At 40.8% G+C, this 72,089-nt stretch overlaps 1 protein-coding gene across 1 annotated transcript; it reads right to left on the bottom strand.

Moving 5' to 3' along the window:
* Positions 1 to 36,176: 36,176 nt before the first annotated feature.
* On the bottom strand, positions 36,177 to 37,664 carry kcna2b (potassium voltage-gated channel, shaker-related subfamily, member 2b). The gene has a single exon (XM_060937045.1). It carries the CDS (start codon positions 37,662 to 37,664, stop codon positions 36,177 to 36,179), a length of 1,488 nt encoding a protein of 495 aa, XP_060793028.1.
* Positions 37,665 to 72,089: the final 34,425 nt, after the last annotated feature.

A 72,089-nucleotide genomic window follows, 5' to 3' on the forward strand; every position in this document is an offset into this window, starting at 1 on the left:
CGTGCTTTCAACTACCCTGTCTTTTTTTCTTTCTCCAAGGTAATAAGATTTTAAAAAGTCATTTTAACTAAAGACTTTTCCATCAAGAAAAACTTGTAGCTGGACTGACACTCAAGACTTTTTCCATTCATGCTAATTTTAGACATGTTTTAAATCCATTGATGTGGAATCCACAATATAAGCCCCTCTGAATTAGCTGCTACTAAAGAAACAATAATGTACACTTTTTGGATAAAATGATTGTGGATATCTAACCATAACACCCATATGTGCTTGTTGAACATCCCATCCCATCCCATCCCATCCCCGCCTTTGCTGTTATCATAAACTTCACTCTTCTGGAAGACTTTCCACTCAATTTTGGAGCATTGCTGTGGTGGATTTGTGTTAGGCACTGATGTTGGGACGTCTCGCATGCCTGGTGTGGATTATAACACTACAACATCCAGAGTATAGAATTGTGTGCCTTCAACTTCGTGGCAATAGTTTGCAGAAGATTCAATAGTGGTTTGATGGTCAGGTGTCCACATAGTTTTGGTCATATAATGTATTTCATGCCTTGCAGCTAATCAGCAGATCTGTAGTATTTTAATTTCCCCCATACTTTGCACCACTGTATTGCTTTTGGTGGTTATTTATGGGCTTTAAATTATTCGTATCCTTTTAAATGTAGTTGGAATCGAGCTCTTAAGGTGATGATACATGGGGCGACTTTTTGGGCAGTGTTGCTCGGTAATCACTCTTCAACACTTTCCCATTGAGATTGGGGCAACATCATTTCTATTTGAACAATTTTGATCGTTTTGGGCAACTTTTTAAGATCATCCAATCAGAGTGCTAGCAGTGAATCACATGACCACCTGAGAGCTTCTGAAATTTTCAACAAAGATGGTGGTGTCTCACTCAATGGCAGTGGAGCGAAGAAAAAGAGAGATGGCATATCTTTTTATGGCGGTAAGTTGTTGTGTGTAAACCCAAAGTGGTGAATTTACCTCATCAAACACTTAGAAAACCAACAGACATCTATTTTTATGCTCAGGTTGGAATTAAGACATCGATTTTCTTCAGCTAAGCGTAAACTGCTGTTAGCTAACCACTGCTCCATAGAGATTGAATGGGATTTCACTAACTAGTGGTGGTTTATGTTAGCATAGCTGAAAGGTATCGCTAGCTATGTAGGGATAACGTTAGCTTTCTTATGTCAAGTTAAAAGTGACGGGCAGCTCATGATTTTTTTTTCTTTTTTGTGAGCTGTAAAAGAGATTGTCAAATTATTGTCTGATCTAATTCATATACAAAGCACGACTACTTGTGGAACCCGAGGGTGAAACAGGACAAACTTCGGGATCTAAAAAAAGAAAGAAAGCCTTTCAGGAGCTCTGCCACGCCCTTTTCCTCCTCAGCATCATCTCCTGCTCCATGTCCTTTTGTCTTTTTTGCTGAGATGAGAATTAAACGATGATGTTTTTGTGATGGATGTGTCAGTTATTAGTTATAGCAGATGTGATTGAGGCGAGTAGCATTTTAAAGAGATTTAAAAAGTGTTTATTATGAACAGAATAATGTGGTTATTTTGACTTATAAATGTTAAAATAATGGTAAATTATCTTTTGACCAGAGGATCTATTCAGTTTTGTTCTAGAAGTGAGACTTACTTGAGTGAAATAAAGACTGAAGCCAAGACAAAAGTGACAAATGTTTCAGTGTCCCTTTGCTGGCAACAGTGCCCAGAAAGTTGCCCCATGTATCATCAGCTTTAGTGTCATCATCAATACCCAGCCATTGGCTGGCTGAAGCTCAGATGAGTGGAGAAACAAATTCAAGCAAATTAGAACACAAGATTTCACAAGATTCTGGAAGTCTGGCATGGGCATTTGGAAAACTAAACTTATAAATACAAATATAATTGTAAAACTCAGTGTGGTGTAAACATCAGGTGATGATGAAACAGCGGGACGTGCTGGATGACTGGCTGAGCTCACCTTTGGTTGCCCATGGCTCTGGCTCAAACAGCTCTATTTATTCCCCCTCAGCTCACCTTGATCTGACTTTGCTGTGAGACTGAACCTCTTGACTCGATCTGTGGCACCACCATGTGGCTGCATCTGACTAAAACAGTCTCTCAAGATACACTGTATACACAATATCAACATACTGTAAACAGTCCTCACAGGAAAATTGTGAAAAGTCCATGACGTTATTGTGAAATCTAGGCCACGTTGTGTTGCCATTTCCACATGACTGATTGATTCATCTTTGGACTCTTAATGGTCTATCCATTAACACACTCACACTACTTTCTCTGAGACACACTCCTCCACTCCTTAAAATACTCCTCCCAGGAGGCACGGGAGCACTTTCAGAGGCATGCTAATCTCGATGCTGCATCACTTCCTCATTATTTAACCCACTGATCTTTCATTAATGCATTAAAATCTCCAGTCTGCTTATTCAGCCCAATAAAATCAGTTTGATTTCTCAGACCTGTTTCTAACAGTGTTTCTAATGCACCCTTGATGAATCTCTGCTACTCCTTGGTTGATTGTACTTGGATGTATTTGGCAAATTATGACCTCAATTGACTGTTTTAGCATTTTACACTGAAAATGTTTGTAAAAATGTACACCAAAAGCATCTTTGAAGTGGTGGTAAGTATAGGCACTGTTAACACTGTTGTCAGTGTTGTTGCTGTAGATGTTGGTACTTTTAGAACTGGTGCAGAAACTGTTGTTAGTAATGGTGCCAATGTTGTTGGTTTGCATGCTGGCACTGTTGTGTTCAAATGTTGTCACTCTGAAATATTGGAACTGTTGTTGGTAAATGTTGGTAGAGTTGTTGTTAAATGTTGGCACTGTTTGGCCATAATTGGTACCGTTGCTGGTAAAGGTTGTCTATATTGGTCACGCTTCATCTACCACCACCTTGCTAGGCCTGTCACAGCTTCCCCAGACAAACAACCATTCACACCCATGGGCCGTTCAGTGTAGCCAGTTAACCAAACTGTACATCTTTGGGGGGAAACTGGAGCAAACCCACATAAATACAGAGAGAACATGCAAACTCCACACAGAAAGGCCCCCATCGGTCACTGATCTCGAACCCAGAACCTACTTAATGTGAGGCAACAGTGCTACTCACTGCACCACCTGTGTGTTGTTTGTATGTTGGTAAATACTGGAATTGTTGTTGGTAAATGTTGGCACTGTTTTTTTCAAATGTTGCAACTTAATTATGGCACTGTTTGGGCATAATTGGGACTGTTGCTGGTAAATATTGGTGGTAAAAGTTTGTCGTAAAAGTCAGCACTACTGGGGAATGTTGGCCTTGTTGTTAATAAAAGTTGGCACTGTTCTTAGTATTGTAGCTGTTATTAATAAATGTTAGCAGTGTTGATAGATGTTGGCATTGTTATTGGTAAATGCTGGTGCTTTTTTTTTCCTCAAATATTGACACTGTTAAATATTGGAACTCAATTATGGCACTCTTTGGCCAGAATTACCTCACCCAACTTTGTTGTTTTCATGTTTTCACCTCTGATTGTTTGTTACTTGCAAAAATCGGAGATTTTTGTTGCATGTTGATCTGTCGATTTGTCCATTTGTTTGTTTGTTTATTGGTGCTCTAACATCGTCATTTCTTGACCGATCTTCACCAAAATCCACAGGACAACTCACTAGGGTCACACAAAGACATGATTAGTTTTTGGTGGGTCAAGGTCACCAAGGTCAAATCTTGTAAACACACCAAATCGGCCATAACTTCCGTTTCTTTGTGATTTTCGCAAGTATCGTGCTCTGCATGACTTTTCATTTGTGTGTTTATTTGTTCCCAACATACAGTAGTGCTTGAAAGTTTGTGAACCCTTTAAAATTTTCTATATTTCTGCATAAGTATGAACTAAAACATCATCAGATTTTCACACAAGTCCTAAAAGTAGATAAAGAGAACCCAGTTAAACAAAGGAGACAAAAATATTATACTTGGTCATTTATTTATTGAGGAAAATGATCCAATATTATCTCATCTCATCTCATCTCATTATCTCTAGCCGCCTTATTCTGTTCTACAGGGTTGCAGGCGAGCTGGATCCTATCCCAGCTGACTACGGGTGAAAGGCGGGGTTCACCCTGGACAAGTCGCCAGGTCATCACAGGGCTGACACATAGACACAGACAACCATTCACACTCACATTCACACCTACGGTCAATTTAGAGTCACCAGTTAACCTAACCTGCATGTCTTTGGACTGTGGGGGAAACCGGAGCACCCGGAGGAAACCCACGCGGACACGGGGAGAACATGCAAACTCCACACAGAAAGGCCCTCGCCGGCCACGGGGCTCGAACCCGGACCTTCTTGCTGTGAGGCGACAGCGCTAACCATTACACCACCATGCCGCCCCATATTACATATCTGTGAGTGGCAAAAGTATGTGAACCTTTGCTTTCAGTATCTGGTGTGACCCCCTTGTGCAGCAATAACTGCAACTAAACATTTGCAGTAACTGTTGATCAGTCCTGCACACCGGCTTGGAGGAATTTTAGCCCATTCCTCCATAGAACAGCTTCAACTCTGGGATGTTGGTGGGTTTCCTCACATGAACTGCTTGCTTCAGGTCCTTCCACAACATTTTGATTGGATTAAGGTCAGGACTTTGACTTAGCCATTCCAAAACATTAACTTTATTCTTCTTTAACCATTCTTTGGTAGAACGACTTGTGTGCTTAGGGTCATTGTCTTGCTGCATGACCCACCTTCTCTTGAGATTCAGTTCATGGACAGATGTCCTGACATTTTCCTTTCGAATTCGCTGCTATAATTCAGAATTCATTGTTCCATCAATGACGGCAAGCCGTCCTGGCCCAGATGCAGCAAAACAGGCCCAAACCATGATACTACCACCACCATGTTTCACAGATGGGATAAGGTTCTTATGCTGGAATGCAGTGTTTTCCTTTCTCCAAACATAACGCTTCTCATTTAAACCAAAAAGTTCTATTTTGGTCTCATCCATCCACAAAACATTTTTTCCAATAGCCTTCTGGCTTGTCCACATGATCTTTAGCAAACTGCAGATGAGCAGCAATGTTCTTTTTGGAGAGCAGTGGCTTTCTCCTTGCAACCCTGCCATGCACACATTGTTGTTCAGTGTTCTCCTGATGGTGGACTCATGAACATTAACATTAGCCAATGTGAGAGAGGCCTTTGGTTGCTTAGAAGTGACCCTGGGGTCCTTTGTGACCTCGCCGACTATTACACGCCTTGCTCTTGGAGTGATCTTTGTTGGTCGACCACTCCTGGGGAGGGTAACAATGGTCTTGAATTTCCTCCATTTGTACACAATCTGTCTGACTGTGGATTGGTGGAGTCCAAACTCTTTAGAGATGATTTTGTAACCTTTTCCAGCCTGATGAGCATCAACAACACTTTTTCTGAGGTCCTCAGAAATCTCCTTTGTTCGTGCCATGATACACTTCCACAAATGTGTGTTGTGAAGATCAGACTTTGATAGATTCCTGTTCTTTAAATAAAACAGGGTACCCACTCACACCTGATTGTCATCCCATTGATTGAAAACACCTGACTCTAATTTCACCTTCAAATTAACTGCTAATCCTAGATGTTCACATACTTTTGCCACTCACAGATATGTAATATTGGATCATTTTCCCCAATAAATAAATCTCATCTCATCTCATTATCTCTAGCCGCTTTATCCTTCTACAGGGTCGCAGGCAAGCTGGAGCCTATCCCAGCTGACTATGGGCGAAAGGCGGGGTACACCCTGGACAAGTCGCCAGGTCATCACAGGGCTGACACATAGACACAGACAACCATTCACACCTACGGTCAATTTAGAGTCACCAGTTAACCTAACCTGCATGTCTTTGGACTGTGGGGGAAACCGGAGCACCCGGAGGAAACCCACGCGGACACGGGGAGAACATGCAAACTCCGCACAGAAAGGCCCTCGCCGGCCCCGGGGCTCGAACCCAGGACCTTCTTGCTGTGAGGCGACAGTGCTAACCACTACACCACCGTGCCGCCCAATAAATAAATGACCAAGTATAATATTTTTGTCTCATTTGTTTAACTGGGTTCTCTTTATCTACTTTTAGGACTTGTGTGAAAATCTGATGATGTTTTAGGTTATATTTATGCAGAAATATAGAAAATTTGAAAGGGTTCACAAACTTTCAAGCACCACTGTAACTCTAAAATTAGTGAACGGATTTGGATTAAATTTGGTGTACAGCTTTAATATCATAATAAATTCAAGTGTTTTCATTTTGATGTTGATAATTTGGCTTGGCGGAGGTATACACTCTACTGAGTGCCCTTCTAGTTGGGACTGTTGCTCGTAAATGTTGGTAGTAAATGTTAACAATAAAAGTTGGCACTATTGGGGAATGTTGGCACTGTTCTTAGTATTTATTGTAACTGTTGTTAATAAATGTTAGCAGTGTTGTTGGTAGATGTTGGTACTGTTGGTGGGAGATGTTGGTAAATATCAGTAATGTTGGCACTGTTGCTGGCTCTGTTGTTGATAAATGTTTGTACTTTTGTTGGTAAATTTTGGTGCTCTTGGTGATAAATGTTGGTAGTGTTGTTGGCAGATGTTGGTAGTGATGTTGGTACTGTTGTTGGTAAATGTTAGCACTGTTGGTGATACAGTGTCTTGCAAAAGTATTCATCCCCCTTGGTGTTTGTCCTGTTTTGTCGCATTACAAGCTGGAATTAAAATGGATTTTTGGGGGGTTAGCACCATTTGATTTACACAACATGCCGACCACTTAAAAGGTGAAAATTGTTGTTTTATTGTGACACAAACAATAATTAAGATGAAAAAACATAAATCTGGAGTGTGCATAGGTATTCACCCCCCCACCCCCCCAAAGTCAATACTTTGTAGAGCCACCTTTTGCTGCAATTACAGCTGCAAGTCTCTTGGGGTATGTCTCTATTAGCTTAGCATATCTAGCCACTGGGATTTTTGCCCATTCCTCAAGGCAAAACTGCTCCAACTCCTTCAGGTTAGTTGGGTTGCGTTGGTGTACAGCAATCTTCAAGTTATGCCACAGATTCTCAATTGGATTGAGGTCTGGGCTTTGACTCGGCCATTCCAAGACATTTAAGCATTTCCCTTTAAACCACTCCAGTGTAGCTTTAGCAGTATGTTTAGGGTCATTGTCCTGCTGGAAAGTGAACCTTCATCCCAGTCTCAAATCTCTGGCTGACTCAAACAGGTTTTCCTCCAGAATTGCCCTGTATTTAGTGTCATCCATCTTTCCTTCAGTCCTGACCAGCTTTCCTGTCCCTGCAGATGAAAAACATCCCCACAGCATGATGCTGCCACCACCATGCTTCACTGTAGGAATGGTGTTCTCAGGGAGATGGGTTTGTGCCACTCATGGCATTTCCCGTGATGGCCAAAAAGTTCAATTTTAGTCTCATTTGACCAGAGAATCTTCTTCCATGTGTTTGGGGAGTCTGCCACATGCTGTTGGGCAAACTCCAAACATTTTTTCTTATTTTTTTTCTTTGAGCAATGGCTTTTTTTTGGGTCACTTTTCCATAAAGCCCCGCCCACTCTGTGGCGAGTACGGCTTAAAGTGGCCCTATGGACAGATACTTCCATCTCTGCTGTGGATCTTTGCAGCTCCTTCAGTGTTCTCTTTGGTGTCTTTGTTGCATCTCTGATTAATGCCCTCCTTGCCCGGTCTGTGAGTTTTGGTGGGCAGGGACTTCTCTGGTCAGGTTTGTAGTGGTGCCATATTCTTTCCATTTTGCTATAACGGATTTAATGGAGCTCCGTGGGATATTCAAAGTTTGGGATATTTTTTATAACCCAACCCTGATCTATACTTCTCCACAACTTTGTCTCTGACCTGTTTGGAGGCTCCTTGGTTTTCATGTTGCTTGCATAGTCGTGTTGCAGAGTTAGGGTCCTTCCAGAACAGGCGGAGTTATACAGACATCATGTGACAGATCATGTGACTCTTTGATTGCACGCAGGTGGATCTTAATCAACTAATTATGTGACTTATGAAGTGAATTGGTTGGAGCAGCTCTTATTTAGGGGTTTCATATGAAAGGGAGTGAATACTTATGCACACTCTGGATTTCTGTTTTTTTCATCTTAATTATTGTTTGTGTCACAATAAAACAGCAATGTGCACCTTTAAAGTGGTCGGCATGTTGAGTAAATCAAATGGTGCTAACCCTCCAAAAATCCATTTTAATTCCAGCTTGTAATGCGACAAAACAGGACAAACACCAAGGGGGATGAATACTTTTGCAAGACACTGTAGATTTTGCCACTTTTGTTGAGAAATGTTGTTGTTGATAGATCTTGGTTCTGTTGTTGGCAGATATTGGCAGTGATGTTGGTAAATGTTGGTACCATTGTTAGTAATATGATAAGGCCACCGTTTATCAGCGCCATATACATTACAGCACAGTGAAATTCTTTTCTTCACACATCCCAGTGTGTTAGGAATTTGGGAACAGAGCACAAGCTCAGCTCTGATACAGTACCCCTGGAACAGAGAGGGTGAAGGGCATTTTTGGCACTTTTGGTAAATGTAGGTGCAGTTATTTGTCTGTTTTATTTTTGGCCTTGGTATTGGCACTGTTATTATGTTGGAACAGTTTGGCACTCATGACTAATTTTTGAGATGCTTGCAGTTTTGAGCACTAGTTAGCAAAATCCTTACACAATGGGCACTGTTATATTCATGTTTTTGACAAAGGACACTTTGGCACTCTTTTTGGCAGTCTTGTTGGAGCATGCTTATTCTTTGCAGCAGCTTGCGTTAGTTTAAAATGTGTGTAATCATCTCTAAGATGTGCGTATGTTTTTGTGGGTAAAGGGAAAATGATGACATGATTAGCTCATGTAGCTAATGTATCATTTTACACAATTCATGACTAATGAGTGCTTATTAAGCATGACATGCCATCTGCTCTTGAAGTGCTATGACAATGTTATGTATTATTAAAGCCTTTATCTTTATTAGGTGTGTGTGTGTGTGTGTGTGTGTGTGTGTGTGTGTGTGTGTGTTATTCTCGCTTGGTAAGCCTTGTATTACCCTGGGCTTTTGGATAAATGCTACATGAAGTTAAACATTCTTCCTCTTCTTCTTCCTATTATTATTAGTATTATTATTAGTAGTAGTATTTGTGAAACCTGTTTGTATTTTATTTACAGTGCTACGGATCAGCCAGGAAAGGGAAGAAGACTTCAGTTCAACTTCATTTGCCAAATGGAGGGATTCGTGGACCATTCCCTTGATCTTTTAGCACCACTGGAGGAGGTGCCTTCAAATCTGCCCCAGACTCTGGACCTTTTCTTCAGATGTTTGCCCTTGACCTTTGCTTCAGACTTTTAGCCTCACCTTTTACCATAATCATTTGCCCTTGGCTGGTTAGTACTAGACTTTTTCTGCTGGACCTTTGCCCTTGGACTATTGGCGTAGACTTTTACCCTTTGCTGTTTGCCCTAGATTTTGCACTATGCTTTTGGCCAAGCCTAATTCATATAGTTGAAACCTGGACTTTTGTGTTACGCTTTTGTTCTAGACCTTTACCCCTTCCGCCTTAGGTTTTTGCCCCCAGGACATTTAACCTAGGGTTTTTTTTGTTTGTTTGTTTGTTTTTGCACTAGCCCTAGCCATTGTTTTGTGCCATGGCTGTTGTCTCAGCTTGTACCCTACAGCTTTGCCCTGGACTTCTTCCTTTAGACATTTGTCCTGGTCCTTTGTCCTTTGACATTTGCTTCAGGCTTTTGCCCGAGACGCTGATCCCAGACTTTGGTCCTTGGACACTTGCTGTAGCCTTCTGCCCTAGACTTCAGCCCAGATCTTGCCTTGCCTTTCTTCATCCTGTCATTCCCCTCTCTTTCATTCTCTCAATTTCAGACTGTTACTTTAAGTGTGTGTGTGTGTGTGAGAGAGAGAGAGAGAGAGAGAGAGAGAGAGACTTCTGCTGCTATAAGTGTAAAGCCTCACTAAAGTGCCCCTTCTTGCCCTTCTCCCTCTTTGTGTGCTACGGGAGAAGGGCGAATGCTAGTTATGCTAATTCCGTCCCTTCTCTTGTGCTGTCAGGATGTGATGTCATCATCAATGTGGCTGTATAAAATGGATCAATGTAAACACAGCTGGTTTCTGTGTGTGTTTGAGTCTGTATGGTTGGACCAAGAACTGTTGCATATATTCCATCATTTATCAAACACTAATACAATTGAATATGTTTGTGGAACAAGGCTGATAGTAGAAATCCAGTACTATGTTGTAGGAGCTGTGGCTGAAAGCAGTCACGATAATAAAGCAAAAAGTAATATCTAATGGCGCTCTGAAATTACCAGTGACATCAATGGATAATGCTGTTAAAGGATAGTGTATACTCGCCAATGCCACCGATTCACGCGGTAGTCTGTCGATTTTGACAGGTGAATACTGCCCACTGATTCTAGTTCAAAGAAATACAGCATTACAAAAGAATCAGTGAACACTGTTGGATTTGCTCTTCTGACTTCGCTGAAGCTGTTTTCAGCACATGGAGATACAAATATACTGCGTCAGACAGTAGGGATATCAGGTGAAAATTTTAATTCAGTCCAAATTGCTTGAAACTGGTCTCATTGAATTCAGAATTGAACGCAGAACAAGATATTTTTATAGAATTAAAATATGTTGAAGGATAAAGCGGCTAGAGATAATGAGATGAGAAAATATGTTTGTCCATTCTTGAGATATTACAAATCAAAGGTTGAAAAAACAGCTTAATTTTTAGAAAACTGCCGTAATATTCTGTATGAGGATCACATGATCCAAAATGGGCCTCATTAACCATCCATCCATTATCTGTAGCCACCTAGCCTGTGCAGGGTCGCAGGCAAGCTGGAGCCTATGCCAGCTGACTACGGGTGAAAGGCGGGGTACACCCTGGACAAGTCGCCAGGTCATCACAGGGCTGACACATAGACACAGACAACCATTCACACTCACATTCACACCTACGCTCAATTTAGAGTCACCAGTTAACCTAACCTGCATGTCTTTGGACTGTGGGGGAAACCGGAGCACCCGCAGGAAACCCACGCGGACACGGGGAGAACATGCAAACTCCACACAGAAAGGCCCTTGCCGGCCACGGGGCTCGAACCCGGACCTTCTTGCTGTGAGGCGACAGCGCTAACCACTACACCACCGTGCAGCCCTCATTAACCAATGAGATCAAAAGTTTTTTCTTCATAACTTTTTCTATTTTTCAAGAGATTTACATGGAAATTGGCAGGCACATAGATGGTTGTATACTGAATACAAAGTTTGAAAAATTAGTAAAAACAAATTATGCAAATTAGTATTTAATTAGCATTAATTATGCTAATTATGTAAAACCGGTTAAATCGGTACACTGAATAAAAAAAGTAATAAAAGATTATTTCTAATCCCCTCTTTGTGCTCTGTAAGCCTTTGTATTTCTCAGTAGGGCCTATCAGTGTTTATATGAAAGAACATAAATTATTATTTCAATTAATGTTCACAGCTTTCAAGGCGAACCTCAAAAAAACTGTCTGATCCACATCCAATAAACAATTCACATTAACTGAACTGAAATCGACACTCGCGTTTCTGACTTCTGTTTTTTTAAATATCATTCCAACCACTAAGATCTCAATATTTTTCATCAAAACAACTCCAGTTATATTCTAAATAGTTATTTATTTAGAGGAATCAATTTGATTTGGAAAAAATAAGTAGGTAAAGCTCTGAAAACTCACTTCAAAATCTCCCGTGAATCAGAACATCAAAACTAGCAGAGGGAAAATTTTGCTGAATCCTTCATCAGAAACAGTGAGAGCGAGAGAACATCCCTATAAAAGTGATCTGATTGATATTGATGAGTAATCCAGTGGGAAACCGATCAGAAGAGAGAGAGAGAGCCTGAGCACTTTCCCATGACTCAAAAAGAAAAGCACCGGCAGTTTCCCGACATCACGCGAGCAGAGTTTTTGCTCTGTTGTACCGACTTCAACCTGCCGTTACTCGCAAAGAACTGAACAGATCTTAACCAGATACATTTCTTTGGAAATCAGAGATTATACGATTTTTAATGATGGTATTCATGATAGAAAATATTCAAGTGTTAAGCAATGACAGGTTTGGAAACTTAGATGAGCGTCTGCATGGACAATTTTCACAGCACGGCCAGCGAGCGTCTGATACACCTACAGATAGTCATATTAAGTGACCGTATACTTGTATGAGTCGATCCCTTATTTGGCTTTGCGACCTCGTTGCCAATTGGCTAGAACCATGCCGGGAGCCAACGGAACGGTGCGATGATGATAATGATGTTGAATCTAAATTGTATCGCTCTATCATACCAGTCCATTGGTTCTCGTTATGGTTCTAACCAATCAGCGATGAGCTCACATATTACAACAAATCGCACAAATATTGTAAAAACCAAACACGCTCTGGTGATCGCAAACAATGAAAACTAAAAAAAAAAAGATTCACTATTACATCAAGTTCAAGGCGACTTGAGCAGTTGAATCTGTCAACCTCAAGCAGGAATGCCAGTTTGTAATAATTTGATAACTTGTAGATAATGAGAATAGTATAGTTTCAACCACAAATCTTCAGGTGCATTTTTCCCACTTCCTATGCAAAAACTGTTATACTTGCTGTTTCAAATGCTAGTGAGTTTAATTTGTGTCTAAAATACTTGATTTGTCATTTTCATGACTGTGTATTGAGACAAAAATTGCCATACATGTGTTAGATCTCATGCATGTACATTTTGTAGGCTACCTACCACCTGAGTGGGTCTACAAGGTGACTCGTACTGGTTTGTTACTGTTATTCAACATTGTGCTAGCAGTTAGTGAGTCTGGAGGAGATCAGTATGATGGCAGTAAAGATGTTGACCATATTTTCTGTTGTCCTCCAGTGATTTTCTCTGAATTTTCCTACTTTAATTTTCCTCAAATATGGCACTCAGAGGGCAGGAGAATGCACCATTTTACACTATTTTTTCCAAAAAAAATCCCCCCTGGACCCCATAGAAGGACACGACTGCAGTGTGCACTTTTATCTACTGCATTTCATTCTTGGGAGGTTAGCAAGTCTGATAACACTGTCGGGTAGCATGTTAGCTAAGAGAAGACTCTAGCCTCATTCAAAAAAAATATAGTTTCCAAACTCATCTCATCTCTCATTATCTGTAGCCACTTTATCCTGTTCTACAGGGTCGCAGGCAAGCTGGAGCCTATCCCAGCTGACTACGGGCGAAAGGCGGGGTACACCCTGGACAAGTCGCCAGGTCATCACAGGGCTGACACATAGACACAGACAACCATTCACACTCACATTCACACCTACGCTCAATTTAGAGTCACCAGTTAACCTAACCTGCATGTCTTTGGACTGTGGGGGAAACCGGAGCACCTGGAGGAAACCCACGTGGTCACGGGGAGAACATGCAAACTCCACACGGAAAGGCCCTCGCCGGCCACGGGGCTCGAACCCGGACCTTCTTGCTGTGAGGCGACAGTGCTAACCACTACACTACTGTGCCGCCTAGTTTCCAAACTAAATATGTAAATTGATTACCACAATTTGTGTATTTTCTGACATAGCTAGAGGATATTATACAGTGGTGTGGAGATATGTAGTTTATCTTTAAGTGGTGAATGGATATATCATGAGTGAGTGAAGCAAATGAGTGAAAATATTTTTAGCACGAGAAGATAAGCTCCATATCTTCATGTCACCATGTTATGTTCTTTATATTATATGGACACATCCACAAAAAAAAAGTTAATGAAAAGAATTTTAATTTTGAACTGGTTCACCATTTTGCCAATGCGCATCTGGTCAGTGGGAAAACACCGAGAGCAAAGTCAATTGGAGTGAAATATCGGGAATTAGTATCCATACAGGACACTTTTCAATGGAATAAAAATGTGTTCTATTCCCTTCTAGCGGGTTTCATTCATTTGGTTTGATAGCATGCAATATTGTTAGCGTATCGCTTATCCTACATGTATTACATCACTCTACCCAATGGAGAATAAGCACTGAATATGGTTTACGATATTGCATGGTTGTCAAGACAACATGATGTCACACATCAGAGATGTAAGACTTCCACGCTAGCGAGTGACTGTGACAATTTGTAAACAAGCATGGCCGCCAGGTTTGCTTTGTTTAAATATGGAAGATTTTGAGGGAATTTGAAAGAGAAAGACGCGTTGAACACCCAAAAGGAATGTGTATGTGTAATAATAATAATAATAATGCTGGCTTTTTTCATGGTCTATCAGATATATTCCATTCAGCTACTTGTCTTCGACTCGTTCAGTATCATGCTCGCTGAATGGAATATATCTGATAGACCACGAAAAAAGCCAGCCAATATTATTTAAATATGTCGCTCAGATCTGTGAGGTATTTCGTATGAAAATGTGAGTTTTTCAACACGAGAAGATAAACTTCATATCTTCAAGCCAACATGTGATTTTCTTTTTATTATATCGACACATTCACAAACAAAAAGTCCCCAAATTTATCAAAACAATTCATCGATTTCCTCACGAGTGACAGATAGAGATTTATGTCACGGTTTTGGTTCTCCACGTCCCGGATGGAGCTCGGATCAAAAATACCAGTGGTGTATTTCACACTAAAACACTCGTGTCCATATAATATAATTATTTTACATTACTCAAATAACATAAGCTGAGCCAGCAGCTACCAGTACAGCACTGAGAAAAAGGTGGGCCTGCTAACTAGTTAGCTCAGGTCACATGAAGCTATCTGGCAGTATCGCTATCCAAACTTGCTAACAAGCATCAAATCTGTGATTAGCTGATCAAATCTAACTTCAGCATAACCACTGGTGAACCACAGACACTAGCGAGTTGGCAAAGTCAGAAAATACTTTTTCTCTATCATGGGTAAATTACTGTTTCTATTAGCAAACTATCTTGTTTGGGTTATTAGCGATTAGCTAATCAGTTATTAGCTGACAGGAAACAATGCCTGTCTGAATGTGAATTATAAAATGTTCATGATTGTAAAATAGCTTGTAAATAATTTTTTAGTAATGTTTAATGTCAGATTTATTCTGATTCTAAAAATATTGAGATAGAGTAGATGCCAGTTTTGTGGAGCTAAGAGGTTTTGTCGATCTGTCAGTGTTAAATTCTTGAATAACAAGAAAGAAGCTGAGGAAAACGGTGTATTAGTGTTTGATACGTGGTGAAATAAAAATATCAAGGTCATACTGTATGATCCAAACATGATGTATATAAAGATACACGATGCAAATAACAACCGGAAGTTTTTCAAATGTAAGATAAATTTGACACTGATGTAAACAGTGGAACGTTCTGGATCTTTCTGTGTCCTTGGGAAAAGTCTGGTAGCAGAGTTCAGCTCAGCTGCAGTGATCCAGTTTTCTTCACCTTCAGGTGGACTGCGGTTTTTTTATTATTTATTTATTAAAAAAAAAACAAAGCTGAGCGTGTTACACACACACACACACACACACACACACACACACACACTTGTATGCTGCAGTATCCTTGGAGCTGCGACACATTTTTCTGTCTTATGAGACTGCTGAAAGGAACACACTGCAGTGAGAGTGATGTGGGTCATCACACACACACACACACACACACACACACACACACACACACACACCCAGCAGTATCAGTACACCCCACACCGTTGCAACAAACCTGAGTGGTTTAAAAACAGTCTTTTTGCTTCAACTTTTTTCACCATAGCATTTTCTCCTTCGCTATTTGATCTATGTATTTTTTAGCTTTGCCTTTTCTGTGATTTTTTTTTTTACTTCAGGTTTTGCTCTTGCCTTTTTGTTTTAGTGTTTCTCTTTAGCTTTGTTTCCTTGAGGTTTTGCCCAAATCTATTTTCTTTAGGTTCTCTCTCTCTCTCTCTCTCTCTCTCTCTCTCTCTCTCTCTCTGCTTTAGCTTTGTTCCAACTTCTTCTCAGACCTTAAACTTTTCTCCTTTTTTTCTAGCATTTTTCAACCTGAGCTTTTTTCTTTGCCTCCTTGCTGTAGTTTTTCCTCCAGACTTTATTATTATTATTATTATTATTATTATTATTATTATTATTATTATTTTAGCTTTAGCTATTTCTCTTATCTTTAGGCTTCTTTCCATGTTGAAATTTTTATCTAGCCTTTTTGCTTCAGTGATCCCCCCTTAGCCTCCTCACTTCTGCCTTTCTCCTTCGCTTTTTTAGTTAAGCGTTTTCTTTTCTTTGTGTTTTGCTTTAGCTTTATTCCCTAGCCTTTTTTGCTTTAGCTTTTGCTCTGATCTTCTTGGTTCAGATTTTCTTCTTAGCCTTTATGCTTTAGCTTTTTGCCTAGCTTATTAGCTTTTGATTTTTTTCCCCTTTAGTTTTGTTAATTTAACTTTTCTCATTAGCCGTTTTCCTGGAATTATTAATTAATTAATTAATTAATTAATTAATTAATTAATTTATTTATTTATTTTATTTTTGCCTTTGTTGTTGCTCCTCTACTCTTTTAACACTCAGAAAATGCAGTACATTGTTGTACCTTTAGGGGTACGACCACTTGTCACTGGGGCAAATCTAAGGTACTTATTTGTACCCTTTATATACTGCTTGGGAACATAATATGCACCTTTTTGGCCCTACAAAGGTACACATGGTTACCCTAAGGTCCAATGATGAGCCCTAAGGGGTACAGTAGTGTAAACTGTACCTTGAGGGACAGAGATGGACTCCAACTGTAGCCCTGTTTCTGACCGTGTACCTCTGGCAAATTTGTTGGATGAGGTCATGTTTTCGTCTCCATTTTTTGTTTGTTTGTTTGTCTGTTCCCAATGTAAGTTAAAAAGTAGTGAATGGATTTTGATGAAATTTGCTGGAAAGGTGAGCCATGGGCCAAGGAACAATTGATTAGATTTTGATGCAAATCTGGATGTGTGTGTGTGTGTGTGGATCCAGGATTTTTTTTGTCTGTTCTCAATGTAACTCAAAAAGCAGTGAACAGATTTGGATGAAATTTGGTGGACAGCTTTAGCATTATCCTCAGTTCAAGTGATTTGGTTTTGGTGTTGATATGTGTTTTGGCGGCAGTATGCACACTATTGAGTGTCCTTCTAGGTTGTTTTAGCCCCTTCCTGAGTCTTAAGACTTTGTTCACCTTGCATTTTTTTTCTCTAGACTTTTTTTTTTTGCTTTAGCATTTTCTGTCTCTATCCTTTTGCCTTAGTCTTTTTAGTAGCTTTTCACCTTAGATTTTTATCCAGAACCTTCCCCAGCCTCTTATTTATTTGTTTTTATCCTATTTGACATCAGTGATGATCTCGCAGTTCATACAAACTTTTGGTGCAGACTACAGCAATAATGCTGATGACATGTTTACTGCTCCCAAAGGTGCAGAAAGGAACTGCTAATGTTGCATATTAACATGTGGAGGATTGTGGTGACTCGTATCTATTTTGTCTCGCATGCAGGAAAAGTCAGGTGTTCTCATGACGATAACGCACACTCGGGATTTTCTAAACTATATGCACATGCATCCAGGTCCAGACTGCACTCCCAAGAGCCGATTGTATTGGTTAATAAATATATACTGTACGTTGAAAAAGGTGTGAAAAATAGGAGTGTATCAGATATAGGATTGCCAATTGGTCCTTGCATTTGTGCTATTTAAGTAAAATATCTAAGGAGAGCGCAGAATCTCTGAGCTGTTAAATCTGATTTTAATCAGATTTCAAACCCCAAACAAAAATGTGACTGAAATTCAGTTGGGAAAAGTTGAATTTTATTATTATTATTTTTTTAAATTTCATCCTGTGGAAAACCTTTCCTGCTCAAATTGCATATGACAAAAAACAGATTTGAGCTACCTGTCTGAGAGACATCTAACTGACTGCATATTGACTACATCAGATATGATCATATTTGTTCCAGTGTAGTCATTGACACAAAGATGAATCCATCAAACTCCTTTTGAGACTGGAACAGATGCACCAAAGCATAATTTATTCCCAGCAGCCTGCTCCCATCCTCCAGTATCCCCCCTTGAACCATCACATAAAAACAGGTGGATGGAAACCACTTCCAGCATCCAACTGAGACAAAACCTGTCATCCTGATCCCAGAGAGGAAATGATGTCACAGGGTTTTCCTCATACTGGCATGTCTGACTCATTTGCCTGAGATCTTCCAACGCATGAAACATCACGCTGTCTTTCCAGAAGGATTTCCTGCTTGTCACATTGAGGTTCATCCCAGTTTCCGACACCCACGTCCACTTCCTGCCAGTATTTGATGGAGGAATAAAGACCAACCCACACCCTGTTTTAGTATTTCACATTTTGTCTTGATGTTTACATGAAACAGTTTCTTCTGACATTTTGAAAAGAAAACTGTGCCAAGACCTGAAATCCTCAGTTTCTAATTTATCACAGACCTACTGATAATCTTATAGGACATATTTAACACTAACACATTTTACTTGTGCTAATAAAATAATGGAATAAACAGGCTTTAAAATGGCCACCAAGGGCATGCGGTCAAGAGTGGGGGCGTGGCCAGGGTAAAATAAATTTAGATCTGCTGTTGTGTACAGATTCAAACATAAAATAATGTACAGATGTAGCTTGTACTCCATTTAGATACAGTGGTGCTTGAAAGTTTGTGAACCCTTTAGAATTTTCTATATTTCTGCATAAATATGACCTAAAACATCATCAGATTTTCACACAAGTCCCAAAAGTAAACAAAGAGAACCCAGTTAAACAAATGAGACAAAAATATTATACTTGGTCATTTATTTATTGAGGAAAATGATCCAATATTACATATCTGTGAGTGGCAAAACTATGTGAACCTCTAGGATTAGCAGTTAATTTGAAGGTGAAATTAGAGTCAGGTGTTTTCAATCAATGGGATGACAATCAGGTGTGAGTGGGCACCCTGTTTTATTTAAAGAACAGGGATCTATCAAAGTCTGATCTTCACAACACGTTTGTGGAAGTGTATCATGGCACGAACAAAGAAGATTTCTGAGGACCTCAGAATGTGAGACAACCAGATTGCCATCATTGATGGAACAATGAATTCTGAATTATACCAGCGAATTCTAAAGGAAAATGTCAGGACATCTGTCCATGAACTGAATCTCAAGAGAAGGTGGGTCATGCAGCAAGACAACGACCCTAAGCGCACAATCGTTCTACCAAAGAGTGGTTAAAGAAGAATAAAGTGAATGTTTTGGAATGGCTAAGTCAAAGTCCTGACCTTAATCCAATGGAAATGTTGTGGAAGGACCTGAAGCGAGCAGTTCATGTGAGGAAACCCACCAACATCCCAGAGTTGAAGCTGTTCTGTACGGAGGAACGGGCTAAAATTCCTCCAAGCCGGTGTGCAGGACTGATCAACAGTTACCGCAAACGTTTAGTTGCAGTTATTGCTGCACAAGGGGGTCACACCAGATACTGAAAGCAAAGGTTCACATACTTTTGCCACTCACAGATATGTAATATTGGATCATTTTCCTCAATAAATAAATGACCAAGTATAATATTTTTGTCACATTTGTTTAACTGGGTTCTCTTTATCTACTTTTAGGACTTGTGTGAAAATCTGATAATGTTTATGCAGAAATATAGAAAATTCTAAAGGGTTCACAAACTTTTAAGCACCACTGTAGATAGATACAGTCCTGTGCAAAAGTCTGAGGCACATGTAAAGAAATACTGTTGACCAACAATGAAATGAAATGTTTCAACATAAAAAAATACTATAAACAGTAATCAGTGAGCCATAATAAATGAAACAAAGTCAGTATTTGGTGTGAGACGACCCTTTGCTTTAAAAAAAAAAAAAAAATATATATATATATATATATATATATATATATATATATATATATATATATATATATATCCGTCTCAGGTCCAGTGAGGTCAGTTTTATGTGGAAATGATCTGTAGGTTTTCCTGAGCATCTTACAGAACCAGCCACAGTTCTTCTGGACACTTTGACTGTCACACTCACTTCTTCATTTTACACCAAAACCCAGCAGCCTTCATTATGGTTTCTTTTTTCATCTGAAAAGTGCTCTCTTATGGAATATACTGCTCAGATACAAACATTTTTTCCCTGTATCATTTAATTTTGTTCTGGAAAAAACCCTGAATGTTTGAACTCTAAAATATTTTTGTGTTGTTGACTTGATAATAATCATAAAATACAGATCTATAACAAAGTTTGTATGAAAAAAAATAGGGGGGCTAAGACTTTTGCACAGTACTGTAGATAGATAGATAGATAGATAGATAGATAGATAGATAGATAGATATAAAAAGTGTACACACCCCATTAAAATGACAGGTTTTTCTGATGTAAAAAAAAAAATGAGACCACGATAAATAATTTCAAAACTTTTCCCACCTTTAATGTGATCTATAACCTCTAGGCTACAATTCAATTGAAAAACAAACAAATCTGTTAGGGGGAAAAAATAAAAAACATACAATAAGGTGGTTGCATAAGTGTGCACACCCTTAAACTAATTCTTTGTGGAAGCACCTTTTGATTTAATTACAGCATTCAGTCTTTTTGGGTTCACACCTGCCATCAATTAAAATGACTCTGATTAACCCAAATAAAGTTCAGCTGTCCTAGTAGGATTTCCCTGACATTTACTCAGCAAAAGCCAGGGTTCACAGAGAGCTTACAAAGCATTAAAAGGATCTCATTGCTGAAAGGTATCAGTCAGGAGAAGGGTACAAAAACATTTCCATGGCATTAGATATACCATGGAGCACAGTGAAGACAGTCATCAAGAAGTGGAGAAAATATGGGACAACAGTGACATTACTGAGAACTGGACGTCCCTCTAAAATTGATGAAAAGACAAGACGAAAACTGGTCAGGGAGGCTGCCAAGAGGCCCACAGCAACACTGAAGGAGCTGCAGGAATTTCTGGCAAGTACCGGTTGTGTACTACATGTGACAACAATCTCTCGTATTCTCCATAGGTCTGGACTATGGGGTAGAGTCGCAAGACAGAAACCTTTTCTTACAAAGAAAAATATCCAGGCCCAGCTAAATTTTGGAAAAATAAATAAATAAAACATCAGCTCTCCCAAAAGCATGTGGGAAAATGTGTTATGGTCTGATGAAACCAAGGTTGAACTTTTTGGCCACAATTCCAAAAGGTATGTTTGGCACAAAAACAACACTGCGCATCACCAAAAGAACCCCACACCCACAGTGAAGCATGGTGGTGGCAGCATCATGTTTTGGGGTAGTTTTTCTTCAGCTGGAACAGGGACTTTAGTCAAGGTGGAGGGAATTATGAACAGTTCTAAATACCAGTCAATTTTGGCTCAAAACCTTCAGGTGTCTGCTAGAAAGCTGAAGATGAAGAGGAATTTCATCTTTCAGCATGACAATGACCCCAAGTATACATCGAAATCAACAAAAGAATGGCTTTGCCAGGAGAAAATTAAAGTTTTGGAACAGCCCAGCCGGAGCCCAGACCTAAATCCAATTGAAAATCTGTGGGGTGACCTGAAGAGGGCTGTGCACAAGAGATGCCCTCGCAATCTGATAGATTTGGAGCACTTTTGCAAGGAAGAGTGGGCAAATATTGCCAAGTCTAGATGTGGCAGGCTAATAGACTCCGACCCAAAAAGACTGAATGCTGTAATTAAATCAAAATGTGCTTCAACAAAGTATTAGTTTAAGGGTGTGCACACTTATGCAACCAGCTTATTATATGTTTTTTTTAATGATTTTCCCCCTAACAGATTTGTTTTTCAATTGAATTGTACAGGTTATAGGTCACATAAAAGGTGGGAAAAGTTTTGAAATTATTTATCGTGGTCTCATTTTTTTTTTACACCAGAAAAGCTGATCACTTTAATGGGGTGTGTATCTTGATTTGTGTATCTGTGAACCCTTTAGAATTTTCTGTATTTCTGCATAAATATGACCTAAAACATCATCAGATTTTCACACAAGTCCTAAAAGTAGATAAAGAGAACCCAGTTAAACAAATGAGACAAAAATATTATACTTGGTCATTTATTTATTGAGGAAAATGACCCAATATTACATATCTGTGAGTGGCAAAAGTATGTGAACCTTTGCTTTCAGTATCTGGTGTGACCCCCTTGTGCAGCAATAACTGCAACTAAACGTTTGCGGTAACTGTTGATCAGTCCTGCACACCGGCTTGGAGGAATTTTAGCCCGTTCCTCCGTACAGAACAGCTTCAACTCTGGGATGTTGGTGGGTTTCCTCACATGAACTGCTCGCTTCAGGTCCTTCCACAACATTTCCATTGGATTAAGGTCAGGACTTTGACTTGGCCATTCCAAAACATTCACTTTATTCTTCTTTAACCATTCTTTGGTAGAACGACTTGTGTGCTTAGGGTCATTGTCTTGCTGCATGACCCACCTTCTCTTGAGATTCAGTTCATGGACAGATGTCCTGACATTTTCCTTTAGAATTTGTTGGTATAATTCAGAATTCATTGTTCCATCAATGATGGCAAGCCGTCCTGGCCCAGATGCAGCAAAACAGGCCCAAACCATGATACTACCACCACCATGTTTCACAGATGGGATAAGGTTCTTATGCTGGAATGCAGGGTTTTCCTTTCTCCAAACATAATGCTTCTCATTTAAACCAAAAAGTTCTATTTGTTCTCATCCATCCACAAAACATTTTTCCAATAGCCTTCTGGCTTGTCCACGTCCATCTTTAGCAAACTGCAGACGAGCAGCAATGTTCTTTTTGGAGAGCAGTGGCTTTCTCCTTGCAACCCTGCCATGCACACATTGTTGTTCAGTGTTCTCCTGATGGTGGACTCATGAACATTAACATTAGCCAATGTGAGAGAGGCCTTCAGTTGCTTAGAAGTGACCCTGGGGTACTTTGTGACCTCGCCGACTATTACATGCCTTGCTCTTGGAGTGACCTTTGTTGGTCGACCACTCCTGGGGAGGGTAACAATGGTCTTGAATTTCCTCCATTTGTACACAATCTGTCTGACTGTGGATTGGTGGAGTCCAAACTCTTTAGAGATGGTTTTGTAACCTTTTCCAGCCTGATGAGCATCAACAACGCTTTTTCTGAGGTCCTCAGAAATCTCCTTTGTTCGTGCCATGATACACTTCCACAAACATGTGTTGTGAAGATCAGACTTTGATAGATCCCTGTTCTTTAAATAAAACAGGGTGCCCACTCACACCTGATTGTCATCCCATTGATTGAAAACACCTGACTCTAATTTCACCTTCAAATTAACTGCTAATCCTAGAGGTTCACATACTTTTCCCACTCACAGATATGTAATATTGGATCATTTTCCTCAATAAATAAATAACCAAGTATAATATTTTTGTCTCATTTGTTTAACTGGGTTCTCTTTATCTACTTTTAGGACTTGTGTGAAAATCTGATGATGTTTTAGGTCATATTTATGCAGAAATATAGAAAATTCTAAAGGGTTCACAAAGTTTCAAGCACCACTGTATAAGAACTAGCTTGTGTGGCATTTGGTACAATTCCAAGTTATGTTAGGAAAAAATAATTAAAAGAAATAAAATGTTTAACTTGGTGTTAAAGACCCATCCTTTTGTAACAGGAACTGCACCAGACTGTAGTAATGTCTTCTGAGTAAGTCAAAAATAATGTCAACTCAGTCCTTCATCCAAAAATCATCTTTGCAACTTGAGTGATACTTTAAGCAACTTCATTGTAACTTAAGTGGTAACTAAGCTATGCTATATAACCAATTGTTTATGGACACCTGACCATCACACCCATATGTGGGCCTTCTCCAGACTGTTGCGACAAAGTTGGAAGCACACAAATGGAACTAAGAAGCCTAAACCTGTTCCAGCATGACAATGCCCCTGTGCACAAAGCACAAGAGCTCCATGAAGACATGGTTTGCCAAGGTTGGAGTGAAAGAACTCAAGTGTCCTGCACAGAACCCTGACTGGACTCAACCCCAGTGGACACCTTTGGGATGAACTGGAACACCCCAGACATTACTCCTCACCCAACATCAATGTTGTCACTAATCACTAATGTCTGATCTCATTAGTGCTTTTGTGTCTGAATGATCACAAATACCCACAGATCTAGTGGAAATCCGTCCCAGAAGACTGGAGATCATTATAACAGGAAACACGGAATAAACCTGGAATGGGATCTCCAACAAGGACGTATGGTCAGATGTCCACAAACTTGTGGCCATATGATGTATATAATTGTTTCTTCAGCTATTTGATTGTGACTTGCATGAGTGATGGAAGGTCCAACCGTTAAATGTGTTTATAAATAAATAAATGTGCTTTTTAAAATCCAAACAACAGACAATAAGCAGAACAGTCAATAAATCTTATCATGATTTATATTATTGTTATTATTTTCATAATCACTATTGACACCATCATCATCATCATCGTTATTAAACCTTACAGTTATTATTATTTGGAAGGATACGATGCATCTTAGATGAAGGGGTTTTTTTCCAGACATAGTCCAGTGTTTTTTCATCCAGTAGTTTTTTATAAAGTGCACACATTTTATGACAGGAGATCCGTACTCCACTTTTTCTCATTTTTGTTTTAATCCTACAAAAATAAAGCAAAACAAAACAAAAAAATTGTACATGAACTTTAGCAACTGTTCAACCAAAAAAAGAAAAACAAAGAAATGTACCCAAGCCATGCAGTTTACATAATGCTAAACTGGCAGCTTAATATTTAGCCTTGTAGCTCCAGTACAAAACTAATAAAGCAATAAAGCAAACTTCAAACACGTCTTCTTCGCTTGATTGCATTTCGGTTTATTTACATTGTGTATTTTTTTTATTTTATTTTATTTTTTACCTAAAGTATGACGTGAATTAACTGAGAAATGAAGGCTTGATCTGATCACTCACTCATCCAGGTACTGTACATTGCGAGACGAGGCAAAGCTTTTATAAATATCAGCTTTAATCCTCAGCTGTTTGTGCTTGGAGTATATTTTGGCTTTAAGTCGTAGCTATGACGAGAGTGAAAAGCTGTTAAATAGCAGAGGCATTTTATTACGCTTATGCTAGCACTGAGGATGACGATAAACGCATTTAGCCTTTTAACATATTGGCTGTGTATTGAATTCTATCGTGCTAAATCTCTTGGGTATGACTGTATAGCTATATCATATGAAAGTTATAGCTGGATATCAGATAGAATACGCGGCGGTGATTATATTCAGTATAGCGCTGCAGTTATAGAAAGTGCATTAGAACATACTCAGGAGTCTCCTTTAAGCAGCTGTAATTAATATTTAGTGTCGGACTTGTCACACGAATCGTATGTGTTTGTATAAATATTCAGCGTTAGAGACGAGATCTCTCGCATCGTTTTGTCACTGTGGAGCTACAATCAGAAACGAAACAGAAAAATCAACTGCATGCAGTCACATGAAGCTGCTCACCCTGAAGCGACTTTCAGGAAAATGCACAGCGGAAGAACAGGAGAGAAATAATTGAAGTGGAAAGACTGAGATGAGAGAATGGAAGGAGAATACAGTATATATAAAACATTAGTTATATATTGTATGGAAACCACAGGTTCCACTAGCTGATAACCTCGTCAGTGATTAACAAAAATATCAGCATTCCTAATTATAATTGAATGAACATGCTTTACAAGAAGGTTGTCATTTTATAGCACAAGTCTTTCGTTCCTGTTCTGGCAGTCAGTCGTTATTTTAAACAGCAACAACTCTGTTTTGAAACTGTAGGCCATTTGTGTCTCAAATCGCATACCTCTGTATAAATACACTCACCGGCCACTTTATTAGGAACACCCCCACCTGCTGTTTTCTGCAGTTCTGTAATCAGCCGATCCCTCGCCAGCAGCACGATGCATCAAATCCCACAGATACAAATCAAGAGCTTCAGTTAATGTTCACAATGTTCAAACATCAGAACGGGAAACATTGTGATCTCACAGTGTGACTTTCTTTCTCTCACTGTGGTATGGGTGTTGGTTTGATCCAGATGGACTGGTTTGAGTATTTCAGAAGCTGCTGATCTCCTGGGGTTTTCACACACAACAGTCTCTAGAGTTTACACAGAATGGTGCAGAAAACAAAAAACACTGAGTGAGTGAGCGACAGTTCTGTGGGTGGAAACAAACGCCTTGTTGATAAGAGAGGGTCAGAGGGAAATGGCCAAGAAGGACATAGCAACTCATAGCAACTCTTTACAACCGTGGTGAGCAGAAAAGCATCTCAGCATGCAACAGCAGAAGAACACATTAGGTTCCACTCCTGCAGCCAAGAACAGGGATCTTAGAATCAACAGCAAGTTCCTTTGTTTAATAGTGGCCGGTGAGTGTAGATACTTTCACAAGTGTAGCAAAACCAAATGTTGAAGAACTGAATAACCGTTTTTGATCATATGTTTAATTTTCAATGCTACGTTGATGATCATAACTCAAAATATTAACTCAAAAATTTGTACATTTTGGTATCCTGATGCGAGAATGTTGAAAATCCGGAACACAACCCAAACTGCAATGCTTCAATACAATGCTACTGTCGCCTTGGTCAACCCTGACTGAAGAGCTCATATTATTATGTTAGCAACGTTTATAGATAAAATTGCAAAGACGTCAAAATTGCGAATAAGAAAATTCTAGCAGGTGGAGAGAACTGTACCACACTGTAAATTCTCATTAGTTAAACTTGTATTTAAAAAAAAGTATGCAAACTGATTGCCTTAAAAAAAACTAAGTGTAATAGGAATCATAAGTTTTACTAATGGCAGCATGGTGGTGTAGTGGCTATCACTGTCACCTCACAGCAAGAAGGTTCTGGGTTCGAGCCCCGTGGCCGGCGAGGGCCTTTCTGTGCGGAGTTTGCATGTTCTCCCCGTGTCCGCGTGGGTTTCCTCCGGGTGCTCCGGTTTCCCCCACAGTCCAAAGACATGCAGGTTAGGTTAACTGGTGACTCTAAATTGACTGTAGGTGTGAATGTGAGTGTGAATGGATGTGTATCTCTATGTGTCGCCCTGTGATGATCTGGTGACTTGTCCAGGGTGTACCCCGCCTCTCACCCATAGTCTCCAGCTCGCCCGCAACCTTGTACAGGACAAGCGACTACAGATAATTAATGGATGTTTTACTAACAAATTTGTTAGCGGAACATACAATTCCTTTTCCACTTATTTTTTTTAAAGCAATTGGTTCGCATGCTCTTTTTAAGTAAGGTTAAAGGTAGACCGCCTTTCAGATTTTTCAAGTGTAGGTCATAAAAAGAATTTTCCCGACACCCAATTATATTTGTTTAGTGACCGAAAGCTACTGAATTCGAATCACAGACTTCCAATTTTATTCAGGTTTTTCAACAGAACAATTAATGAATTTCAGGCCACGTGGCCCTAAATTCTCCACTATTTTTTCCTGCTTCACCATGACCCAATTCAAGATACTACACCATGCATCACGTGGTGGGCTTTCCCCGTTCACGCAAGGCATTGTGGGATACAAATTAGAAACAGGAGAGAAAAATGGAGGACGTGAGTGTGCGAATGAAACGTGAAAGACCGACTACAGTAACACAAAGCGAGACGAAAAACGTTATGTTCTATACGAAGGAAAGGAAACGCAGGACCAAACTAATAAATATTGGCGCTCAGCGAGCACCTCGGTGTGATCAGCTGTTCGTTTAGTGACAGAATGATGGAACTGTCAGTGCACGCTCAAAGGGAAACCTGTAGATGGCAGTAATGCAACACTGTGGATGCCAGCTGCCGTAAAACCCAAAAGAAGAAGAAGAAGGTAAACCTGCGCATGCGCACACGGACTTCCTCTGTCTGCTTGACTGCATGAAGCGAGCGATTTCATGCACATTATTTGCTTTAATCCCCTCAAATTAAAGTGCTAGTCTTAGGAAAATGACATCACCCCTGGAAATTATACCTTATAAAACTAGACATGTTAAATAGTTTCCTCTCTAAATTGTACTTTAATACGAGACTGGGAACATGTTCTATTTACCTGGTAAAGTTTGGCTCTTTGAGTCCACCATTACACAAATGCATTCCTGGTAAGTTACTGTTAATTCAAAGTAAGTGATGTCATACGTCCAATGCTTGAAAGTTTGTGGCATTTCTGGCTTTGTCTGGTTTGCAAAGTGTAGTATGTTTTTAACGATTTTTTTTTATTCCACAACAAAAGTAAAACCAAAGCATGTCTCCTAAGAGGTGTGTCGTTCAAGTGTAGCCGATTTAAAAAAAAAAGCAGAATTTCGATCCATTATAGCCCAAAGTCAGCAGGACACTTATGGAATGAATGGGTTTGATTTGTATAGACAAAGAGAGGAAAGTTCAAGCTGACAGGACTGTTTGGTGTGTGCTCCATACATTTTGAAAAAGGTAAATCTGTGTGGCAGATTCACATAGAAAGATTTGAGCCATGTCTGGTACACGGAGCAGTTCCTACGATCTGGAAACAGAAGTCCAAAGTGCTGTCCCAAAGAACTCACCGCACAAGAAGTGTCTAGCTTATACGGTATTTAGCCTGTTGCTTGAATTTATTAGTTGTCCTTCGTCTTTTATCCTTTTACCTTATAGCAGTTCTGAAGTTTTATACAAGGCTCAATAATGGCAGTAATTAGGCACTTTCACTTTCAGTGCTGCAGCCGGCAGGAGCGGGTGGCACATTGTACCATCTGCGTTGTGAGCAGCGAGCACGCAACAGCCAGGAATTTGTTAGGGTTCACCTCCAAAACTAAGTTGCTCATAAAACTACAACCTTTTCTGGTTCTAACAGTACCTATTAGGACCATGTAAACCCTTTCTATTTTGTGCTACAACGTTAAGTAGAGTTGTGTGTGGGTGGGGGGGAGATCAGCATGCAATTACTGTTATTTATTTTTCACTAAAATCACAGTATTTCTGCAACCATAAAATATTTTTTTTCAAAATTCCAAAACTTATGATCTCCTGTAATGAATTTTGCTTTTTCACCAAGTGAATTTTATTCGCTTTTGTTCTGACGGCTGCCATGAAATATATACCATGAAATAGATGGTATATATTAGATACCATGAAGACTCCTAAACGCTACAATAAAACTGTAGATGTTGGCACCTTGGAGATTGGCAGTGAGATTTTTTAAGCCGAAAATACAAGCTATTGCTACATACAAACAAAATTTGTTCGGAGTTCTGTTTGTTTTTCATACTTACAGTAAACTTCTCATGTGATCTAATACTAGCACATGAGTTGAGTCACATCCTTATTGGTAGACACGCGTCTTAAGAAAATTTAAAATTATTACAGTGTATATTTGGGATAAACTTAATGATAAAATAACCTTATATTATGCTTGCCAAGATAACAACAACAAAAAAAGCATAGCTCTTTAACACAAACTTTTCCCCTGTGGATATCAGTGAATGTGGTGTAATTATTATTCACTCAGTTTGCAGGTTATGCAGGTGACTGGATGTTTTAGATGATGCAAGCACAACCATTTTTTTTATCAAGCATCAAGCACTGGAACGCTTGCAGTAGTGATCAGAAACTGGAAAGTAGGAACTTTGCAGATCCGACCCGCAGCTTTGGAGTTGTCAGACCGATAGCTGTGTTTGGGCAGATCTCACACAGCTAACAACAGAGGTAGAAAAAGTGTTTTTATGGGCAGATGAACTGTTAATATACAGCAAATTAACATAATAAGCCGTAGCAAAGCAAACACTGTTGAATGTCAGGTAGCAATTAATGCGGTCAGCTATTGTTGTCGACATCAGGTGCAGTGCATTTGTTAGTACATAGTAGTGTGATTAAATTTAATGAATAAATGTACTAAATGTACCAATTTCTTAGCATTTAAATTGATCACTGCATCAATTGATCTCTCATGTACAGACTTTGTAGATGAATTTTAAGCATCATGTCATAGTATACAATTTGAGACACAGGTTTGGATTTTTGTTAGCTCAGAATGATAACATTGTTTTCGGAGGAGTATTTGAAACTTTCAGCTGGCTTAAGAATTGGGGCAGTTTTCTAGCGAATATTGCATATAACTTATTTTTGCTACTTTGTGCTCAAATTCAGAGTTTTTGTTGCTGTTGTTTTTGTTGCTTTGTTTAATATTGCCAATACAGAATGAAATTTACTGCATGGCTGGCTTTCATGAAGAACATTCTCGAACGTCATACTGTATGTGCTGCGTCTAACAGAGACATAGACAACCTTCCTGCAGTGAGGCCCTGAAAGTGTACACTAGCACTCCCATACAAACTCCCAGACATCCCATGATGTCATACAAAGATAAAAATAATAATAATAATAATTAGAAATTTCACGGCACAGATTATTTCTATATTGCACATACTGTTAATCTCACAGAGAAAATATTCATAGATACCGATAGTGATAGGAATACTTATTACTATATTCGTGAGTTAAGTAGTTTTTCATACTTCATGCATGCTACAGGGAATGTTTTTAACCACGCATGCACTATTACAGTATATCCTATCTTATATAAAAGGTGTCTTGAGTAAGCATGTCTGTATTTTTTTTCATATAGGTTTCACCAGGATCTGGCATTTTGGTGAGAAGAATGAAAATCATTTGGATAATAATAATAATAATAATAATAATAATAATAATAATAATAATAATACAGGTCATATGTAGTGGCAGTGAGTTATCTTTTTGGTGACCTGTATTAAAGAAAGATTAAAATTTTATATGCCTGCCCCTCTTCTATCAGAGCGATGCTAAGTTCATCCTCATAAATCCTTATGAGTCAATCAAAAACCTATGACATCTTACGACATCAATGCTAGCCTTTTTTTTTAGTTTTTTTTTTTTTACTTCCAGCTTTATAGCATAAACTATAACATAATTTACACTAATCTACCAGGTGGCTTAGCTAGTTTATCTAATGCTGGCTGACTTAGCTAACTAACATTACCATATTAAAGCAAGAGCTAGTCGATATTATGTAGCTAGCAAAGTATGTCAAACTTGCTAACAATAACATTAGTTAGTAACCTAGCTAAAGCTGAGCTAGTTATTTGTGTGTGTGTTTGTGTGTGGGGGGTCAAAATGTATGCTTGGCACATAGAAATAAAAAGAAAGACTAGCAGTGATGTCATACGATAAAATTTGTGACTGACTGATTGAACAGATTGACCATCACTTAACAAAAGAACATTGATTTTCCTCAAATTTTCCACATTCTTGTACTCAGGCATCATTTAAATAACAGTCAAAGTTTTGCTGTAACTCTGATATTGTGGCTCCGACAATAGACGTGTTTCCACCACAAGAACCCGTACTTGAGTTCTTCCTACTCCAGAGTTGGTACATTCCTGTTGGCTAGGAACCACTGAACTGGGAACATTGCAAATTGGCCATTCACAAGCCTCACAGAAAGACCGACCCCCTTCCATATTATTTTTAACAACCTGCATCTAGCAAGACATGATTTATAGTGGTGCTTGAAAGTTTGTGAACCCTTTCAAATTTTCTATATTTCTGCATAAACATGACCTCAAACATCATCAGGTTTTCACACAAGTCCTAAAAGTAGATAGATGGTTCGAACCCAGCGGCTGATGAGGGCCTTTCTGTGTGGAGTTTGCATGTTCTCCCCGTGTCTGCGTGGGTTTCCTCCGGGTGCTCCGGTTTCCCCCACAATCCAAAGACATGCAGTTAGGTTGACGTGGGGCGGCCTTGGGCTGAGGTGCCCTTGAGCGAGGTACCGAACCCCTGACTGCTCCCCAGGCGCTCTGGTGTGGCTGCCCACTGCTCTGGGTGTGTGTATGTGTTCACTGCTTCAGATGGGTTAAATGCAGAGGATGAATTTCACTGTGCTTGAAGTGTGCATATGACGAATAAAGGTTTCTTCTTCATAAAGAGAACCCAGTTAAACAAATGAGACAAAAATATTATACTTGGTCATTTATTTATTGGGGAAAATGATCCAATATTACATATCTGTGAGTGGCAAAAGTATGTGAACCTCTTGGATTAGCAGTTAATTTGAAGGTGAAATTAGAGTCAGGTGTTTTCAGTCAATGGGATGACAATCAGGTGTGAGTGGGCACCCTGTTTTATTTAAAGAACAGGGATCTATCAAAGTCTGATCTTCACAACACATGTTTGTGGAAGCGTATCATGGCACGAACAAAGGAGATTTCTGAGGACCTCAGAAAAAGCGTTGTTGATGCTCATCAGGCTGGAAAAGGTTACAGAACCATCTCTAAAAAGTCTGGACTCCACCAATCCACAGTCAGACAGATTGTGTACAAAGGAAGGAAATTCAAGACCATTGTTACCCTCACCAGGAGTGGTCGACCAACAAAGATCATGCCAAGAGCAAGGCGTGTAATAGTCGGCGAGGTCACAAAGGACCCCAGGGTCACTTCTAAGCAACTGAAGGCCTCTCTCACATTGGCTAATTTTAATGTTCATGAGTCCACCATCAGGAGAACACTGAACAACAATGGTGTGCATGGCAGGGTTGCAAGGAGAAAGCCACTGCTCTCCAAAAAGAACATTGCTGCTCGTCTGCAATTTGCTAAAGATCACGTGGACAAGCCAGAAGGCTATTGGAAAAAATGTTTTGTGGATAGATGAGACCAAAATAGAACTTTTTGGTTTAAATAAGAAGTGTTATGTTTGGAGAAAGGAAAACACTGCATTCCAGCATAAGAACCTTATCCCATCTGTGAAACATGGTGGTGGTGGTATCATGGTTTGGGCCTGTTTTGCTGCATCTGGGCCAGAACGGCTTGCCATCATTGATGGAACAATTAATTCTGAATTATAGCAGCGAATTCGAAAGGAAAATGTCAGGACATCTGTCCATGAACTGAATCTCAAGAGAAGGTGGGTCATGCAGCAAGACAACGACCCTAAGCACACAAGTCGTTCTACCAAAGAATGGTTAAAGAAGAACAAAGTTAATGTTTTGGAATGGCTAAGTCAAAGTCCTGACCTTAATCCAATGGAAATGTTATGGAAGGACCTGAAGCGAGCAGTTCATGTGAGGAAACCCACCAACATCCCAGAGTTGAAGCTGTTCTGTATGGAGGAACGGGCTAAAATTCCTCCAAGCCGGTGTGCAGGGCTGATCAACAGTTACCGCAAACGTTTAGTTGCAGTTATTGCTGCACAAGGGGTCACACCAGATATTGAAAGCAAAGGTTCACATACTTTTGCCACTCACAGATATGTAATATTGGATCATTTTCCTCAATAAATAAATGACCAAGTATAATATTTTTGTCTCATTTGTTTAACTGGGTTCTCTTTATCTACTTTTAGGACTTGTGTGAAAATCTGATAATGTTTATGCAGAAATATAGAAAATTCTAAAGGGTTCACAAACTTTCAAGCACCACTGTATATGAGAGGCAGTGTGGCAGATAACTAACAGATAATTTTACACATGCTTTTAGTGGCACGTGGCTCAGGGAACAATCTTGTGATGTACAATTGCACAGCTTCAGCTGTATTCACAAATAATCTCGTCTTGCCGTTAAGAGTTCTCTTAAGTTGTAATAAAAGCTCTTAAACTCAACGTTGACACTCAAAACCATTTAACAAAGCCGCTGAGATACATTTTGTACAAAGGAATGGTTTTGTGATTGGCTGGTGCAAAGTCGAAGTGCAAAAAAAAAAAAACATGAAAGTGTTGCTCATTTCATACATTAAAAAACATCTCAATGCTTATGTCAAAAATATATATTTTTTGGCAAAGTTATCAGAGATAATATACAGTATGTGTGTATTCTGTATATTGCACAATTGTGACATTTCTATCTCTATCTCTGCAGGTTATCATATTTAATGAAACAACAACAAAACTTATTTCCCTTTAGGCCACACCTACCCTAGCTTTAGATCTGAATACAGATATAGATGCTAATATTTATAGCACTAAACAGATAGATACAGATAGTGGCTAGTAGGTACAACTGTATTACATAGACTTAGAGGATTGGTTACAGACTCACAGAGCCCATGTAAGGGACTATAGCATAGTGTGGCCATGGCTTTGTATTTTGTAAAGACGACGAACTAGAAGGGCACTCGGTAGAGTCCATACCTCCACCAAGCCACATATTCAGATTTGTGTCAAAATCTAATCAATTGTTGCTTGGCCCATGGCTTACCCTTCCACCAATTTCATCAAAATCTGTTCACTACTTTTTGAATTATACTGGGAACAGACAAGAAAATCCTGGATTCACAAACATATCCAGATTTGCATCAAAGTCTTATCAATTGTTCCTTGGCCCATGTTCCACTTTTCCTCCAAGTTTCATCAGAATCCATTCACTATTTTTTGAGTTATGTTGGGAACAACCAAACAAACATAGCCTGCTCCAAGAAAGTTGGTGGAGGTAAAAAATAGGAGTCTGGAGCCACATACATATCCGGATTTACATCAAAGTCTAATCAATTGTTCCTTGCCCTAGGGTAAACTTTTCTACCAAATTTCATCAGAATCCATTCACTACTTTTTGAGTTACGTTGGGAACAGACAAGAAAATCCTGGATCCATGTACATATCTGGATTTGCATCAAAGTCTAATCAATTGTTCCTTGGCCTATGTTCTACCTTTCCTTCAAGTTTAATCAGAATCCGTTCACTATTTTTTGAGTTATGTTGGGAACAACCAAACAAATGTAGGCAAAAACATAACCTCCTCTAAGAACATTGGTGGAGGTAAAAATAGGAGTCTGGAACCACATACATATCCGGATTTGCATCAAAGTCTACTCAATTGTTCCTTGGCCTATGGTAAACCTTTCCGCCAAATTTCATCAGAATCTGTTCACTACTTTTTGAGTTACGTTGGGAACAAACACACTAACATAGTCGAAAACATGACCTCCTCCAACAAAGTTGGTGGAGGTAAAAATAGGAGTCTTAATGTATAGATTAAGATGCTTATTTTTGAAGAGTTTCCCTTAAATCTGCCAGTCAGAAGCTACTTCTAACGTTTAAGATTCTTTGTGAATACAGCCCCTGACATTAACGTCAACCTGATATTCAGACAACGATGCAAAACAGTGAAGAATATTGTTCCATTGTTCTTTGGTGGAAAAGCGTCTTGGAGCATGCCATTGCCCAAACCACAAAAACTGAATGCCCACTATCCCATTGAATGTCATTCTACATTAGATGTCCTAGCTACAAACCCTGCTAGAGAGAAAGAAAATAAAATGGAAAAAAGAAACTCCACTACATGTCGCATTGCTGAAGTACAATGCAGGAAAGGGGTCTTGTGAACAAATCCTAAAAGAAAATGGAATGAGTAAATATTGCAGTGAGACACATCTAGTCCATGACCACACACATACAGTCGAGTAGAAAAATCTGAGTGCACTACATGATTTTATTTCCTCAAGTGTTATCAAACACTAATCCACATTTCCTCAGTTATTCTCAAAGTCATCTCCATGACATACTATCATCATGACACTTGAGAAATCACCATGTTAGTGTTTGATAACTGATGAAATAATACCAGCTCGTGTTAGTGGACTGTGATTTTTTTAATCGACTGTACACCTTCGTTCTGTCATGGCTCGCAAAGAGGAATGTTACATTACGTATGGAATGCTGCAGTGGCTCAGTATGCTTTTAGCGTGTTAACAACTTTCTTTTTTATTTCTTTATTCTAGCTCTTTGTTTATCAGTGAAGAGGAAAGTCCTCTTTGAGGTGGCAGTTTAGCGATGGTCCCTTATGCTACGTTTGCTAGCATTTCTAGTGGTTTGGCTACGATTTTGGCTACAAGCAGAGATGATGGAATGGTCTCCCAATTATACATAAGTGATAGGTATTCCTGCTGCAGTTGCTGAATAGTTAAGGTTATGGTGATGGGCGTGGTTAACGCGCATAGATTTATCTCAAATCCAGTACACCTGGTATTTTTTCGCATTCTTCAAGAGAACTGTTGATGATCCTCCACTTCAATTTGAACTTCTCTGATCTTCAGCATCCTAAAGCCACAGAAACATGGATGAACTTGGCTTATCCCTTCACAAAAAGCTTTTCAATCTGCTCTCTGCTAGCAAGAAATATCCAGCTATACATCAGTGAGCATCTTGGTGATGTTGACATAGTTGGTGTTAGCAAGTGTGCAGTTGCCGGTTTTGAGGTTCTCCTCACGGAAATCTTCATTGCTGTTGTTCACAGCCTCTTGGATCTCCATGTAATCAGATTTGCTCATGCTGGAGACGCTTCGGCTCTTTTTCAGATCCTCCGTCGAGTCGATCTTAGGGGCGCTGGTCACATTGAGGTATTGTGCCTGCTCCTCTCCCTCTGTCTCTCTGTGGTAGAAGTAGTTAAAGTTGGACACGATGACAGGGACTGGAAGAGCAATGGTCAAGACACCGGCGATAGCACACAAGGAACCGACAATTTTACCCCCAATGGTGGTCGGAACCATGTCTCCATATCCTACAGTGGTCATAGATACTACTGCCCACCAAAAAGCATCCGGAATGCTGATAAACTGGGAATCTGCTTCGTCTGCTTCCGCAAAGTACACGGCACTGGAGAAGAGGATGACTCCAATGAAGAGGAAGAAGATAAGAAGCCCCAATTCTCTCATACTTGCCTTGAGAGTCTGACCCAGAATCTGAAGACCTTTTGAGTGACGTGAGAGCTTGAAGATCCTGAACACTCGCACCAATCGGATCACTCTGAGAATTGCTAAACTCATGGCCTGTTGACCCTGTTGACCATCTTCTGGACTTTCAGCTAATTCAGTCCCCAGTGTGATGAAATATGGAATGATGGCGACAATGTCAATGATGTTCATGATGTTCACAAAGAAGCCTGCCTTACTTGGACAGGCAAAGAAACGGACCAGGAACTCAAAGGAGAACCAAATAATGCAAAGTGTCTCCAGGATGAAAAAGGGGTCAGTGAAGTAGGTAGATGTATAGCTCACTGTGGAGTTGGAGTCGCTGGTGTAGGCTTTGTGCATCTCCATGTCTTCATTGCGAAAAATAGGTAGTGTCTCTAGGCAGAAACTGACGATTGAAATTAAGATGACCATGACGGAAATGATGGCAATAATCCGGGCTGGACCAGAACTCTCTGGATACTCAAACAACAACCACACCTGCCTTTGAAACTCATTCTCTGGCAGTAGTTTCTCTTCCTCTTTAATAAATCCTTCATCCTCCCTGAAAATCTCAATGGCTTCCTCGCCGAGTTCGTAGAAGCGGATCTCCTCTGAGAAAATATCCAAAGTGACATTAACTGGCCGCCGTAGCCGTCCACCAGACTGATAATAGTATAGAATGGCATCAAAGCTGGGTCGATTCCGGTCAAAAAAGTACTCATTCCTTAGTGGATCAAAGTAGCGCATCCTCTTTTTAGGGTCCCCGAGCAGAGTATCAGGAAACTGAGAGAGTGTCTTAAGCTGTGTCTCAAATCGTAGACCTGAGATGTTAATGACCACTCGCTCGCAGCACTCGTGGTCTGGTTCCGGGTCGTATGTGTCCTGAGGTTGACCCGGATGAGCCGCAGCTTCATCTATGTGGTCACTTGTGGCGACGGTCATGATTTGATGAGTGGGTGAAGGACACGTAGGGGAAAAGTGCACACTATGTCTTTGACCTTCTCACACGTCAGATGAAGATCCAGGATTACCTACAACAAGCAGACAAAAACAATGCTTAAAAGACTTGTTTTTCCAATGGACAAGCTTTTTTTTTTTTTAAGAAGAAACCTTTATTCTTTATTATTTATTATTATTATTTATTTGTCACATGCACACTTCAAGCACAGTGAAATTCATCCTCTGCATTTAACCCACCTGAAGCAGTGAACACACACACACACACACACACTCAGAGCAGTGGGCAGCCACACCAGAGCGCCCGGGGAGCAGTCAGGGGTTCGGTACCTCGCTCAAGGGCACCTCAGCCCACAGCCACCCCACGTCAACCTAACTGCATGTCTTTGGACTGTGGGGGAAACCGGAGCACCCGGAGGAAACCCACGCAGACACGGGGAGAACATGCAAACTCCACACAGAAAGGCCCTCGCCGGCCGCTGGGTTCGAACCCGGAACCTTCTTGCTGTGAGGTGACTGTGCTAACCACTATGCCACCGTGCCACCACCTGAAATAACACCTGTTATTTCAGGTTCTCTATGATCCCTTTTCGAATAGAAGAAGTCTGATTTCATCATGTCAGGTTCTCGAATGTCCTTCCTCTGAATTTCTTTTTAGATTTGGATACTTATTTTTTCATTTAGTGCCTTAAACAGTCAGACCTCTGCCACATTGTTATTTCCCTGTTGTTCTGCATAGCTAATGTGTACTGTTAGGACTTTTATTTTGTCAAGCTTCTAGTGCCTAAACTTGAATTGTTACTTGCTTGTCCACTACAAAACTGGATTCATAACTGGTAAGATTGAGTTGGTTCTGGAAACAAGAACTGGTAATGCTAGGCAAGTGGAAGGGAGGCAACATCTGTTGGCCACCAGTGCACACTGAGGAACCTGAGGCTTCCAGTGCTGAGGCTTTTAAACTTATTGCTGAAACTATTGCAGTGACAGATTGATATTTTAGAGAAGAAAGAGTCTTTGTGGTGATATGCAGCAGGGGTCACCAACAGGTAGACCGCCGACTGAAGGCAGAACCAGTATTTGCACTTCACTGAATCAGACCAATTGCTACAGTGTCTTGAAAAGTATTCACCCCCTTGGTGTTTGTCCTGTTTTGTCGCATTACAAGCTGGAATTAAAATTGATTTTTGGACGGTTAGCACCATTTGATTTACACAACATGCCGACCACTTTAAAGGGGCAAATTGTTGTTTTATTGTGACACAAACAATAATTAAGACGAAAAAACAGAAACCTGGAGTGTGCATAAGTATTCACCCCCTTTCATATGAAACCCCTAAATAAGAGCTGCTCCAATCAATTCACTTCATAAGTCACATAATTAGTTGATTAAGATCCACCTGTGTGCAATCAAAGTGTCACATGATCTGTCACATGATGTCTGTATAAACCAACCTGTTCTGGAAGGACCCTGACTCTGCAACACGACTAAGCAAGCAACATGAAAACCAAGGAGCCTCCAAACAGGTCAGAGACAAAGTTGTGGAGAAGTATAGATCAGGGTTGGGTTATAAAAAATATCCCAAACTTTGAATATCCCACGGAGCTCCATTAAATCCGTTATAGCAAAATGGAAAGAATATGGCACCACTACAAACCTGACAAGAGAAGGCCCCGCCCACCAAAACTCACAGACCGGGAAAAGAGGGCATTAATCAGAAATGCAACAAAGACACCAAAGAGAACACTGAAGGAGCTGCAAAGATCCACAGCGGAGATGAGAGTATCTGTCCATAGGACCACTTTAAGCCGTATACTCCACAGAGCAGGGCTTTATGGAAGAGTGGCCAGAAAAAAAAAGCCATTGCTAAAAGAAAAACAATAAGAAAAAATGTTTGGCGTTTGCCCAACAGCATGTGGCAGACTCCCCAAACACATGGAAGAAGATTCTCTGGTCAAATGAGACTAAAATTGATCTTTTTGGCCATCATTGGAAATGACATGTGTGGCACAAACACATCTCCCTGAGAACACCATTCCTACAGTGAAGCATGGTGGTGGCAGCATCATGCTGTGGGGATGTTTTTCATCTGCAGGGACAGGAAAGCTGGTCAGGACTGAAGGAAAGATGGATGACACTAAATACAGGGCAATTCTGGAGGAAAACCTGTTTGAGTCAGCCAGAGGTTTCAGAATGGGATGAAGGTTCACGTTCCAGCAGGACAATGACCCTAAACATACTGCTAAAGCTACACTGGAGTGGTTTAAAGGGAAACATTTAAATGTCTTGGAATGGCCGAGTCAAAGCCCAGACCTCAATCCAATTGAGAATCTGTGGCATAACTTGAAGATTGCTGTACACCAACACAACCCATCTAACTTGAAGGAGTTGGAGCAGTTTTGCCTTGAGGAATGGGCAAAAATCCCAGTGGCTAGATGTGCTAAGCTAATAGAGACATACCCCAAGAGACTTGCAGCTGTAATTTCAGTAAAAGGTGGCTCTATACAGTATTGACTTTGGGGGTGAATACCTATGCACACTCCAGATTTCTGTTTCCATCCATTATCTGTAGCTGCTTATTCTGTTCTACAGAGTCGCAGGCGAGCTAGAGCCTATCCCAGCTGATTATGGGTGAGAGGCGGGGTTGACCCTGGACAAGTCGCCAGATCATCACAGGGCTGACACAGAAACAAACAACCATTCACACTCACATTCACACCTACGGTCAATTTAGAGCCACCAGTTAACCTAACCTGCATGTCTTTGGACTGTGAGGGAAACCGGAGCACCCGGAGGAAACCCATGCAGACACGGGGAGAACATGCAAACTCCACACTGAAAGGCCCTCGCCGGCCACGGGGCTCGAACCCAGGACCTTCTTGCTTTGAGGCGACAGCGCTAACCACTACACCACCGTGCCGCCCTTCAGATTTCTGTTTTTTCATCTTAATCATTCTTTGTGTCACAATAAAAAAACCAATATGTACCTTTAAAGTGGTCGGCATGTTGAGTAAATCAAATGGTACTAACCCCCCCAAAATCCATTTTAATTCCAGATTGAAATGTGACAAAACAGGACAAACACCAAGGGGGATGAATACTTTTGCAAGGCATTGTATGTGTTGAGTCATTCATCTTCTTGAAGTGTCTCTATGAAACAAAACATGAACTAGTCACTCACGTTTAACCCTTAACAGCTCAGTGCTGTCGCCATTTAGTCGGGTTTGTCTCTTAACCAGATGTTTGTCAGCAAAGAATTTTCTGTCGCAAAACCTTCATAAATTTTAGTTGAATACCCTTTATATACACTAGAGCTAGACTGATGCTAAGCTAACAACACTAATAAAACAAGTACAGATGTCTATACATTGGAATTAGAAACAATTTGTTTTTCATTTTGGTTTGCTCTGAATAGAAACAATATTTATATATTCCTATACTAGCATTCCACATCCTGCATTTTAGTTGAAAGACGATTAGGACAAAATAAAATAATGGTTAATACCATTAATGCTAGTGGAGGAACAGATAGGATTGGAAAAGCCAGAGCAGCATTTAACAGCTTACAGAAGATATGGAAGACCAGTAACATCACAAGATCGACCAAACAGCAAATCTTTAATATCAACGTAAAAAAAAAAAGTTTTACTTTATGGATCTGAAACTTGGAGGGCTACAAAGACTATCTTCCAGAAAGTTCATGTGTTTATCAAGAAAAAACCCAGAAGAATCTTAAGAATTTGGTGAGCAGAAACAATCAGGAATGAAGATCTATGGGAACAAACGGGGCAGGAGCCAGTAGAGCAACTTATTAGTTGAAGAAAATAGGCATGGATTGGTCATAGTCTGCGAAAGCCAAAAAACAACATCACAAAACTGGCACTGACATGGAACCCAACAGGAAGAGGCAGTCAGGAAAGACTGAGGAATATGTGGAGGAAGAAATGAAGACAGAAGTGTACACCTGGAGTAGACTTAAAAAGATATCTCAAAACCGTGCGTTAGAGATGAGTGCTCGATGGCCTGTGCTCCTCTATGGAGTGAGAGGATGATGATGAATTGCCTTAAGAATGTAATTGTCCCACAGAACTCCATTTCTCAAATGAAGGAATGAATGGATTTTTTCCCGTTAGCTTTACAAGCCCAATTCCAAAAAAAAAGTTGGGATGCTGTGTAAACTGTAAATAAAAACAGAATGCAATAATTTGCAAATCACAGAAACCTTATATTTCATTGAAAATAGTACAAAGACAACATATCAAATGTTGACACTGAGAAATTTTATTGTTGTTTTTTTTTAAATATATGCTCATTTTGAATTTGATGACAGCAACATGTTTCAAAAAAAGTTGGGACAGGGGCGTGTTTACGGCTGTGCTGCATCACCTCTACTTTTAACAACACTCTGTAAATGTTTGGGAACTGAGGAGACCAATTGCTGTAGTTCTGAAAGAGAAATGTTGCCCCATTCTTGCCTGATATACAATTTCAGTTGCTCAACAGTTCGGGGTCTCCTTTGTCATATTTTGTGCTTCATAATGCACCAAATGTTTGAAATGGGAGACAGGTCTGGACTGCAGCAGGCCAGTTTAGCACCCGGACTCTTTTACTACGGAGCCATGTAGTTTTAATCTGTGCAGAAAGTGGTTTGCTGTTGTCTTGCTGAAAGAAGGAAGGCCTTCCCTGAAAACGATTTTGTCTGGATGGCAGCATGTTGCTCTGAAACGTGTTTATATCATTCAGCATTAATGATGCCTTCCCAGATGTACAAGCTACCCATGCCATGTGCACTAATGCCCCCTCATACCATCACAGACGCTGGCTTTTGAGCTGTGCACTGATAACAAGCCGGATGGTCCCTCTCCTCTTTAGCCTGGAGGACATGGTGTCCATGATTTCTAAAAAGAATTTCTACTTTTAATTCATCAGACCTCGGGACAGTTTTCCACTTCCCCTCAGTCCATCATAAAAGAGCTCGGGCCCAGAGAAGGCAACTGAACTGAGCAATAAATGAGCATATATTTTTTCAAAAAAACAATAAAATTTCTCAGTTTCAACATTTGATATGATGTCTTTGTACTACTTTCGATGGAATATAGAGTTTCCATGATTTGCAAATCATCACATTCTGTTTTTATTTATCTTTTACACAGCGTCCCAACTTTTTTGGAATTGGGGTTGTACATTCATCATTAACTTTTTCTTAATGAGATGCCAAGCATGAAACATTGTTTCATTGTGACCAATACATACAGGAAGAAAATGCCAGACTATCGGTATGACTGTGTGTCAAGGAGGATTCCTGGTGAACTTACTGGTGCACAAGCTTGTGGGAAAATGTACTTGACGGTTAGGGAAAAGCATTAGTTTCCTAGAAAACACAAGAAAGGAGCTTTTGTTTCATAATGAACTCAAATGTTAACTTTTCCGACAAAGATCACTGGTTGATAAGAGTCATGTTTACTTCATTAACTAATTGTAACCACAGAACAAATATGGCAGCTGCCTTTATCTTGGGAGTGTGTTAATGCAGCCTAAAAAGGCTGCCTACTTAGGAGGCTGGAACTGATTTGAAAATTGCTTTATTTTTCCATAAACTGTCACTGTAGTTAGTGCAGTTTGCTTTTAAAGATCATTATACTCCTACGTAATTAGTGTGTATTTTGTTTATTTACCCTCTGTCTTGTGCGTACTTTGAATTGAGCTTGTCCATACATGTCAACCTTTGGTCAATCAAACCTGTATAACCAACCTCCAAAATCCGTATTTCCCTTATAAAATCCGTATAAGATGCAAATTAAAATAATTTACCTAAAATTTGAATGATAATTAACAATAATATATCCCAGTTACTTTTTATTCAATATTAATAACAATAAACCTTCAGAATGAATACAAAGCTCCAATGTTTGACAAAAACACAAAGTGTTATCAGCATAGTTACGAAGGAAATACTTCGTTGTTTGGAGACAGGTTTCACCGAGCGGCTATTATGCGCGAGACTTCATATTAGCCACAAAGTCAGGAAAATCTGTTCGTAAAATTACGTTATAATGACCAAATACAATGAAAAGTATTTTTCCAGTCTCACCTGTGAAAGGTAATCCCATGTGATCTCGTTTGGACGGTAAACCTGTTGGTACAGTTAAACGCAGCACATGAATGAGGCATCTTTATTCTCGGCTACTGTCTAGACGCTATACCAGAGACGGCTGAAGAATCTCCACTTTGCCACATCCAATATGGCGGCGAGGATGACGTATGATTCTACGCAGAAGGCGGGGTCTATGTTTATATGTCTATGACTTCCCGGTTGGCGGGATTCTCGCAATGCGGTGTGCGCATGATCAAAAGTGGAACGAAGTCTCGCTACCACAAGATAACGCGCAATTTCATAAGACTTTACTGGCTGTCTGTGGTGTACAGTACGTTTGTAAATGTTATGCGCTCTTTTATCATCGTGGGAATTGATTATAGCTCTAAATAAATATTGAAGTTTTTTTAAAGAATCCGTATAACTTTATTTATACGCCCGTATACTACGTTTATTGAATCAAATCTGTATAAAATACGGACATTCCGTATAGGTTGGCATGTATGCTTGTCTTACTGTCTGTGTATTGGATAGTCCCGTGTTGTACTGACTCGACTGACCCCAAGAGCACTTTAGGTATATACACAGTACATGGATCCATCAATGTGTACGCTTCCTAGACCTGTAAAGCTCACACACGGCTCTGACAGATGCGCTCTGAGCTATCGGACTGACAGCTCTGCTGGGACACTTGTGGGTTTGCTTTTATCTCTGCACAAGATCAGTATTCTTCTTGGTAAAGCTGGATCACTCCTTTCTGGGTTCAATTATGCACTGTAAACCAAATCGCTCTTTGAGTGCTCGACAGGCGAATGGGATTTGAACCGCTCCCGGCTTGCATTAGGTTTGAATGTCGCTGAATATATGGATGCTTTCTATTCTGAGTCAAGGTGAGGAGATGTTGTGAAGTAAGAGAGTGTGTGTGTGTGTGTGTGTGTTTGTCTATTCAATTCATCTTCGATCGAAGAATAAAGTCAAATAAGTTGACTAATAAAGTACAGACAGAGATAGATTGACTGACATAAAGGGTTAAGTTAAATTTACCTACACTGTAAAAAATTATTTGTTGTGTTAACTTAAAAAAGTGATTGACCTGGTTGCCTTAAAATTTAAAGTTTGTTGAAACTCATATAGTAAGTTAGTACAATGTAACTTGATTGCCTCATTATGATAATTTACTATATGAGTTCTAATTAACTCAAAATTTTAAGGCAACCAGGTTACACACTTTTTTTTTAATTCAAAACTAAACAAATATTTTTTACAGTGTACAGAACACATTCCATCAGAAACAGGTACCGTACAGGTAAAAGGTATAGACATACATATCACCAAGGGTCAAAATACACACCTGAATTATGTGTAACCCCTTAAATTTACTGTACATTTCAAGGTAATGCACCAATGACAACCATTTGTATGTTGTACCTTAAATCCCAAGTTTAGATGATAAACACAAGCATTTTTCAAGAAATATCAAAATCTAACAAGTTGAAGCTGACTTTAACTACCAAAAACAATAAACTACTAAAACCTGTATAATACTAATCAATTATTATTCTATTCACCGTTAATCAAAAGTCTCCTGATAACAGAATAGAATCACTATTATAATGTTGTTCAATTAATTAGATAATATAGAATTATAAATAGGATCATTTCCATAAAATTTAACTGAGAAGATTCGAACTTTGGACATGCACATTTTTAAACGGAGAGTGAAAACAGAAAAATGAGTAACACACTCAGAAAAAAAAGGCCCTAAATGAGGATACAAGTAATTAAAGGTCAAGCAATTCAGGTGGAACCCTAAAGAGAACCTACGACCATCTTTAGATGTAGCAGTGCCTGGTATTACAGCGTATAACAGCACATGAAGTACTAATCTACCACTGATAATACACTCACAGCAGAACAGGTCTCATACGCTGAGGTGATATCTTTAATAAATATCTTTCACATGGAAATATGAATATCGTGCACCTTTAAAAAGGTACGTAATGTTAAAGTTAAAGGTACTCGATGCACCTCTCCAGGTAAAACATACATCCATACTAAAGGTACTAAAGTTTCTTGAAAACCTTTTGAATTTGACACTAAAATCAACCTAACACCGAGCCAAAAAATCTAAACATAGAGTGTGTGTTTGTTTATGATTGCATAATTGTATCTAAACACATCTCATGCATGTCTCCTGGCCCAGAGGTCTACAATGGTACTATGTGGAACTATGATATGATGAGAACTTAAGTACCTAAGGAATCATTTGTAGGTTCTTCCACTTCCACGTTACGGTTCTTCTGCGTTTGCTGGTGCAGCTCGGCATTTCTCTGTGCTGCAGTGCTCCTGATCCTCCACCCAGACGAGGACGCAGTGCAAACGGGACGCTGTCATCGACCTTCTTATGTATCCATCGTTTACAGATGATCAAACATTGGCCCTAATAAAGCCAGGTGGATACTCTGACTGCATAATTGCATTAAAAGATGCTGAAATGAGCAGTCTGGATTGTCCCCCACCCCCCCAACCTTGACACCTCTACCATCCCAGTGTGTGTGTGTGTGTGTGTGTGTGTGGGAGAGCTTGAACTGTCCTGACTGCATTAGACATCTGCAAAGAACAGAGTGATGGTTGCATCAGCAGGTATCACATTGGACCCACATTTTACAGACATACAACCTGCATGCAAACACTTTCCTATTTTATCCCAGTGCCTAAAAAAAAAAAAAAAAAAAAGAGCAGGTGTGCTCGCAACATGGAAAATATTGTTTGAATACATACAGTTCCATTCCCTCTTTGCATCAGGTTGCATTTTGTGGATTAAAGAAATAGCATTCCAGCAGTGTTTCCCCACTGAACTGGTCATTATTCTTATTAAATCTTATTCTTCTCATTTCCCCCCTGAGAATGGTCTGTGCATTCAGATACCGGGCTCGTGCACTCGTCAAAGCTGAAAGTGAGAGGCGAAGCTGCAGTGCATCATGCTGCATCATCTCCAACAGAGCCACACCACACCATGCACCAGGCTGGAGCACGCGCCGTTTATTATTATTATTATTATTATTATTATTATAAGTATTCAAGCAGGCAATGCAGAAAACACATGCACTGAAAAGGAAAAATGTCCGTGTGAATGTGTCCGGTGTGAATAAGGTCTCTTGCTCTTACTTGCGTCCCCTCGGCTCATTTTAACGGACCGCATCGCGGTTTAACCCTCAATAAACTCCGACTTTCCGCCGCTTCATTCCTAACCGCGCCGGTTTACAGCTCTGGCTCCGCTGCAGATGGGCGATGCCACGCGCGCACACACACGCGCAGGAGAAGGATCTCACCAGGCGCAGTCCGCGCTCCTTCCGCGCGCATCCGCAGCCACAGCGCGCGCATGCGTGCACGGGAGCGCGCCTCTGCTGCCTGGAGAAACAGATCATGTATGATGTGACATCATTTTACATCAAAAGCTCACAAAATGATATTGAAATGAGCAAGGTCAGGATTTAGCTGTGAAGTAATAAACATTTTTGTTCAGAATGACTGAAGGTTTGGATCACTGGTTACAGTCATATGATCTTTTTTATATTTTATACATTTAGTGGAAATATGAAAGGTTTTAAATATCGAGGCGAAATAAAACAGAACAAACCAGCAGGGTGAGAGTATAAAGCCCTAAAATGATGTTATTAATACCCTGTCTGACAAGTCAAAACTATTACTGAAAACAGAAATTCATTATATATATATATATATATATATATATATATATGAGCAATTGCATGCTCTGATTGGCTACTTTACGACTAGGATATCAGCTCATATACCATGAGTAGAGAAAAACAAAATGGTGGAGCGTGTTGCTGAACCAACTGAGGATGAAATAAAAACTCTACTCGCAAACAAATCCCCAAAAATTTTTATCAAGTATTTAAAAGAAACAGAAATGGATAAAAGAATATAGTTCCCCCCAATATCTCCTGTTCCACACTCCAGCCCAGTCGGTGGCAGTAATGCACCTTTAAGTTGGTTTGCCAACCATCAAAAAAACCCTAAAGAAGAACAAGAAGAAAACCCCAAAAATACAAAAAAAATGGAATAAAAGTATTTGATGGTAAGAACATATCTTTTTATTTTTCAAGAATTATTATTATCGCATTTTTCACAAATTGCTCCTGTCATTTCGCCAGTTTGTTTACATTCTTAGCAGAAATGATTTTGTCAGACATTTTGTATAAAGTTTTTTCTATTGAATTTGCATAAAATAAAAATGCTCTGTTTCTCAAAATGCAGTGAATGTGGATAGAATAAAACAGTTATTCCACTCAATCTCCTCATACACGGATTATAGACAACTCGGTGCTACGCACCTCCTCGACTATCAGCTCACATACGACTCAATTTCATGGAATAACTGTGTTTATATATATATATATATATATATATATATATATATATATATATGGGTGGCACGGTGGTGTAGTGGTTAACGCTGTCACCTCACAATAAGAAGGTCCGGGTTCGAGCCCCGTGGCCGGCGAGGGTCTTTCTGTGTGGAGTTTGCATGTTCTCCCCGTGTCCGCGTGGGTTTCCTCCGGGTGCTCCGGTTTCCCCCACAGTCCAAAGACATGCAGGTTAGGTTAACTGGTGACTCTAAATTGAGCATAGGTGTGAATGTGAGTGTGAATGGTTGTCTGTGTCTATGTGTCAGCCCTGTGATGACCTGGCGACTTGTCCAGGGTGAACCCCGCCTTTCACCCGTAGTCAGCTGGGATAGGATCCAGCTCGCCTGCGACCCTGTAGAACAGGATAAAGCGGCTACAGATAATGAGATTATATATATATATATATATATATATATATATATATATATATAGAGAGAGAGAGAGAGAGAGAGAGAGAGATGGAGAGAGAGAGAGAATATTACATGGTGGCACACATATGAAGTTTATCTTCGAGTGTTGAATGTAATTATGAGTGAGCGAAGTGAACAACTGAAATATTTTTCAACACAAGAAGATAAACTTCAGATCTTCACATCAACGTGTAATGTTCTTTTTATTATTATACATATATGAACACAAATGTTTTACTGGGAAATACACCACTCATATTTTTCATATGAACCAGATCCTGGACATTGAGTAACATATTTTCCAATATTTTCACTTGTGAGGAAATCAATGAATTGTTCTGATAAATTTGGGAACTTTTTTTTGTGAATGTGTCGATATAATAAAAAGAAAATCACATGTTGCCTTAAAGATATGAAGTTTATATTCTCGTATTGAAAAACTCACATTTTTCAGACGAAATACATCACGGACCTGAGTGACATATTTCCCGATATGCCACTCCCAGTGTTTTCCCACTGACTAGACGCGCGTTGTCAAAATGGTGAAATTTTATATTCAGTAAAACTACACCAACTGCTAGCTAACTGTAAATGATGGCTTAGTCATGGTTAGCAAAATAATAACATGGGCTAACAACATTTATCCTCTATAAGACAAGGTACAAGATATTAGAGTAACATTTACAAGTCATTTTTAGTTCACCAGGCAAAACACAGACAGCTAGCTAACTAGCCAAGTTACCAGTGTGCACAAATAGCTACTATAACCTAGCAGTGGTGTGAACTAGCTGTGCCTGTAGTCATGAACTAAGCAAGCTAGCTAGTTAAAGTGACATAGCACAAAGTGTCCAGTTTGTTTTGTTGTAATGTCGTCAAGCTATTTTTGCAAACGCGAGCTAGCAGGTGTACCCTGCTTGGATTCTGTACTTGAGAGTAGCCTAATCTAAATGCGCCATGGTTCTATGATTGGTTTCAGTCATCATCATGAGCATCTTAATCATCATGACACACTCCGTCTTGAGCCGTACCAGCTTGTGGAGATGATCAGTGCAGCTGAGGGTGGTGTGATGTGGCCTGACATCAAAAAGAGTAACTCATCACCCTGGAGTTGATTATTTTTTAAATTGTAACAGCATTTCTTTCATTGCCTTCAATTCTTTTTATACCACAACGATTTACTAATTATTACAATTTTTAATTGGTTAATGAACAACACATCACTTTTTATCCATTTATAATTACAATTCATGGTGTGGCTCATTCACAAGAAACACTGGTTCCTGGTATCATATGAACAATATGGAGTCGCAGCTATAAACAGTTGCTCGTTTCCCATTTCGGTTTCCGGTTGAGAGTACACTGTGCACATTTTGGTTGCCACTTCTTACTGGAGCTTTTTCTTTTTTCCCCCTTTGTTAGCTCATCTGGTCACAGGTCAGGTTGGATGAGTTTATGCAATCACACATTGTCCGTCCATCGTCCGTCCACAATTTACAAAAATTGCAGCTCCTCCTAAAGGACTGATCAGATTTCGATCAAACTCACAGTGTTCCCCAGGTGGGTGTGCATAAAAGTTATCAAGATGGTGGTGCCACCTGTCATATTTATGATTTTATGGGTGTCTGAAATTTTTGGATGACTCGTCACATTAAACGCTACTCTTTGTAAACTGCTGGGACGTTTTCACTGAAACTCACCCAGTAGACTCTAAAGACATATTCCAACAAGAATTGTTCATCAGGTGGCACCACCTATCATGGATGCGGCTATAGAGGGGTCACGTGCAGTTTCATGAAAATCGCTACTGATCGAATTTCAAACTCGCACACAACAACAGTAGGCGGTATGAGCTCCAGCCTCGTCGAGGCTATTTTTTTCTTTCTTTCTGTGTTTGTATGGGTTGATGTTTGTTCTTTGTTTGAATATTTTGTCCGTCAGTTGTGGTGCTGCTCCAGACACAGTTTTGGGCACTGGTTTCCTCAGGCCTTGGTCCACCTTGGGTGATGCCTGTGCTCCTCGTTATGGACTGCATTGAGCTCGTTGCTCTTTTTAACATCACGGTTGTCCAGTGCTCTGTGTGTGGGTGCTTCTGTGCTTGCTTTGTGGATCCATGGAGTGGTGTTCCGAGCGCTGTTGCCTGGTGGCATTGTGGTGTGTTCAGGTGGTGTGGGACATACCTTCATGTGTTTTTTGGTGGGACTGTGGGCATCTACACCACTGGAATTACATCTTGACCCTCTTTTGGTGGGCTTTTTTTTTCCTCTAATTGTAAAGTGACCTTGGGTGTGAGAAAGGTGCCATATAAGTTTTAAAGAAAGAAAGCACAACTTTATTCATCACACACTTGTGAAATTCCTCTCTGCACTTAACCCATCTGAAGCAGTGAACATACACATGCACACACACAAGCAATGAGCGCACACACACACTCAGAGCAGTGGGCAGCCATGCTAACAGCGCCCAGGGAGCAGTTGGGAGTTAGGTGCCTCGCTCAAGGGCACCTCAGCCCAAGGCCGCCCCACGTCAACCTAACTGCATGTCTTTGGACTGTGGGGGAAACCGGAGCACCCAGAGGAAACCCACACGGACACGGGGAGAACATGCAAACTCCACACAGAAAGGCCCTCGCCGGCCGCTGGGTTCGAACCCAGAACCTTCTTGCTGTGAAGCGACCGTGATAACCACTACACCACCGTGCCGCCCATGGTGGTGTAAGTGGTTACATAAGTTGAACTTATTATTATCATCTCACCAGCCTCTCTTTCTTCTCTCTTGAAGTTAATAAGACAAAAAAAAGCAGCTTTTCATGTTACTGAGAAACTGCAAAGATGAAACTCCTCTGTCCTGAAGAGCCGGAGAGCTTCATGACTGTTACAAGGCACTGACACTGGAGACACCTTCCAAAAATGGTAACCAAACATCTCCTACCAAAAGAAAAACTTCACCATGTCAATCATTATACACTTTTATTTGTTAGATAGTTAGATAGAAATTATTTAAATGTGGCATGTTGCCATACAGGGCAGCACGGTGGTGTAGTGGTTAGCGCTGTCGCCTCACAGCAAGAAGGTTCTGGGTTCGAGCCCCGTGGCTGACGAGGGCCTTTCTGTGTGGAGTTTGCATGTTCTCCCCGTGTCCGCGTGGGTTTCCTCCGGGTGCTCCGGTTTCCCCCACAGTCCAAAGACATGCAGGTTAGGTTAACTGGTGACTCTAAATTGAGCGTAGGTGTGAATGCGAATGGTTGTCTGTGTCTATGTGTCAGCCCTGTGATGACCTGGCGACTTGTCCAGGGTGAACCCCGCCTTTCGCCCGTAGTCAGCTGGGATAGGCTCCAGCTCGCCTGCGACCCTGTAGAACAGGATAAAGCGGCTACAGATAATGAGATGAGATGAGATGTTGCCATACAAGTCCCTGTGAATGAATGTGATGAAAGGTAATGTACTTGAATGAACATGTTAATATTAAGACTTTCTGGCCAATCAGATTCAAGATCTCAGCGGTGCTGAGGTAGTAATGGTTTTATCGTGGGGTTGTGGTTTTATTCACTGTTCCAGATATAAATATGCATTTGTTGTGGTTAACACTTGCTAAGGAACGCTTGATTTTACTTAAGAAAATATGCATGTATTTTAAAAATAAATAACTATTTATGCACATACACACACTCACACGCATACACACACACTTTTAATGGTGAAAGCACTTAGTTCCTTAGCTCCACGCCCTAATGTCATAGACACAAACATTCTGCAGGTCTGGCCATAGTGCACTGCTAATTATTCATGAAGCGAGCAGTCCATTACGATGGGTGCACACACACACACACACACACACACACACACACACCAGCTGACTATTACTGCATTAGTGAACCTCGCAGATTTATTGCTGTTGAGATCTCTGTGTGTCTGTTTCATTTTGTTTTGTTTTTTTTCTATCAGCCGAAGCAGCCTTATTGTACAAATTCATCGCCAAAATAGTTTTATTAGTCTTCTGTAACCCTCATTCATCCTTCTCTCTCTCTCTCTTTCTCTCGTAAATGAGCATTTGATTAGCTCATTGATTTAGAAAGGGATTTCAACTCGTTCTTTCTCCCTTCCAGTGAACAAAGCCATAAATATCCACATTACTCCTGCACTACTGTTTCTGTGAAGGACACACGGTATGTAGGAGCCACATCAGCTCGAGTTCAGCCCTGTGCATGCTGAAGGTGCTTTTACTGTTTGATTTTACTGCCTGTTACACAGGATATGGAGGGTGTGTATGGACACGGAGCTTCACTGAGGGTTGAAAACACAGCCTGTGGATTGAGAGTCAGCATGCTGGGAGCTTCATGAGAAATCCAGAACAGAAAATGTGTTGTTATTCCTCATTCTTCTCACATTTCTTATGGGATTTGGCAGATTCCCTTACAGAAGTTCTTTGAGGTCCCAATAAACTCATCCTCATACTGGTTCTCAATGTCAGCGACTAAGTGTATCAACAGTCTAAAGCCATAGCCTAATGGTTAGAGAAGCCCCTTTGGGACCAAAAGGTTGCTGGTTTGATTCCCTGAACCAGCAGGAATGGCTGAAGTGCCCTTGAGCAAGGCATCTAACCCCAACTGCTCCCCAGGCTGCTCTGGGTGTGTTGCATGTCGTGCTGGATAAGAGCATCAGTTAAATGCCTGTAATGTAAAGTAATATAAAACCCTATTGGGAAGGTTAGTATAGTAAGACACGATTTTCTTTCTTTCTTATTAAATAACAAACTATGCTCAAGGGTATGATAAGTGCTTTAAAGTTGGTGGGCACTGGTCCATTTTTGGCTTTGAGGCAAAGATCAGTGTTTTTTTTTAAGTAATGGTGAAGAAATAGGTCATCATTTGAAGACATCTAGAGGAAGTTCATTCCATCACCTTGGCGCCAGAGCTGTCTTGATGCACATCCTCCTTGTACCCTGAGAGATGGTGGGTTCAAGCTGAGGCAGCGTAGTACAGTGTGGGGTGTGATAAGTGCTTCAAGGTAGGTGGGCATTCATCCATTTGTGGCTTTTAGGGAAACATCAGTGTTTTAAAATGCTACAGAAAGCCAGTGGAGGCATTGTCATAATGGGGAGAACTTGGCAACATTGAAGACAAAATGTGCAGCTGCATTCTGGATTAGTTGCAGAGGCCGTATGATCTGCATAAGCAGATCTGCCAAGAGCAAGGTGCAGTAGTCCAGTCTCAAAAAGACAAGGGACTAAATAAGCACCTGAGTGATTTCTCTGGAGAGAAATGGACAATGTTGTAAAGCAGAAACTGGCATGAGTGAGTCATGAGAGCAGTGTGAGGGGAGAAGGACATTTGGTGGTCCATGCTTATCCCCAAGGTTATGTGCAGTGACATACAGTGAGATCTGAGAGTTGTCCAGGGAGATTGCAAGATCTTGACACTGTTATGCATCTCCTGGGAATGTACAGCCATTCAGACTCGCTGGGATTACGTTTCAGCAGATGAGCTGCCATCCATGATGTGATGGCTGCCAGACATGCTGAGATCCAAGCAAAGGCATGAGCATCTAAGGGAGGAAAGGAGAGGATGAGTTGAGTGTCATCAGAATAGCATTGGTATGAAAACCCATGTGAGGATATGACCTCATCTCACACCTTACCAAAACCCCTTTCACATATGAAATCCATTGATGTATGAGGTAAAAACAACAACACATGGAGTCAATAACAAAGTTTCATTTCCACTCAGTCTTCCATAACGGAAAAGATATGGATATTGTGTATGCATTCCCACCTGACTGTATTTAACAGAACGCTACGAAGTGGGAACCATGTGAGACGGGATAGGACGTATAATTCACAAGATGGCAAGTTCATTGTTGTGAAATGCCCAAGCTGAGTCATTAGCTAGTTAGCAGCATGGCACGAGTCAAGCTGCATCACATCTCTGTTCAAAGAGTGGTCATCCTGTTTCTGAACATTTGTGTTGTTCAAGCAGAAGCTATTTATAACATTTTTGCTTATATAGTGGGACCATATCTGAGCAGCATATTCCACAAGAGAGCACTTTTCAGATGGAAAAAGAAAACATAATGAAGGCTACTGAGTTTTGGTGCAAAATGAAGAAGTGAGTGTGACAGTCAAAATGTCCAAACAGTTGAGTGGACACGTTTGGTCGGTTTCTGGCCAGTATTGAGCAGTTTTCGCTCAAACAGAGCCGGCGAGCTGTACCACTAGCTGCGAACTGCTACCCCCAGACGAGAGCATCACTCACAATAGTGAGCCTGCGGCTTCCTACAGCCCGGCAGCGGAGAGGACGGACCACGTTGCCAGTGGGACCATGCTGAACGGCTCTCCACAGCCTAGCAGCTGAGCGGACGGACCGGGCGTGTCAACTGCTCGCCTCGCTCCTGCCAATGGGGCCAAAAAAGGCTGAAACTAAACAAGAGGATGAGCAAGTTTCGCTGGAGCTGGTAAACGATCTACTTTCTAAACAGAAAGAAATGTTCACAGCTCTGACCCAACAGCAACAAGACAATTTTCAATGCTTTGTTAAAATGATCTTAGACTCAACTAACTCGAGACCTGAGTCATTAATGAGAGAAGTGCAGGAAATTAAAACTAGCATTCAGTTCACCCAGAAGGAAGTAGACAACATTAAAACTAGCAATGCAAATCTAGCTGATCACAGCAAAGCCCTCCAAGCTGACATAATGAAAATCTTAGTCTTCTAGTATTCACAGATAAATTAGAGTATCTAGAAGGGCAATCAAGGAGAAACAACCTGGTAATAGATGACATTGTGGAGTCACCAGGTGAAACCTGGACTGAGTCGGAGGAGAAAGTAAAAAAAAAATTCTTGGAGAAACTGCAGTTACATAGAGACATTGAGGTGGAGAGAGCACATCGTACTGGGAAACCAGCGTTGGGAGAACGACCCAGACCCATAGTGGTAAAATTCTTAAGACACAAAGATAGATCTGCAGTACTTCAAAGAGCCAAAAACCTCAAAGGAACAAAAGTTTTCATCAATGAGGACTACACAGACTCAGTCAGGCAAAAAAGGAAAGAACTGATGCCGAGGTTGAGAGCAACATGAGAGAGGGGAGACATTGCCTTCCTTAGACATGATAAACTGGTCATCCACCCTCGCTGCAGCACTCCCAAGCCGTGAAGAGACACCTGATCGGGGTTTTTCTCTCAGATCTCTCTCTCACACCCTATGGCTGAAACTTATAGAAATAATCACAAATTACCGAACAAGGATTAAAAATTGCACATGTAAACATAAATAGCATCAGAAACAAATTACATGAAATAGCTGAAATTCTCTATAAGGATAATATTCAAATACTAACAATATCGGAAACACATTTAGACTCCACATTTGAAGGCAGTGCTTTAAATATTCAGGGATACAATATATATAGAAGAGACAGAAATGCATTTGGTGGTGGTGTAGCATTTTTCATTCAAGAATGTGTACCTATACAAGTTAAAGACTTGATGAATTATGGAATTGAAGTACTTTGGCTGCAGATACATCTGCCTTATCTAAAACCGATGTTAGTGGGCTGCTGCTACAGACAGCCAAGTGCCAACACTATGTACCTTGATAATATATGTCAAATGGTAGACTATATCAGTGTGATGGGTCAAGAAATATATTTAACTGGTGACTTTAATATTGATTGGTTTTCTCAAAACTGTCCAAAAAAACCCAAACTGTAAACTAATTTTACTGCTTGTGGTCTTCACCAGGTCATAAGTAAACCCACAAGGATATGTCTTAGAAATGATGGCACCAAGATTTCAACATGTATTGATCACATTTTCACAAATGCTCCTGAACAATGTCTTACATCTTTCTCAGTGCCTATTGGTTGCAGCGATCATAACCTGGTAGCGGTCGTAAGGATGGCAAAAATTCCAAAAACTGGACCCAAAATAATTTTCAAAAGATCATACAGTATAAAATGTTTAAAGCTGAATGTTATAAAGAGGAGGTGAAGAACATAAGCTGGGAGGAAATTTTAAAAGAATGTAACCCAAACGAAGCTCTGAACAAATTTGAAGATTTTCTGTTGCCGGTAGTTTACAGACACGCCCCCCTCAGGAAAGTTACAGTCAGAGACAACCGTACACCTTGGTTAGATCACGAAACCAAAGAGCAAATGAAACAAAGAGATCAAGCAAAGAAAACAGCAATACTAATGGGATATGAGTCTGAGTGGATAATATATCGTAAATTAAGAAACTGTGTTACCAAATTAAATAGAATAAAAAAGAGATTATATTATGAAAAAAGGATTATGGATATTAAAAATGATAGTAAAAAAGTATGGAAAACATTGAATGAACTAATGGGTAAAAATTCTCCTCAAACATAATTTTTAGAGGTGGATGGCAACTTCCTCACTAGACCATCAGATATTTCCAACCATCTTAATAAATATTTCATAAATAAAGCTAATAATTTAAAGAATAATATGCCCCCTATTGACAGTATTAATATATCTAACCTATTGATTAAAAATAAAATTATGAAGGACAATGTACTTTTAAATTTGATAAAGTACGTATAAAGACAGTAGAAAATATAATAAGAACCTGTAAAAATAAATCACCAGGCATTGACAACTTTGATGGTAAGACTTTAAAATTGGTCACAGAGGAAATTGCACCTCCCATCTGTCACATCATAAACATGTGCTTTGCCAGCTGTCTGTGTCCACTACAATGGAAGCGAGCCAAGATATTTCCACTACCAAAAAACAAGAAACTGCAATTTTCAGAAGCAAACAGTCGTCCAATTGGCCTTTTACCTGTACTAAGTAAAATAATGGAACGCGTATGTGGCAACGGGGGTATGGCCAAGTGGCAGTTTGTGAATGGAGAGCAGGGTCGGGGAAGGTAAGTGGCTAAGCCATTATACCTGGTGTCATTAGTGTGTGTGGGTGTATTTGTTTCTTTGTCACAAGGATTGAGCATAAAAGGAGGGGGAGAGCAGAGAAGAGGAGCTCCCTGACCCCAAGCATGTGACTGACCAACCTACCTACCTACCTGAAAAGCCAAAATAAAGTGTGCAATTGGGTGGGTGGAAGTACGGTATCTAGGGTTCCACTTGGGTCATGGGCAGGTGCGTCCCCAAATTAACAAGACTGCAGCGATTGCAGCCTGCCCGATGCCCAAGACCAAGAAGGGGGTGAGACAGTTCCTGGGGCTGGCTGGCTATTATTGTAGGTTTATACCTAATTATTCGGACATCACCAGCCCTTTAACTGATCTCACTAAAAAGGGGGCTCCAGATCCGGTCCAGTGGATGGAGCAGTGCCAGCAGGCATTCTCTAAGGTAAAAGCTGCACTGTGTGGGGGACCACTTTTACACTTCTCTCTCCCCTTTATTTTACAGACTGACACATCGGACAGAGGGCTGGGGGCCGTTTTGTCCCAGAAGGTGGAGGGCGAGGAGCGCCCCGTGCTGTACATCAGCTGGAAACTCTTGATGCGTGAAAGCAGGTACAGCACAATTGAGAAAGAGTGCCTTGCCATCAAGTGGGTGGTCCTCGCCCTCCGATACTACCTGCTGGGGCGCCCTTTCGCTCTCTGTTCGGACCACACGCCCCTCCAGTGGCTCCACCACATGAAGGATGCCAATGCACGGATCACCCTTTGGTATCTCACCCTCCAGCCATTTAAGTTCGAGGTGGTCCACGGGCCGGGGGCACAGATGGTGGTAGCGGACTTCCTATCCTGTCGGGGGGGTTCTGCTTCAGGCCAGATGGCTCCCCGGCCTGAGTCAGGCAGTGGGGGTATGTGGCAATGGGGGTGCGGCCAAGCGATAGTTTGTGAATGGAGGGCGGGGTCGGGGAAGGTAAGTGGCTAAGTCATTACACCTGGTGTCATTAATGTGTGTGGGTGTGTTTGTTTGTCACATGGATTGAGCATAAAAGGAGGGGGAGAGCAGAGAAGAGGAGCTCGGTGTGCCGCTGCAAGTCTGATCGCTTTGAGGTTTTTCTTTGCGGTTGGCAACAGCTGGGCTGTGACTGGCCAGGAGATGGAGGATGGTAGTGACGGCACAGGAAGTGAGGCAGGAGAGTCTGAGCAGTTTGAGGTTGGTGGGACCGGGACTCAACAGAGCAAGGAATGGGATTATTATTGGAATAAAAAGAAAAAGAGGAAAAAATCTGAGTGTGAGGATTCTAGATCTGATTCAATAAGAAGGTATGAAGGGGAACAGTATCAAATGTTTGTTAAACTGGTGCAGGAGGGTGCCACTTTCAGAGAATGGAGTCCAATTCATCTTACGAAAAGTCTAAATAAGGAAATGGGAGAGGTAAGAAGCGCAAAGGTACTGCGAGGTGGTCAACTGCTAATTTTCTGTAAAAACGCAGAACAATATGAGAGGGCACTGAAAGTAAAGAAGGTTAATGGTAAGATAGTGCAATGCACTGAAGCTAATAAGAAACTCACTAGAGGTGTAATCACTGGAATCTCAGCTAATGTGACTACAGATGCACTAAAAGAAAGTATTAAGAATGTAAAAATGAGTGAAATTAAATGACTTAGGACAAAGAGGAACGGTGAACTTTGTGCCAGCCTCTCTGTAATGATCGCATTTGATGAGGAGAAGTTGCCGGATAAGGTGTTTGTTGGGTACATGTGCTATGAGGTTAAATTGTACATCCCACCACCACTCCATTGTTGCAAGTGCCAAAGATTTGGTCACACAGCAGCTGTATGCAAAGCTAAGTTGAGATGTCGTAAATGTGGTGAAGAGCACAAGTATGGCGATTGTGATAAGGATTACAAATGGTGTTGTAACTGTGGAGGTGAGCACAGCGCGGCTTATCAGGGCTGCGAGTTTAGTAAACGAGCCAAAGAAGTTCAGAAAGTCAGAGATACCCAAGGTATTAGTTACTCAGAAACAGTGAAGATAGTCCCTAGAGCAATACCGTTACCTAAACAGAAGGAAGGCAATAACGCTAGGTCCTCAAGTAACTGTGATGGGGGTCATAGGTTGGAAAGCGAAGGTCTAGTCATTAATAAGAATGATTTTATGCTCTTTATGGCAGAAATCATTAACTGCTCAGCCCAGATGAAGAGTCGCACTGAAAGAATTAAGATCATTGTGAAATCAGCTGAGACGTACCTAGGAATCAAGGGGTTACTATGGGAAACAGTCAGAGACAATCTAAGCACAGATAATGTTAGTCAATCTTCTCAGGCTACATCTAGCTATGATTAGTCTAATGTTATTGATTATTTTACAATGGAATGCTAGAAGCTTGATTGCAAATGGCCAAGGATTCAAAAGGTATATAGATAGATTAAAAGAGAAACCAAACATAATTTGCGTGCAAGAAACATGGTTAAAGCCAGAGTTAGATTTTATTATTAAGGGGTATACAGCAGTTAGAAGAGATAGAGAAAATGGAAGAGGGGGAGGAGTTATAACTTTTATTCAAAATGGGATAGGTTACAAAGTTCTATTGGTCAATAAAGAACATGAATCAATTGCTATTAAGGTATGGACTAAAAGGGGCACTTTAGACATAGTAAACTATTATAACCCATGTGGAAAGTTAGATGAAGGTATCCTACAGAACATTATGGGAACAGTACAAAGCGATGTGGTTTGGTGTGGAGACTTCAACTCACACAATACACTTTGGGGAAGTAACCATACAGACTCAAATGGGAAAGTAATAGAAGAATTTATTGATCAAAATTGTTTGGTCTGTATTAATAGTGGTGAAGGCACACAATATAATGGTATAAACAACACAGACTCAGTGCTTGATTTAACATTTTTATCCAGTTCAATAGCTGGCACCAGCTCATGGAGTGTAGTAAAGGAAACTACTATAGGTAGTGACCATTATCCCATAATGACAAGAGTAGGAACAGAATTGTGTAAAGAAAAGACTAAAGGGATACCCAGGTGGAAACTGGAAAGTGCAAACTGGGAGAGTTTTCAAGTAGTCTGTGCAGTAAGATGTATTAAACTGCAAGAGATGGAGGGAATTGGTGTAGAGGAATTCAATGAACTACTGGTTGAAGAGATAATAAAGTCAGCGGAGGAAACAATACCTAAAACTAAAGGAAACAGGAGAGGTAAGAATGTACCTTGGTGGAATGGAAACTGCAGTAAAGCAGTTAAAGCAAGATATAAGGCTTTTAAATACCTGAAAAAACATCACTCTCAAGATGCCTTGATAGAATATAAACATGCACAGGCAGCTGTGAGGAAAACAGTTAAAATACAGAAACGTTAGCCTGGAAAGCCAGACTAAATGTGAATATTTAATCTGGCCTCGATCCGTAGACATTTCTGAAGGGTGTGGGTGGAACAAACCGCTGTCTTTCAAACTGTCTCTGTGCGTATAGGCCAACGCTCTGACCAATCAGTGCAACAGTGACTGTGACGTAGTCAGAGCGACAGAAAGCAGTGGGGGAGGCCTTGAAATAAATAATTTTTCAAAATGCGTATTAATTAATAAACAGGTTCTAGATATTAAGAAGTTTGGAGATAATGACCACAAGTTTGGAGTCTGTACCACATACTTACTGTAACATACACTCTTATTTTTTCCAAGTGTTTTTCAAGGGTTTGCTTAAACTGTTTTTGAGAGTTTTTATTTAGTGGTGTTTGGTGAAATAATTTCCCTTAAATTTAAAATAACGGGAAAATAAGAAACAATCAAAAAGTAATGTTTCAAAGCTGTTTATTAATTCTTCGTACTGCACAAACTAGCCCATCCTTTTAGCTACCAGCGGAGCCAGCTGGTAGATCAGACTTTTGCCATAGCCGGTCGGTAAAACAGCGAAAACGTCCTTCTTGAAAAGGAATGAGCGGAGAGCCTCTTCCTGCTCATGTTTCAACGAAAACTCCAAGTCTAATTCTTCTAAAACTGATTCCAAAGCGGAGTCAAACGCGCGCTGTTCACTAGCCGTAGCCATCTTTCCTGTTGTGCTTTCTCCAGCGTCGCGTAGCTTTGTTGTCACTCCTGCAAAAGCCCGCCCAAAGAATCCAAACAAAAACCTTGCGTTGTGATTGGCGGGCATGATTTGATGCCCGGGGTGTTTTTGCTTATATGGTGCGAGGCTAGACCCATTCGCTAGGCAAAAATATTTTTGCCCACTAGGCGGGTGGGTCTAGTTTACTAGGCTACAGAAACGTAGCTTTTGGAGAGAATATTGCAATACTATAGGTAGGATTGTGAAGCTGGCTGATATATGGGGCATGATAAAAAGAATGGGAGGTGTCAGGAGGAATTATGAGTTACCAGTGCTAAATCGTGGAGAGGTAGTAGCAGTTAACAACTCCGAAAAGACTGAACTTTTAGCACAAACATTCAGGAGAGTGCATAGATCTAGAAATCTCACTGAAGAGGCTAAAGTAATGAGAAGTCAAGTTTTAAGGAAACACCCAACTGTCTTAGACAAGAAAGAGAGTTCAGATGACCCTTTGAACTTGCCTTTTACCATGTTTGAGCTGAGGAAGGCAATTAGTATTGCTAAACAGACCACCCCAGGGAGAGACATGGTATGCTGTAAAATGTTTGCAAATATAACAGTTGGTACTCTGGAAATAGTGTTAAAATTTTTAAATAGAATTTGGGAATCTGGGCAACTTCCAGAAGCCTGGAAACATGCAATCATAGTGCCTGTTCTGAAGCCAGGGAAAGATCCTTCTGACCCTGGTAGTTAGCGCCCAATTGCACTAACATCACAACTAGGTAAAATCATGGAAAAAATAGTTACTGAAAGAGTAACCTGTTATTTAGAAAGCAAAGGTCTTTTTTCTCCATATCAGAGTGGGTTCCGCAAAGGTCGTAACACAATGGACTCAGTATTGTGTTTAGAGTCAGATATCAGGAAAGCACAGACTAATAAAGAGATAATAATAGCTGTATTCTTTGATAGAGAGAAAGCGTATGACATGCTTTGGAAAGAGGGTCTATTAATCAAATTAGATTCATTAGGATTAAGTGGGAAGGTATATAACTGGGTTTTGGACTTTTTATTCAACAGGAAAATTCAGGTAAGGGTAGGTACAGAATACTCTGAGGTATATACAGTTGAGAATGGCACACCACAAGGTAGTGTGTGTAGTCCATTATTATTTAATATTATGATCAATTATATTTTTTCAAGCATTGAGCAAAGTGTAGGGAAGTCTTTATATGCAGATGATGGGGCTCTCTGGATTAGAGGCCGTAATATCTCATATGTTAAAAAGAAAATGCAGGCAGAAATAATTAAAGTGGAAAAGTGGGCAAATGAATGGGGTTTTAGGTTATCAATCTCTAAAACACAAGTAATCTGTTTTTCAAGGAAACAAAGAACTACTCCTCTGGCTCTAAAATTATATGGTCATCACCTGGAGCAAGTCCAGTCAGTTAGATTTCTAGGGGTATGGTTTGTTGAGAAACTGACATGGAAAGTTCATTTGGACAAAATGAAAAACAAATGTAAAAAGATACATAACATTCTGCGTTGTTTGTCAGGGCAAACCTGGGGAGCAAGCAGGGCATCCTTAACAAATATATACTGGGTGCTTATGAGGTCGGTTTTTGATTATGGTTGTGTAGCATATATGTCTGCAGCAGAATCAAATACTAAAATATTAGATGTCTTGCAAGCACAGGCCCTGAGGATTTGTAGTGGATCCTTTAAGACCTCCCCAGTACCATCCTTGCAGGTGGAAATGGGTGAAATGCCATTAAGTCTAAGAAGGGTGCAACTGATTGAACATATTGGGTTAATGTTAAAGGCCAAAATGATGAACATCCAACAAAAGAAATTTTGAAAGATTGCTGGGAACATAATAAAACCAGCTTCAGAAGCTTTGGGTGGATAGGTGATGCCAAAGCAAAAAGTATAGGGCTACACTAGCTGCAGTACTTCCCTACTGTCCCTTTGTCTCCTATTCAGCCATGGTTATTTCGCCTACCATTAGTAGATTTTGGCATTCACCTAGAAATCAAAAAGAAACCAAAAGAGATGTCAATTAAGGATGTGATACAGAATTATTTTCATGTGCATTACTTATGCCACACAGTTATATTTACGTATGGCTCAAAAGACCCAAAGAGAGGTTGTGCTGGCTTAGCAGTATGTACACCATCAAAAGATCTGAGTATCAAGAAAAGAATAAGTGACAACATGTCAGTATATACCAGTGATGGCTGGTGGGCTTTGAAATAGGGGAAGCTCAGTTTTAGGTCTACGTAATACAATTTTTCAATTATTTGTTATTTGTCATGAGTCAATTTGTTGTTATGTGGGTCCGTCTCAGAAACTGGTCTCTCATTTGGGACATTATGGTCAAAAAATAAATTTTCTAATTTTACATTTTTTTTTTTTTTGCATTTACCTAACACTCAATGTTTCTTTTATCATGTTTAATAAGAATAAAGATAGCGTCTTGCTTTATCTGGCCTCTGCTGTGGAATTTTTTTTTTTATTACAATTCAAATGTTTTTGTAAAATTTTTTGAAAATATTGAATAAATTTCCTCTTTTTAATTGCTTGGGTTAAAAATGCCAAGTTATGATGACTGAATTGATTATTCACTTAAATATGAATAATACGATACCATTTGGGGTATTTGATATGGCAAAATAGGACACAATGGAAAAATCAAGAACGCACCGGAAAGATGAGAATAACGGAGGTGGTAAAAGAACAGCGACTGTACCGGCTGAAGGTCGCGCGGGTCTCTGCTGCGCCACGCGAGCAACGGGACATCACTACTGCACCGGATGGAGCGCGAGGCGGGGGCGGGGCAAAATGACTGGCCGTACTTTGCCATTATAGCAGATAGATACCAGCTGTTAGCAGCTAGCACTGCAGATCCCAATAAGGCTCAAGCTAGCCTACAACCACGTTGATTGAACTACAAATTAAATAAACGAGTGAATTCACGAATGATCAAACTGATAGAATGGATGAAAGTTAACGGAGCACAATGAGTAATATTTACATTTATTTACAGAGTAATGTACAGAGACATCAATGAGAAGAAACGTTTATATGAAAAGAAATTCGGACAGCACTTTGGCACACGACTACACTTTCTCGACATCCGTGTTCCTCGCCGACACTGAAGTACAGCGACCGCCCCCTCCTCATGTCTTTCAAACACCACCTCCAATAATCCTTTATCAGCCCGGCTTCTTGGACCGCCCATATGCCGCCCATGTCCCCTTTACCTCCAGAGATACCCGGCTTCCCCGGAAGTGACGATTTTGTTAATTTTAACTAATAACAACTAGCCGAAATTGGCTGTTCAGAGCCGTCTCGTAGACTGCAACGGATACCCGGCTGCCGGTCCATAGAGCCCATTGAAATAAGAAAGGCTACAGCCTGGCAGCAAAGTTGATTTTCGTAGCTAACTGCAAGTTCGTCAGACATCACTCAAATAAGTTACAGGATGACATAGGGATAGTTATGAATGTAAATACAATCTTGGGCATATATTATGTTATGCAAGTTATTGTTTTAATGAGAATTCAACGTCGTAGACGCCGCAGTTTGGGGAGAGAATTTTAGGGGAAGTTCGGCTTCCCTTGTTGTCTCTGAGAAATCGCCCCTGGTATATACCACTGAGCTGGTTGCAATCCTGTTGGCACTAGAATGGCTTAAAGGAAATAGTCTTCTTAACCCTGTAATAATCTCAGATAGCTATTGAGCACTCCAAAGTATTCAGTCAAGTAAATCTTTCAGAAGTGACATCATTAACAAAATATATATTTTACTGTATAAGCTAGAATTAATGGGCATGTCTGTCCTTTTTCTGTGGGTACCTGCCCATGTTGGTGTGGAAGGGAATGAGCAGGTGGACAAACTAGCAAAGCAAACCTTACAACATAAAGACATTGACATACAGATCCCAATAAGTAAGGTCAAGGCAAAGGTTTACATCAAGAAGTATTGTAACTGTGGGTGGTAAAAGAGAGCAACTGGACTTGCTTGAAGATTCTTGAAGACGTTTTACCTCTCATCCGAAAGGCTTCTTCAGTTCTGTCTGACTAATAGGGAGTATCAGTGTAGCAAGCGTTCTATGTGGGTGGAGCACAGAAGCACGGCAGGCCAGTACTGAGTTCTCAACAACTCTTTTATTGTCAGCTTTTCAGCTTCTACACATTTACTCATGCATATACACACATGCCACACACACACACGTGTTCTGGTCGGGAGAGCCCGCTCTGCTCTCGCTCTCTTCCTTAAATAGGGCGCGGCTCCTGGGAAGACACACAAACAGGTTAATTCACCTCAGGTGTAGTGATTCTGCCACTTACCTTCCCTGACTCCGCCCTCCGGTCACAGACCGATGCTTGACCACGCCCCCACTGCCACAATCAGGTATTTATCCTCTCATGGATGAAAAGCTCATCTAAGGTGTCATTGAGTCATCCTGTTGGTGTGGGTCACTGGGGGCTGGATGTGAACGGCCTCGAGAGTCGTTAGGGTGATCAATGGATTGCCCGTTAAGGTGATCAATGGAATGCTGATTCTCTCTGTCCTCCTGTCAGTCACTGAAAACAGCTGGGATTTGGTGTGCATTCATTTGTCTGGGAAGTGTGCCAAGGACTGCATTGTAGGTGGCTGATAAATGATGTCTTAGACCCCCACCTCTGTTCAGTGATGGCCCTTCCAGGTTGACAAAAATGGCTTATTTACTCCCCGCTCATACCAACGATCCTCTCTGGCTAAAATGCGTACGTTGCAATCCTGAAATGAGTGTCCTTTGTTGTTAAGATGAAGATAGACAGCAGAGTCCTGGCCTGAGGAACTGGCTCTCCTGTGTTGAGCCATGCGCCTGTGAAGCGGTTGTTTTGTTTCCCCAATATACGAGTCCATGCATACCTCACTTCACTGAATGGCATACACTACGTTGTCCTGTTTGTTTCTGGCTATTCTGTCCTTAGGGTGGACCAGTTTCTGCTTCAGGGTGTTACTGGGTCTGAAATGTACCGGAATGTTGTGTTTGTAGAAGATCCTCCTGAGTTTCTCAGATAGACCAGAAATGTAGGGAATGACAATGTTCTTGCATTTGATCCTGTTATCCTCCTTGTCCATTATGTTCCTTTTTCTGCTCTTGAAGAAAGACCAGTTGGGATACCTGCAGTTCTGAAGTGCTTTCTTGATGTGATTCTGCTCCTTCTCTTTTCCCTCTACCATTGTAGGGATGTTCTGAGCCCTGTGCTGCAAGGTCCTAATGACCCTCAATTTGTGTTCCAGTGGGTGGTGAGAGTCGAAGCGTAGGTACTGGTCTGTGTGTGGGGGTTTCCGTTAGACCTCGATGCTAAGGCTTCTGTCTTGTCTAATGTGTACATCACAATCCAAGAAGGCTAGATTATTCCCACTGATGTCCTCCCGAGGGAAATTGATGTTGATATCCACTGCATTGATGTGCTTAGAGAAGGCTTCCACTTCATGGGTTTTGATTTTAACCCAGGTGTCATCCACATATCTGAGCCAGTGGCTGGGAGCAACTCCTGAAAAAGTGGTCAAAGCTTTATGTTCCACTTCCTCCATGTAAAGATTGGCCACAATAGGGGACACCGGTGAGCCCATGGTGCATCCATGCTTCTGTCTGTAGAAACTTTCATTAAACTGGAAATAAGTGGTAGTCAGGCAGAGGTCAAGCAGGGTGCAAATCTGGTCTGTGGTGAGGTTCGTTCTATCCAGTAAGGTGCTGTCTTGAAGGAGTCATTTTCTAACAGATTCGACTGCTTTTGTGGTGGGAATGCAGGTGAAAAGAGAAGTGACATTGTAGGAAACCATGGTTTCATCTAAGTCTAGTTTGAGATCTGCAACTTTAGTAGCAAAATCTTGGGAGTTTTTGACGTGATGTGGTGTATTCCCAACAAGAGGAGCCAGGATGGTGGCTAGGTGTTTGGCAATGTTATAGGTGACAGTTTATACTGCTGATTATAGGTCTGAGTGGAGCTCCTTCCTTGTGAATCTTGGGGAGTCCATATATGAAAGGAACGGCTTCCCCAGGGTACAGTCTGTAGTACAGAGATCGGTTGATGGCTTGGTCCTTTTCTAGTTGTTGTAGGCAGCCAACAACTTTCTTTTTGTAACAACTGGTGGGGTCTCGCCTCAAGGTTTCATAGGTGGTTGTGTCGCTGAGGAGACTGGTCATCCTGGAGTGGTAGTCTGCTGTGTTTAGCACCACTGTGCATCTCCCTTTGTCAGCAGGAAGGATGGTGATGTTCCGGTCTCTTTGAAGCAATGTAAGAGCCCTCCTTTCTTGGCTGGTGAGGTTGGAGGGGGGTGCTTTTGCACTGGACGGAGCAGCTGATATCTTCAGTCTAAGTTGTTCTGCCTCTGTGTTGGTCAGATTGTTGTTTCTGATGGCTGACTCTGTGGCTGTGATGAGATCTACCACTGGTATCTGCTCTGGTGAAACTGCAAAGTTAAGTCCTTTGGATAAAACATCTTTCTCTGGTTGGGTGAGTACCCTGTCAGATAAGTTCTTCACCCATTTCTCTTCTATGTCCGGTTGTGTAGCCTGGTCAGATTTCTTCTTCCAAGTCAGCACTTCTGTCTTACTGGAGGAGGTGGTTTTAGACAGCAATGTTTGAAATTTGCGCATCTGTCATTCCTTGCCTTTGGTATGTTGTGAAATCTGTGCCTTCTCAGCGAAATCAGAGACTCGTTCCAAAACTTCACTGGGAAGAAGTACTGTCAACTCTTCAAACATCAGTTCAGTCTTGTTCTGGAGAGCATCAATGGTGAAATGTACTTGTCTCACTCTCTCGTTGAGAAGCTGCTTCTGGGCTTTCTGGAGGATTATTTCAGCTCTGTGTCCTTTGACCATTGAATGCAGGCGTAGGCTAGTGGGGATAATGTTGGATTGTCAGGAGGAGGAGTTAAAGAAGCCATTTTTGTCAACCTGGAACAGCCATCACTGAACAGAGGTGGGGGTCTAAGACATCATTTATCAGCCACCTACAATGCAGTCCTTGGCACACTTCCCAGACAACTGAATGCACACCAAAACCCAGCTGTTTTCAGGTCCTGTCCACACGGCAACGGATTCAGGTGAATCTGATAAAATTGTTTATCGTTTCGGCCTGGCGTCCACACGGCACCGGCGTTTTGGGTGGCCCAAAACGAAATCTTTTGAGAACGGGTTCCAGAGTGGAAAGATCTGGCAACGGTGCCGTTGCGAAGTCGTCTGGATGAGTAGAACGGATTTGTTTACGATGACGTCACAACCACATGACTGTGAGTGCTTCACGCCGGGTAGAAGTGTAACGAACTCGATGCGAGTTGTCAACAAATCCTATAACTTGGTTCATGAAACGCGCTTACAAAATATTTTCACTGTGAATATTTATTGTGTAATGGTGCAAAGTGAGTGTGTGTGTGAGAGAGAGAGAGAGAGAGAGAGAGTCAATCCCGCCAGCAAAAATAGGGAAAAAAAGGAGCGATCTCACCTCTTCAGATGTTGGTTTAAGTCCTACAATACATTCCTCAAAAAGGCCGTAGAAGAACAAATTAATCCATCAACGTGTAGCATTCAATTTATTCCGGACCATTAAAGATGCCGCCTTCCGTGTAGAATCATACATCATCCTCGCCGCCATATTGGATGGGTCAAAGCGGAGAATAAAGATGCCTCATTCATGTGCTGTGTTTAACTGTACCAACAGGTTTGCCGTCCAAACGAGATCACATGGGATTACCTTTCACAGGTGAGACTGGAAAAATACTTTTCATTGTATTTGGTCATTATAATGTAATTTTACGAACAGATTTTTCTGACTTTGTGGCTAATATGAAGTCTCGCGCATAATAGTTTATGCGCATGCGTCCTTACTTCTTCTATTGTTCTGGTGTCTCCAAAGGGACCGTCTTACAGCGCCCCTAGAGGTGTGGCATGTGTATTGCATCGTTTTCAGCAAGCGTTGCGTTGCCATATGGACCTGATATTTTACTGATCCGTTGCCCATGTGGACGCAATATTTTTTTAATAACATCTCGTTGCCGTTGTCGTGTGGATGTAGCCTCAGGCCCTGTCCACACGGCAACGGATTCAGGTGACTCCGATACAATTGCTTATCGTTTAGGCCTGGCGTCCACACGGCACCGGCGTTTTGGGTGCCCAAAACGCAGTCTTTTTGAGAACGGGTTCCAGAGTGGAAAGATCTGGCAACATTGCCGTTGCGAAGTCATCTGGATGAGTAGAACGGATTTGTTTACAATGATGTCACAACCACATGACTGTGAGTGCTTCATGCCGGGTAGAAGTGTAACGAACTCTATACGAGTTGTCAACAAATCCTATAACTTGGTTCAAGAAACACGCTTACAAAATATTTTCACTGTGAATATTTATTGTGTAATGGTGCAAAGTGAGAGAGAGAGAGAGAGAGAGAGAGAGAGAGAGAGAGAAAATAGCCCTTAGGGCAGAGTCAATCCCGCCAGCAAAAATAGGGAAAAAAAGGAGCGATCTCACCTCTTCAGATGTTGGTTTAAGTCCTACAATACATTCCTCAAAAAGGGCGTAGAACAACAAATTAATCCATCAACGTGTAGCATTCAATTTATTCCGGACCATTAAAGACGCCGCCTTCCGCGTAGAATCATACGTCATCCTCGCCGCCATATTGGATAGGTCAAAGCGGAGAATAAAGATGCCTCATTCATGTGCTGCGTTTAACTGTACCAACAGGTTTACCATCCAAACGAGATCACATGGGATTACCTTTCACAGGTGAGACTGGAAAAATACTTTTCATTGTATTTGGTCATTATAATGTAATTTTACGAACAGATTTTCCTGACTTTGTGGCTAATATGAAGTCTCGTGCATAATAGTTTATGCGCATGCGTTCTTACTTCTTCTATTGTTCTGGTGTCTCCGAAGGGACCGTCTTACAGCGCCCCTAGAGGTGTGGCATGTGTATTGCATCGTTTTCAGCAAGCGTTGCGTTGCCATATGGACCTGATATTTTACTGATCCGTTGCCCATTTGGACGCGATATATTTTTAAATAACATCTCATTGCCGTTGTCGTGTGGATGTAGCCTCAGGTGGGGTTTACATTAGACCGTATCAGCGGATCATCAGATTAACATTTTTAAAACGATTAGCGTGCACACAGCAATGCCAATACACGATTCGTGTGCACACAGCAACGCCAATACATGGATACGCTAAGCTCCGCAGGCATCCTGCGCTCCAAATCACTCCGCCCTGAACAGCGAGTGCCCTCTGGAGGGTGCGCACTCCGGCCCTGCGCAGCTCACAGAGCGCGCGAGTGAAGTGCACGAGCTGTGATTCGGGACTGAGCCGCTGTGTGTGTGATCCTAGTGCATATCGGGCATGCGCGTCACTTACCACTTGCAAGTGGAAGGATGGTAAGCCTAAAGACAATCATAACTACACAATGGGCAGTATTTGCATCAGTATTTGCAGTATTTTCATACTTTTATACTCTTTAATGAAAGGTGATACAAGGCGGAAGTCCGCGCCGTTTTTCAGCAGTCGCGTCACATGACCAACGCCAGAGAATCAGGAAGGTGGATGTCACAGTGACGTTGTCCAATGACGACGCCAGCTAGAGCTCAGCACAGCGTATCCGCGTATTCTCAATGTTTACACAGCACCGGACTAGACACGATCTGAATTGAATACGTGGACCCTGGCGAATTCCCGTTTCCCGGCGTTTCCAGGTGTTTTAATGTAAACGGACAGTGCATCCGCGAAGAAAACGAGACAGATACGGTCTAATGTAAACTTGGCCTCAGTGACTCACAGGAGGACAGAGAGAATCAGCATTCCATTGATCACCTTAACGGGCAATCCATTGATCACCCTAACGACTCTTGAGGCCGTTCACATCCAGCCCCCAGTGACCCACACCAACAGGATGACTCAACCACACCTTAGATGAGCTTTTCATCCATGAGAGGATAAATACCTGATACTCCCTATCAGTCAGACAGAACTGAAGAAGCCTTTCGGATGAGAGGTGAAACGTCTTCAAGAATCTTCAAGCAAGTCCAGTTGCTCTCTTTTACCACCCACAGTTACTGTGACCTGGATGACTGAGAATCTTCACAGACAAGAAGTATTGTAAGTCTACCTGGCAGGAGTATTGGGATGGTAATGAAAAAGGAAGACACCTATACGGCATACAAAAAGGGGTTGGCACAGGAAGAATAGAGGGAAGGAATAGAAGAGATTAATCCATCATTACACGTCTAAGAATAGGTCATACAGGTCTGAATTACTCACTGAAGGTGATCGGCAGACATCAAACAGGAGGTTGTGATTACTGTGGCCAGTCAGAAACAGTGGAACATATCCTGCTACACTGCAAACAGTATGAGGGAAAAAGGGACCAGCTCTTTCAATCCCTGAGAACAGCTAAGCACAGTAATTTTACCCTACCAGGACTGTTAGGTAAAACATTTAGCCATATTTACCACTTTATTCTCAGGTTTTTGAAAGAAACTGGGCTAGCCCAGA

This window comes from Neoarius graeffei, chromosome 13 (genome assembly GCF_027579695.1).
Source record: "Neoarius graeffei isolate fNeoGra1 chromosome 13, fNeoGra1.pri, whole genome shotgun sequence".
Classification (NCBI taxonomy): Eukaryota; Metazoa; Chordata; class Actinopteri; order Siluriformes; family Ariidae; genus Neoarius; species Neoarius graeffei.

Coding starts and splice junctions, on each gene's coding strand:
- kcna2b (XM_060937045.1), bottom strand. CDS start 37,664: ATGACCGTCGCCACAAGTGACCACATAGATGAAGCTGCGGCTCATCCG.